General features: G+C 37.0%; 1 protein-coding gene across 1 annotated transcript; it reads right to left on the reverse strand.

Annotated features, from left to right (window-relative positions):
- Positions 1-884: 884 nt before the first annotated feature.
- Positions 885-39398, reverse strand: Slc17a6 (solute carrier family 17 member 6). The gene is made up of 12 exons (XM_026384114.2): positions 39313-39398; positions 36388-36640; positions 34718-34836; positions 18208-18322; positions 17147-17234; positions 15563-15649; positions 12186-12328; positions 8047-8196; positions 3077-3209; positions 2522-2632; positions 2002-2129; positions 885-1220 (listed from the first exon to the last, which is right to left on the reverse strand). The coding sequence occupies exons 1-12, from the start codon at positions 39396-39398 to the stop codon at positions 885-887; spliced, it is 1749 nt and encodes a 582-aa protein (XP_026239899.1).
- Between the last annotated feature and the right edge of the window lie 32691 nt (positions 39399-72089).

Consider the following 72089-nt stretch of genomic DNA (forward strand, 5'->3'; position numbering starts at 1 on the left):
ATTAGATTCTTTATGGTGTATATATTTTTTCCCTAATGTAAGTTACAACCAGTACAAAGTTGTAATAAAAAATACATTGAAGTCTATTTCTTTTATATCTTTTTTTTTGCAAAAAAGTAATGTGATATGCTACATGAAAAGTTGAATTTTATTGAAATGTGAAGTGTTTTTATACTGTTAGGTAATGAATGGAAGAACATGAAGCATACCCCTCACTTTACAAGTTTTCTTTCACAAAAATAAGTGTTTGTGCCCAAGCATTTCATATAAAACACTGCAAGATATCTATTCCTTTTGAGGATCACAAAATATTCCACATTATGCAATCTTGATAATTATTCATTTCAACTTGCTAGCTGCTAATACATAATATATTTCTTCAATTGAGTTATATCTCAATTCCATAATTTACACTTAATTTTGTCAACTTCTGATGCAACCAATTTGACAGTTTCTTTTTTAAAACACAGAACTTTCTGTATGATATCTTGCAGCACAGGGTAACAAGTATATAAGTGCATTTTGCATGATCAAGTAGCTTTGGCTTCCTAACTTTTGTAAGATGAGATGTGCCAACTGTTTTAGTTGTGCTTTATTAAATGGTGATGAGTTCTAGCGCATATGAATCCAATGAATCCTACTTGTTTCTATAGTGAAACCCTAAATCACAAACACAAGAATGGAGGACCAATATGGAAATGATGTAATTTCACAACTTCTACAGATTGCACTTGATGATAATTTCATGAATTTGTTTGATTTCATTTTTACAGCAAGACTTGCCTTGTTGATATGTTTACATGTTTACACGACATGTTTTTAAATTTTTTGTGCAATCACAATTTAATCACAAACACTAAAAATAAATCCAGCAAGTAGTTTTGTTATGAATAATCATCTCGGTCTTTATAGGTATATGAGTTTTGTACTTCTTCTTGTACGAATTCCTCTTTCTTTTCCCAACCATTAGGCCAACCTCCATTGGCCTGTGTTGTGGCACCATAAGACTTGGTGGTACCATAATTTATATAATTCTGAGTAATGTCCCCTGTTTCCTCATCAAGTTCATCTTCATGGATAAATCCACATTTTTCTTCACTTGTTTCTTCAGGGTCTGCCCAGGGTTGCTTCTCTCCTGAGGCAAATATTGCATAAAATATAACTCCGCCATAGTGGACAAGTGCAGCGATCAGGAAGACATACTGCCACTCTTCACGTGACTGCAGGGACAAGACATGGTGCTGTGAGAACAAAGCCTAAGTGACTGAAAAGCTTAGCATCTGATCTGAATGCTCCACCATTTTAGTTCTCACTACTACTGGATCTGATCATGCAAACACTTTTCTAGAACCTTTTTATAAAACTATTTCTTTCATTATTTAATTTTTTAATTAAAAGTTCTAAAGTGAAACTCTAAATATATCTACACCCTGCTGATTTTAAAAAGCTCTCATATTCTCTTTGTATTTTCATATACTTATCTTTTTTTCTTACTCCTTTATCTCCTTGTGTTAAACTATAATTTTGAAGCTCTACATATATGTTTATAAGGAGAAATAGCTAATATTAATATTCTCCCATGGACAACTACAGGAGATTCAAAATTGAGGCTTACAAATAAAGCTGAGAAATCTTCTGCTTGCCTATTTTAAAAAGCTAGGGGTAATTTGTTGTTGTTGTTGTTGTTGTTGTTGCACCAGAAACACCAGAAATACATGTTATATACAAGGACCTGGGTACACTCCCTAGCACCACAAAAATTAAAAAAAAAAAAAATAGGTGTTAAAAGTTGTCAAAGAACAGCTTGCTTATTGATTGGGAAAGTGGACTCTTTCAGAATTTCTGGGAGAGGTTTTCCTGTGGACCTCAATTATCTTTCCTACTCAGAAATATGGTGACTGAATCACATTCAGAAGGAGCATACCAAGGTAGACATAGTAACTTTTTCCAATCACGACAAAGAATTTTCTATAACTGAATATCTATCCTGGTCCATCTTACCTTATTCTTGGTCATTGCACCAACAATGATAGGGCAAACCATTCCTGACAATGTGCCAACACCATTCGAAATGCCCATTAAGATGCTGGCATATCTTGGAGCAATATCCAAGTGGTTGACATTGAAGCCTGAAATACACAATAGGCTTTGACTCAGGGAGTCACTGATCTCTTAGAAATAAGTACCTGTAGAGAATCATATCACAGCTCAACACATAGCAGGTGCTTATCATGTTCTGATCATTTAGCTCAGGAATACAGTGGCAATGAATGAGTTATGATTTCTTATTCAGTATTTAACATGTAATGCTCAAGCCATAGAGTAAGGGAAATGTTTTATTAAGAAACAACAGCAAGAAACAATCAATACACAAGGAAAAAAGTAAATAGTAACACATCTAAATAATATTTCCTAAATGTCTTAACTGTTACTCAACATATAAAATTTAGATATATGTATGTATATAGCCACCAGCCAAAATCAGGACATCATACATATAAGAAAGAAAAATGTGTCTTACCAGATATAGCAAATCCACTAAACCCCACTGCAAGCACCAAGAATGAGATCGCTACACCTCTAGTATGAGAATAGCCAACAACCAGAAGCAATGTGGCTTCCATGCCAAAACCTTCAGGAGCAAACAATGGAAGTATTTCAGAAACTTGAGTGAATTTGACCAATGAGCCAAAATTGCTAAAAATGTTCATTCTTACTGACCTAGATATTCCACACCAGAAAACTTAAATTTTAAAATGACAATAATAGCAATAAATTATGCCAGCGATTGCAGGTACTTTCCTTGTGTTTTAATTTTTTTAAATACCCAAAGCAATACAAAGTTTCAGTGGTTGGAAAGGTTTAATTACAATGAGTAGAAACAATAATATTATGCAATGCACCAAAACTAGGAGTTATGAAAGTTTGAAGATAGGAAAATACTTTAAAATGACTGCTGAAGGCACAAATTCAGTTGCAATTAATTAGTTTCATCTGTGTAGAAGAAGTTATCCTCTTATGCAGATCAGAACTTACTGAACTAAAACCATGTCCTTACTAGGACACAGGCACTTACCACCACAGTTCATGATCTTTCTCACTGTAGTTGTTGAAAGAATTTGCCTGCTTCTTAGAAAATCTGCAATTTGTCCTCCAATAGGCACAATGATTGTCATGACTAAGTGTGGCACAGCAGAGAGCATGCCAACCTGATGAAAAACAAGAAGGGGGAAAGATGTACGTGACCATAAATATGTGGGAGATTCAATGGCCGTGGTTTCTGAATCCATCTTCAACTCTTCACGAAAAAAGGGAGGCAAAATGTTGTCTCCAAATGACCTCCTACTCATTCCTAGACAAAGCAATACCTCCACTGAATAAATAATAAAGACCAAGTAAGTTTACTTTGATCCCTTTTGTTCTTCATGAACAAGGAAATTTTTTTAGTGCTTTGTTGTGACTCAGTAAATTTTGAGTTCATGAATTAACTGTTCTGGATCTTATCATTGAATGATACACATTTGTTTTGTCATTTTATATTCCTACATATGTTTACACAGATTCATCTTTAGCAAGAGGAAGGAACAGGAGGGGGGATGAAATAGAGAAAAAGTGCTTTTGATACACAAGGAGGAGTCTATATTTTCAAATTCTTAAGGCTAAACATTCTATATTTGCATTTTAAATATACTATATATACATATATACATCATATAAAATGATATTTAAGTTCCACAGACTAAAAGTCCAGAGAGAGCAGATTAATTCTTTAGTATTAGGTATTTTCTGCCAAATATCTATATTTGGGAAATATTGTCAGACAGTGTTACAGTTTCTGTACTGAATTTATACTACTTAGCCCCAACTAAAAACTAACCCACAAGCATCAACTTAACATAGATTATGTGCAAGGCACGGTTCTCTAGGCATTATGGGGACATTATGGGGGCAGGAAGTATAAATAAAATGTATATAAATTATATACTACTACATATATAGGTAGTAAATTTTCAATGTTACCTATAATGAAGTTTCTCACTAAGTATACTTTGAAGTATACTTTTTCACTAAGTATATATACTTCATGCATATGATAAGTAATAGGTAAGTGTTTAGTATTTGTGTTTAAGGATGCTTTTTCAGTTACATTACTGAAGATGTGAGACAAGAATTCTATTTTATTTTAGAATGGTGTATGGTGAAGCTTAATGATCATGAACTGGAGTTGTTGTAATGACTAATTGAGTGAATGATTCTAAGATACCCTAACTGTTTAGGCTATTTAATTCTCTCTTCTCCAAGTGGAAGTCTGTAATGTTATTATTCAATGAAGAAACTGAGACTTAAAAGGGTTAAGTTTTTGTCAGAGACAAGTTTTAAGTTAATTCTACTTAATTCCAAAGATTAAGCTTTTAACCCGTATGCCTAGCACCAAAGTCACTTGATAAAGAAAAATCGAACAATGACAGATAATATACATGAATGTGACTAGTTTAGTTCAAAACCTAGCATTTAGTAGGGGCTTAACAAAGGCAAGGTCCATAAACATATGGCAAACTGACAATAGGTGAACATCATTGCTTTTGATAATAACATCTTAGAAAAATTCAATGGTTCTTTCTTAGTCGCAGTTAGACACATTTCAAGAAATCAATGTGTAGAAAAAATCCATGGGGGAAATTAAAACATTCTTAAACACACCATATAAAGATTTGCACAGAATAACATGCCATGCCTTTGATATTCATGAAAGCAAGCTCAAAGATTGGGGGTCACTACATTTCCTAAGCCCACCAAATTAGCGTGCATTATATCCCTGTATATGAGACATCTGAAAAATGCTTAAATTGAAAGTTCTCTGCTATTTACTAACTATTCAAGTAAACATTGTTATTACTTTGAATAAAAAGGAACAAAGCTATAATTATCATTTATTCACTCTTTCTGAAAAGTGTGATGTAAAGCGTCGTGGGAAATGCAAAGAGCACAAACTCGTTAATGAGACAGAAGTTTTGGAATCTTTTAGTGCACTGACTTAACATTTTAAGGTATGGAATCTTTTATTCCATAAGCAATATGTAGAGGTAGTCTGTATGTGACCTCAACAAGGCCACAGACATTTCAAAACTTCATGAAAGTTTTCCAAGTGTCTTCTCATCTTTAGTGACTTATCATAAATATGCATTTGACACATGATCAGACTGATCAAACCTTTCTTAAGAGTATCATAATTTATAATGATCACTAAGAAGTTTGCCAATTATTTTAAGATGGCCCAAGAGTAGGGTAAATGCTTTAGTTCTATAACTGATTCTTTTTTAAATTTTTGTTCTTTTTATTTATACATGACAGTAGAGTATGCTTTGATATATTTATACAAATATGAAGTACGTCTTATTTTCATTAGGATACCAGTCTTGTGGTTGTATATGAGATGGAGATTCACTGTGATGTATGTATGTGTGTGTGTTGCATATATATATATATATATATATATATATATATATATATATAACATTGGAAAGTTAGACCAGATTCATTCCACTTCTATAACTGATTCTTCATGGAAACTTCAGGTCATTAGATATTGCCACATCTTCCTCTTTATTCCTCTGGGTCACAATTTAGATGGAATCCTTCTGATATATATTCTGTTTAGAAATTGGCAGGATGCACCATAGCAAGTAGGTGGCACCGATTCAATACTGGTTTTCTTCCCCAAATTATGAAGTCAAAAGAAACATATATCCTCTCTCATTTGGCATATCCCCAAATGCTAATTAACCCTAGTATTGGGCTTCCCCTCATATGCCATTCTCAAAGAGACTGAAAATTCTTTCATATTGGCATAGGCTAATATAATATTATATATATGTACCTATATATACACATATATCACTTTAAAACTATAGCTCACTTACACAGTTAACTTATATGTATATAAATGTTAGTTCTAACATATAAAACTATATTATATAGTTAACTTACATATGTATTCTGTCATAACTGAGTCATTATATTGGAATGAATATTAAGCCCTTGAACTTACAGTTTTATCTGTAGGATACCCAATTTCATGAAGGTTTGAGAGAGTAAACTTCCATGTGAATATTTTATTTCATTTAAAATTTGCTAACTGAAACACTATGTAGAACTCTAATGAAAATAAGTAAATAAATGAAATTTGCTTCAATTTTGAAAGCTGGTATCAATACCATTATTCATAGAAAAAAGTAAATTGAGACTGAGAATTAATCAAAAACTATCCCAATGTTGTGCATTAATTTTTCATTATAGAACTTGGATTCAAAGCCACATCAGCCTCAATCCAAAACCTGTGCTCTAAGTCTTCCATTATTTCCTCTGCACATTTTTCAAGTAAGACATAGATGCTTTTTTTTTCCAGTCTAATCAAAATGTTTAGACTAATCTCTGTGTATAGAAATTATCCACAATTTTAGCTAAGAATACAACAGTGAATTAAATACATCAACCCATCTGATTATCATGTTTAGTTTTTGCAAAGCATCATTGATTATATCCATGCTTTTTTAATTCATTGGAAATAGAAGGCCAAAATGACCACACAGTTTCATTAGCATCACTTGGCTTCTTCACTCTCCCCCAGGAGACTAGACTTTATTAATAGCCTCCCAGTGTCATATTTGTCCTAGATTATGAAAATGGACTCACACCTCCAGCATCCTTTGTTGAGAAGTGTTACACCTCTCAGAGCTCCCAAAGGCTACCCTGCAATGTTTGATCAGCTCCAGAGAGAAGAGCCCTGTCTAAAGCAGTCATTCTTCTCAGGGATGGAGGAAACAGTTTCCTTAGAAACAGGGATTACAAAAGAGCTCTTAGAATAGCTACTCCTAAACTAAGGTTTTCTTCAGTCCCAGGCCTCAGATAGTCTTTCAAGTAGAGACATAATATGAATAACGAGAGCCCAGCTGGTCTTATGTAACGACATGAAATAAAAATGGCAAGACCATTGCTGGCACAGACAAGTGTATTCAGGACTCACCCAAGGGCTTGGCACAGAGATGGCATTCAATAACGTGCTAAATGTTTGAATGGATCTAAGGCTTACCTGAATTTAAATAGCATAGTAAAGGGAAATGAAATAGAAATCAAATAATCAAGGGGTAAATTTGACTCTGTCACTTATTACTAGCATGATTTTAGGTAATTTTAAATAATTTCCTTAGTTCCTGTTTGCCTATAAGTTGAATAGTAATGATGATAGTTATTCAGTGGGTCAAACAAACAATATTGTTCATGAATATGAAAGAACTTATAAATTTCAAATCCTGATATCAATATAAGGTAGTATTGCAAGTTCATTTCAACCCTATAGAAAAATCTCAAAATCATTATACTTCCATAGTTGTGAACCAATGTCTGCAGCACTAAACATGCTGTGCTATAATTAGTAACTTAGTTTTTATCTGTAGCACCAAGCTGTGAACATTTGGGAGACAGAAACCATGCTTTTACATCTAAACAACCTCACACAAAGCTTCATATTCTATGCTCAACAAATGCTTGTGAAATTATATACTTTGATTAACAAAACAAGAATATTTTCTTTTTTTTAGCTAAACTTACATCTTTAATTGGACAGATCTCTGAGAATATGGAAGAAGAGCTACATTGGTAATTACATAAGTAAAATTTCTTTTGCTTTGATTGAAATAACTTTTTGTTTACTCTTATGTTATGTCTGACTTCACACTCCAAGGATGTTGTGTTATCTATGTCAAAAAGCTGCACTAGTCCTCAGATCAATTGGGAGATAAGCTCTGTAGAGTCAGACAATGGTTTGTTTGCCTGTATTCACAGGACTAGAGAGCAACTTCTCACAGAGAGCAGAATACAGTAGTACACTCAAACACTTTACTCAGCCTCTATTTGCCAGTAGTTATTTGTGGAATGAATAAATGAATAACTCAAGAAAGTCACAGAATAAATTGATGGCAAAAGTAGTTAATGCTATCTTAAATATAAAAGTCATTCACTATTTAAATAAGGTTAATTTTCACATACCTTGCTAATTTCAAATCCAAAGACTTCTTCAAAATATGCTGGCTGACTAATAAGCAATAAATAAAAAGTCCAGCTTCTGCAGAAGTTTGCAACAATTATTGCATAGACTGGCATAGATGTAAAGAATTTCCTCCATGGAGTCTTGAATTTCTGAAATTTGAAAAACACAGTTATTTAGACCATTTTTAATATTTTCTAATTCAAATTGAGCTAATAGGTGCTGTCCATTTTTAGGATGCATATGATGGAGCATGAGTAAGAGTAGGCAGGAAGTAGAGAATTGACCATTCAAAACATCAGTTAGCCTTATCTGTATGAATAATCTTTGGAAGAAGAAAATAAAATATGCAACTCTTATTCTGATTAAATTGTTTCAATTTAAGAATATGCAAAATTCCATTGATAGAAAATTAAGTCCAGAAGCATAGATTCTAAAATTCTTAGCAGTTTTTTTTCAGCTAAATACTCACTGCAAAATCAGTGACCTTGTGATGTCCAAAATAGTTTTTTAAAATATTGCAAATTAAATGTAGTTGGTAAAAGGAATAAATGAAAAAGTTAAGAAATGCAGTATTTGAGATCCTGTCTTAAGCCAATTATTCAACTACCTACATATAAATTCTCTTGATAGTTCATGGATGTTAATAAGTTCTGTGACAACAGAGTACAAGGTTCTATCAAAGTTACATGATCTGCAGCTAGGTTAAAATATTTGACCATCCAGCACACTGTGGACATCATAATTAGTTACCTATAATATATTAACATTCAAAATTAACAATCTGAATATGATTGCCTTTGTTTAGGATACCCTTTAAAAACTTAAGACTAGCATATTTAAATTTTTTTCAAAAAGATCTCTTATATTCCCCAATACTCTCTCAATTACTTTATTTTGAATACTAACATACAATTTGCAAAGAAACAATAGCCTAAAATAACTACATTTAATATTAGGTTTAGATCTTTGATCTGATCAAATTACTAAAACAGGGGTAAACTGAGTATTTTAAACTCAGACTTAGTAATTTTTCCTTGATGTAGAACCTCAGAAATGTTAATATTAATGTGACTATAATTAGCTTTTTAAATGCTTTTTAATCAGAAGTTACATTGTGGTGATAACAAATATGTGTAATGCAAAAAAAAGAATCAAAACAAAACAAAAAAATCTATCCTAATAATACATAATGAGTACTATGACTTTAGACAAAATTTATAGTGACAGCATCGTAGACTGATTCAAAAGTCACAATTTCAAAACTAATTCAATATGTCCAAGGCAAATGGTGCCTGATGAATACACACATTCCACAGATAATAAAAATGGCCAAAGAGAAATATCTGTATTTCAAAAAATTATCAGAAGCAAATAACTTTTCCCTGTTGAGAAAGTCTTTCTTTAATTCATAGCAGGATCATCTCCCCTAAGAATTCTTTAGGTGGTAGAGCACTTCATGAAGAATAAGAGAAAATATCTAATGTTATTCCATAAAGATTGTTGGGAGTAAGAGGTGGGTTTATGATATTCTAATAATGCTCTATTTATTAAATTGGCTGTTTGCTTCATAGATATGTTTAATTTATAAAAATCAGAAATCTGTCTGTTTAGAATTTATGTATTTTTCTATCTGTATACTACATTTAAATATTATTTTTAAAAACAAAAAGGAGATTTAAGAAACATTACAGTCAATTACAACCCAGGATCCTTAATTGGATCTGAACTCAAATTTAACTGCCAAAATATGTAAATATAGATTGGGTCTCAAAATATGGACAGGATATTAGAAATTGGAATGTGATACAGGTATGAGATAATGTTAGGGAGTAACAGCTAATTGTGTTAGGTATGATAGTAGTACCAAAATTGTGAAGAATATTATTTCTCTAGAGATGCATGTAAAGTATTCATGGATATGGTGTTTTACTTTGAAATTGTTCAAAAAAACAAAAATGAAATAAATATGGCAATATGTTAACAATTGGTACACCTAAGTGGCACACAGATCTTCCTGGGTGGGGTATCCCAGACTCTCCTCATTTTTCTTCTGTCCTGACTGAGAAATGCATTCTATGATTCAACTAGCTGTATGTTCTCCCCCAAGGCTGGACCTCAAGCCCAAGCTTTAAACATTCCCAGGCACTGATAAAGATGACGAGGTTGATACTCAAAATGATGAAAGAAAGTGGCCCCAGCCTTGAGCTGAACTCCTTAACCCTCATGTAAACTCTACACAGGCGTTCTCACTGCAGTCATTCGCTAGAACACCTGTTCTTCTGCAGTGGACCATAGAGTAGGCTGCAGCACTTTGCAAGTTCACCTAACAAAGGCTTTGGATTGATCTCCCTGGTATTCAGTGAATCTTTCTTTGGAACCCTGAAGAGTTCCCATCTCTAAATCTTTGGGCCATTCCTTTGTGGGAATTCCCCTGCCACCATTCTTAAGCAACTCTGTACACTGGTTAGGTGGGAGGAAACAATCTGTTACACTTCTTTCTGCTTTGTTATTTATTGAATTTGTTCACAATTCTAAGTTCAAAATAACTAAGATAGGAATTATACTTCCATTTGATTCCATTTTTACGTTTACTTTAAAGCTACAGGAACACAGAAAATATCATTAAGAAGTAAAATATTGTACATTTTTAAAGCAATAACATATAGGAAATGGAAGTTTGGAGATTATTTTACCAACCTATGTGCTTGTTCTTTAGGGGTTTATGTCTGAGAACTAGATAGTCCAAGTTTCTGATTTTTTTTTGTTTTAAGTATATATGATCTAGACTCATAGTCTTTCAAAACCCGGCAAATTAAAGAAATATGATAAACTAATGAGGATATATGTTGATCAAAATATTTTTAGCTAGAAATTGAGGCTCTGTTCAGAACTGGTCACAGACCATCTTCTATTTAGCTTCTGCTCATGTAGATATCACAGCACTCTGTAAGCCCTACTCCACCTACCCCCACCCCATTACCATTTGTTTCTCAAGTAGCCACCAATAGAAAGCAACTTTCAGGCCACTTACAAAAGAACACAGAATGAGAAAAGTACTAACACCAAATCTGTCTAGTTCTTGGAATAACTAGAAATTAAGGATTTTTATAATCATGAAAATTTTGCTTCTGAAAGATGGAGATTTCATATTCAGTAAAGGCCAAGATATTCTCAGCAACAATGGAAGATGGGCCTCTTTACCTAGGATATGTCAAAAACAAGGGTTCTCTAACAAATTAAGTGGAAAATAAGAACAGAAATTAAACAAGCTTAAAGAATGGAAATGAGAGTGTTTGTGTTGTTTTTGTTTTAATAATGCAGATGTTTGTTTCTCATCCAGAGCTCTATACCTTCCAATTCTAAGCATAAAAATTGGAGTAACTCATTCAATGGATGAATTACTGTACATCTCTAGAAAACACTATTTTTGTTGACCACTTTTTTTAACATCAGATGGCTATTTATTAATTACTCTGTAGTATATATTAATGTCACATAAATCCAAACATTTATTTTTCCCCTCTTTGTAGGCAAATCCTGTCAATTATATAATTTGGTTAAATTATAAGAAAAAGCTCACAACATCATATTATTTGACATTCATAAAAATCCTAAAAGATAATGACATTTTATCAATAAATATATTAAAGTATGTTAAGAATATTTTCCATGTAAGCTGTTTATTTCTGGCATTCTAATGCCTTACTATTTACTAATCACATGTAACTAAATATACATGTGTAGAGCCTACATTTAGAATATTCAATACACAAAAATAGACCTTTTCATGGCCAATTTGAAATTTTCTATAACTTAAAATTACTTGTTTAAATTGTGGACAATATTGAATTAAAATTGGCTGAGATTTAAAGTCATGGCTATAATACAGGACAAGCTTTAGGATGCTTGAGAAAAGATAAAGGGAAAAAAGGAATATAGATGGAGGAAGTAGCTAGCAATCCTTCCTAAATGAGTCAGGAAGTATGAATGGAACCCTCCCTCAAAAAAAAAAAAAAAATAAAGGATGATTGTTATCATCTTAGTTTTACTTAATAGAGAATTATAAAACAGCGTGGTTGATAAAGGAAGATGAAATGGGGAATAATAGTAGGAATATACACCATAATAAGGTTCTTACTTCCATTGCACCTAAAAGATTTGCACTCTCTCCAATGCTTTCTTCTATGTACCTACGTTCTTCATCTGTAATAGTAGGATGCTTTGCAGGGCTCTCGTAAGACACCAAAAGCCAAAACATGTACCAGACCATCCCAAAGCTTCCTGCAAGAAACAGTTCAAAATAAGGAAGTCAAAGAAAGCTATCACAAATACTTCATTGAATAGAATGTGCTGAAACAAAACTATAGTAATCTCATGACACATTATGATGGAGAATTTGATTTGAAATATGGCTTATTGACTTTGGTCACTTCTTCCTGTGTTTGCCAATTCAACTTGGAGCTGCCTGAAGTCTGATCCTGTGGTTTTCTCTCTAGGTGTTTTGAATGCACTGATATGCAAACAAATCCCTGTATCTATTGAATGATGTAGTTGGGAAGGTATTCACATGTCCAACAAGCATTTACTGAGCATTTCCTACTCCAGAAAATCTGCCAAGTGAGGAAAAAAATACAATGAACAAAACAAATTCTTACCCTCAAATAATTTTCTGAGGGTGAATCTTTTTCATATTTGCCTACCTTATCTGAAAGTTGTCTGCATTTCCTGAGAGGAAAATGCTCATTCCCTTCTCCTGTTAGCAATTCCTAATAAACAGACTACTAACTAAAATCCAGAAGAATATTTTAATCTAAGTGGTTATATTGCATACCAACGGGCCTCTGTAATCACTGTGGTAACATTTCACACTGTATGTGACAACATACCACACTATTTTCAGCACTGACATTGCCTATTGATTATTCTTTGGGCGAAAGAAATTATAAATTCCATGTTCATAAACAGTGTGCAAGTCTTTTTATACCCTCCTTTATTTAGCATTCTCACCATTTTAACATGTTTTTATTGTGCAACATAAATCCATATGCATTAAAAAGAGAAATAATTTCAAGTGATTTATTCTGTTTTCCCAGCAGCTGGACATTTCATTTTTCCTCCTATTGTTCTTTTTGTCCCTTGGGTAAAAATCTAAATGCCCTTGATCTCTCTAATGCTTTATTTTTTGCCTATTCAATCTCTAAAATGTATTCCATAATACCATACAGAGCTTCTGATACGCTGTGTTCCTTTTAATTACCGAACATGGAAGCAAGCATGATTTGGGGCCAGACAGTAAGTGAAAATTTGGAATAATGTAGTGGTTATAGAATAGGTCTCTCCCAGATCCAAATGCAGGTGGTGTCCCTAGTTAGTTATATAATCCAAATAGTAACTAAACTGCCACTATAAAATGGAACATATTTCATTTTTATAATATTGTGGCAAAAAGAGGTTAACAATCGTAATCCTTTAACTTCAACTGTAATCCAGGACAGTGAAGGGCACATATTAAGTATCCAACAAAGGAGAGTACCCATAATTCAATCATAATTACATTACCACTAAATGAATTCATCTTGTGTGTCATATACTCTCCTAATTGCTCTGCATGTATTATCTTTTCATCTTACTCTACTGTACAATTTTTACCTTGTTAATTCAAAATACATAAATATTTAATGTGTAGCTCAAGACCCAATTTTTCTTGGAGACAGAAAGTAAGCAAGTACTATGAGATTTTCAGATTACAGCTTTGTATCCTTCAATGATAAATATTAAATGAGATAAAACTTGAAATGAAGAGACTAGATTCATGATAGATTACCTAAATTAGTATTCTCTCCCCCAGGAAAAAAGTATCAAGATTTGAAGACAAATGCATATTACATTAAAGTAAGTAATGAACAAAAAGGCACAAAAAGAGGTTGAAAAAAAGAGGTCTTCATGTCTTCATGCAAACCAAAACTATACATTCCAAACAATTTCTTTTTAAGTTGATTAAATTATGAACTACTTTGAAGATCTAAGGCGAAGTATGCATTAAAATCTAATTAAAAGATCTCCCTAGAAAAAAATATAAACAACTACACATTTGTCTTAAAATCAGGATATTCATGAATCAAAAACCTATCTACTGAATGGATTACTCAGAATTAAAAGAGAATAAAGTCATGACATTTGCAGGTAAATGGATGGAGTTGGGGAATATAATGTTAAGTGAAGTTAGCCAATCCCAAGAAGCTAAATACCGTATTTCTTCTCTGATATAAGGATGCTGATTCATAATGCGGATGGGGGGAGCATGGGAGAAATAGACAAACTTTAGATAGGGCAAACGGGAGGGAGGGGAAAGGAAGGGACAGGAGGATACGAAAGACGGTGGAATGATATGGACATCATTACCCAAAGTACATGTATGAAAACAAAAACAAACAAATAAACCAAAAAACTATCTATAATCTTTGACCAGAAGAGCCCCTATTGTAAAATAACATCTAAGAACATTCTGTATTTGTTCTGATGAGAACATTTCAAAATGGGAATGAATCAGGGCAAATTTGGAAGCATCCCAATACTGTTCTATGGCATGACTTCATTAATATTTCAGATTATCATACCCATATTTAAAGATGATGTTAATCAGAGACAACAGCATTGGAATTCAGCTATCTAATACTACTGCTTTCCTTGCTATTAAAATGTCTCTTAGAGCGATTTTAGGGTACTTTAAAGCAGTAAGCTTTTGGCTTTTTGATAGCATGTTTAGATTTAGGGTTTCGATTTACACTTCAACGTGGGGGCTTAATTACTTTTAAGTATGGGGAAATGACAACTAAGATGTGCTGCTGCAGGAGCTGATTTCTGATATTTCATCACAGAGTTGAAATGTGGCATTAGCACTACTACCATCTTACACCTCCCTCTCCCTGTTCAGTCTTAAGAAGGTAGAATCAAGGAAATGACCAAGAAACAATAACAAAACAAAACAAAGAGTGGTGTGTTTCTGCCTCTTTTCTCCTTGTCAGCTTTAAATCAAGAGCTATCCTTTATCATCATAACCACAACATATTTCATACATTACAAAGTCTTCATCAGCAATGTACTTGTTTTATTTTAAAATAAGAAATAGCAATGTAGGCAAAGTAGCAGTTATAAAATATTTTCTTCAACCACAGAATATAAGGAAAGAATTCTTCTTTTAATCAGTTCTAATCAGTTACACATTACAGTAGAAATCTCTTTGATTCATTGTATACAAATGGAGCAGAATTTTTCACTTCTCTGGTTGTACATGAAGTAGAGTCACACTATTCATGCAATCATACATGTATGTACCTAGCATAATGACATCCATCTCATTCCACCATCTTACTACCCCATTGCCCCTCGGCCCCATTAAGGCAAAAAAATGAGTGAATACAGAAAAATACACTTAGTGACCTCGTTGCCTACAGCCATATTTCTTTTAGCCTATGCATATTTCATACAATTCTACCATAAAGAATGGTAACATACCATAGACATAAAATACTGAAGACCAGCCAGTGTACTGTACAAGAATTCCAGCTAAAGGCATTGCAATTACAGCCCCAGCATAAGAACCTAAAGTAGAAAGAAAGAGGAGAGGAGAGTCAGTGAAATCAATAGAAATTCGAATTCATCTCACATTCTTGGGTGGTTCACACAGTCACACATGTTCACCCAGTTCCATGTGCAGTCATACATATACTCATGTGTGAGTGTGTGTTCGAGTGTGTGTGTGTATGTGTGTGTGTGTGTGTGCGCGCGCGCATACCTATACAGGATGTAGAGCTATACAGTGAATAGCACCCACCTACCCAAGACACAAAATAGATTCAAAAATAAGCAAATGTGTATGTTGGATGCTATATGTGTGCTGGGCTGAGAGCAGAGTGTTTCAACACTAACCAGACACTGGAGATCTGTTCTTGAAGGTCGGGTAAGTATCTCCTTGTAGCAGAATCATACAATTTCAGCTTTACATAGTGTTTTTTTTTTTAAATTCATTTTAAAACTTACCAAAAGTTATTGTGAAAACAATAACTTAGGTGTGCAGACAAATATGGCAATATTTATGTCTATGACTTATGCACAAATGTTTATAAATGCTATAATTATAGATAATAACACTGCTAATCTTTCATTATGGTTAATGTCTCATTTTCTATTGTTAGAAGTATTTGCAATAATCCTAATTCTTGAATTTTGCAAAGGACTTATATTTTCTCTTTGTTTGATTTGGAAAACTGTTTTCTTGCTTTGAAGTTTTGGTGTAAAAATAAAGAACCCAAGCACTCTTCAGACAAAAAAAAGAGAGAGAAAGAAAGAAATTTTGATCAAATTGATTGTCTTAAGGATTTAAAAGTTAGCAGTGAACCAAAAGTATTTTCAGAGTAGCCAAAAAAGCACTGAGTTTTAAAAATAGAGATTGAAGTGTAATAAATGTTTATTAATTATCTTTCTTAAAATAGCAGTAAATCAGTTTTATTCCCTAAGGTAAAATTTTTAATGAACAGAAAATTATGGTACCATTACTTATGAAACTAGTTGAAAACCATATTAATTTTAAATTATTTTATAGGGTATTTGATTTGGATTTTTATCAATTTTGTCCATTAAAATTCTAGTAAATGGCTGTATCAAATATTACTTCTAATAAACTGTGAGACTATAATGCCATATAGAATTCAAAATAAAATTAATGTTTGCAAACATAAATCCACAGATGTCATTTGTTTATATGTTCACTTTTCCAAATGTGTTTAAAATGTATGTGCTTTGTACATTTTTATGTCTAACTGTATTAAAAAGAACTAACACTGTGAATCTCAAAATAATAATAGAAAAAAATAGTGGAATAAAAACCAACCATGACTATATTTAAAAACTAGAAGAAATGGATCAACTCCTAAAGAAATAAAAAACAGAAGAAATAGAGAGTTTGAGGGAACTAATAAGAACTGATGAAATTGAAATGATGTTCAAGAACTTAACCCCCTGCCAAATCCAGAGAGTTTACTGGGTCAAGTTTACCACATTTTTAATTCTTATCCAAGATTTTCCTAAAATTTTACTCACCACAAAAGGAGGTGGTGGCCAGCCTACTTCTCTCCAGAGGAGGGGCCCATTTGCTCCATATCCCATGACATGCCGGGTAGGTGACACCCTGCAATACAGAAGATAATTATCACCATTGAGGATGCAGAGTCTTGGGAAAAGAAGCACGTCTCCTTGGCAGAGGCTGTTTCCTAAAGGATGGTCCTAAGATATTAGGGAAATCTGCTACACACAGGTCCTCACTAATACCCTGAAATTTCATTTTAAAATCTTTCAGTTCAGACTATGCACTACACAGATCTTTTTTCAGTGACTTGTTCAAATGTTCGTCAAACCTCAGGTCTGTCTTCCACCTCACATTTTTTCTGATTAAGGCAAAATTTAAAAAAAAAACACCTCATATTAATCAAGTTACAAGTAATTCTGAACAGTTTATGAAATTTGGGGAATTTTTTGTGAGTATTAAATTCAGTGATTCCTCAAAAAAAAAAAAAAAGGAATCTATATAAAAGAATCTGAGGCTTAGAGCCTTGGAGTTTATACTTCCTGATAGTAGTGTCTAGAACTTAAGATACTTAAAATAATTAACCTTTTTCTATTATTTTGATGTCATTACTTTTAAGTAGAGAGGAGGTTTTTCCAGTGTCTAAATATTTTAGATGACTTATCTAGTTCTACCATACTCCGTGGATAGAGAAGGGGCAATAGTTAGGACCAACTCAAGTATTTAAATGATATTCTTCCAATGTCTGCAGACCGATGAAACAAGAGCAAATCACTACCATTAGATGCCCAAAGTATATATTCAATGTATTATATCAGTGGATACTTATGATTAAGGACATTGAGGACTTACTATAAAATGCCCAAGGGCTGGGAATGTAGCTCAACAGTAGAGTGTTTGCCTATTGTGTGTGAGACCCTCAGTTTGATCTCCAATTATCTAATTACCTAACCTGTCCAGTATTACATTTTGATAAACTGTAGTTCAACTTAATAAAATATATTTATTTAGACAAAGACAAGTTAGTAGTTCTCAAGAACAAAATAATCTAAAATGATGCCATCCTATAGTTCCATACCTCAACAAGTCCCTGCAATATTCTAACAAAGATAACACATCCATAATGCACTCTGGCAGCTGATGGGATTAGCATATTTAGGGTAGAGGTAAGAAGTATGGCAGCTCCAAAAACCCTGAAATAGAAAAGACAGAAGACTCTTTGAATGATTCATCATCATATAGGCACAGAGCTCAATTTCTCAGGTCAAGTTAAACACTTAATCAACAATTATAATTTTACAGTAGTTTTTCTGAAATAATAAAATATATTCTGGACTTGATTGGTTAGCCATTGTAAACGCATACTTCAACTCTCTAAGAAATTATACATCATTCGATGCACAAGAAATAAAAGAAGAATCTAATAAACCTGATTATACTTACTTATTTTTGTCATAAATCTAATTGCAAATTGAAAATGTGTAATGAATCATTGAATATGTATTTGGCCCAAATCTCAGTCTATAATGTAAGTTGTTTAAGGGCAAGAGCCTGTTTTTCAAATCAATTGTTTTAGCCCCAGCACTTGGCACAGTGCCTGACACACAGCTGGTAGTCACTGAAGGGTTGTTGAAAAATAATGATTGCATAAGTGGAGTCTGGCCTCACATTGTACAAGTTTGCAACTTTGTAGAAACTGCATATACATAGAAATTACAAAAATGGAATCATATTTTAAATGCCTCACAAGAAATCTAATGATTACATATTATAGCACATGTTTTTATAATATAAATAATCATACTTAATAGATCTTTTCTATTCCACCTTATTTTTCATTCTTTTTTTTTTTTTTGAGGGGTGGGGGTTTAGGTAGTTGGAAAGATCCTGTTAGAAGCACAACAATTCAAGAAAGAATTGCTACAAATATGGGGCTAGACACCTAACCCATTTGCAAGTAAAAATTCTATTCCATTTCATCATTTAAAAAGAGCTTCTGTAATTTTCACACTATGGAACAAAAATGTCCCTCAGCTGGGGAACTTAAGAACTATGCCCTTGCAGAGTTGTTTTGGGTACATACTATTTATAATGAACTGACTCTGTTTGGGGCTAGTTTTATCAGGTCACACACACTGATCTCCAAATTCAGTGAAGGTTAGCTGCCTCATAGAATCTCAAATTGTTCCAGGGGAAGCATTTAAACTGTTAAAAAGCATAATTGTTAAAAACCTGGATTTCTGAGAAGGGCCTTGAGTAATATTAATTTGTTCCCGAAATTTGATAGGTGACTTTATAAAGGGCTGAATGGAACAGCTCTTTTATCGTCACTCATAGGACTCATCAAATACTGTTGTGTAAAAATATATGCAGGCTATGTCCACTTCCCCTCTGTGGTTTCTCTCCAGAGACAAATCATCACTAATCAAGCAAGTATTCTATTTCCTGCTTCCTCTGTCACATCTGTGTGAATAGATACCATTGGGTTTGAGTCAAAGATAATATTGCATGCTAAGGTTTGAGGGGGAAAATATCTTTTTGTCTACATTTGCCTAACATGTGCACGTCTCTTCTTGAAGGTATTATACATAAATTTTATTTTGTATGACTATAACTTTCCACCATCACTTCCCCTCTCCTAGTTTAAAGGGATGTAAAACAGTACTGACAGTAGATAAGCTGTGAGAGATGAATTTTACTCATTCTTCCTCTTAGGTTCTCTCAACTTCTATACTACTGACATTTAGGGTTAGACAATTCTTTGTTGTAGAGTGTGGGCCTGCATATGGCATGATGTTTACTAGCATCTCTACACACTAGTTGCAAGTAGTATGTCCCCATCCATTCCCATGTTATAACAACTAAAACATTTCCATCAATTAACAAATGTTTCCTGGGGGACATCATCCTCCCCCCCCCCCGCATAGAGTTGAATCAATTATGAACTATAATCAAAATTAATGAGTGCTTATATGACTTGGTGGACATCATGCTAACATTTTACATGCCATAAAAGCCACAACTAATTAACACAATGACACAGGTATTATTACTATACATATAGAAATTAAGTTATACATAAGTGAAGTTACTTGTTCATGTTGTTAACCATTTCTAAATAGGGATGCCTGTTACAGCTCCAGTTCTATCTTATTTCCAGGATGGTGAGTTTTGCCAGAAGATTTATATCTGACAATGCAATTACTACACAGTTAGTAATGAACTTCAGGATTCTAACTATAAATTAAATATCAATATTCATACTATTATTTCTGAAATAATATGCTGGTAGATCACTTTCAATGTTTAATTTCCACACTTCCTCTGAACAGTGTTTCTAATGATATGATTTCATGATATCATTTAAATGCTTTCAAGTTCCCTAATCCCTTTAGCTATGTTTTTCATTATTAGTTGTCATTGCTTCTGAAAATAAATCGACTTTATTCTGTTTAAGGATAAAATCTACCAAAATTTGCATTGCCTCATTTTATCTAATTTTATGTAACTGCTATCCAAATTAATATCCAAATAATTAAAATTCTGATTATCAAACATTTTGCCATGTGTGAGACTCCTTTATACTTTCTTTTACTATACAGCTAAAATTGAAGCAGCCTCCCTCCTCAACATTCATTTATTCATTCACACATCTAGCCTGTGTGAGATTATATTTAGAGTAGAGCAGTATGCTAGAGGAAGAGTGCTAAGATTTGCAGAGTACTTACTATACTTTTCCCACCTGTATTACCTCCTCTAAGTCTTACAAAACCTCTCTGTGTTAATTTTCCTTTCCTTTAACAACTAAGGAAATTGAAACAGATTGGCCCAGAAAATAGTAAATGCTGGAGCTGAGATTTGAATCCAGAGATATCTGAAATGAAAACATGTGCTCTTTCATATATAAGATGCAGTCAGACACTCAGAAAGATAAGGATGGGTTCCTGTACTCCAGGACAGAGAAAGAGAGAACCAAGAGACAACATGTGCTAAAGGCCAGAAGTACAAATAGAAACCCAATGAGAGAAAAGCTCATTTCAGTTGGATTGACCAGGAAGCACACTTTTCACAGGAAAACTTTCTAGCTAGGCCTTGGGAGATGAATATTAAAAGAAAGAAATTCTGAAAGAAGAAACAGATCAGCACAGTTTCAAAAGTAGAAGAGGGTCTGTCGATTTTATTTATTTTTTCAAAGAACCAACTTTTAGTTTTGTCAATTTTTTCAATTGTTTCTTTTGTTTCAATTTCATTAATTTCAGCTCTGATTTTAATTATTTCTTGCATTCTACTTCTTTTGCTGTTGTTTTGCTCTTCTTTTTCTAGGATTTTGAGATGAAGTATGAGATCATTTATTTGTTGGTTTTTTCTTTTTTTAAGGAATGAACTCCAAGCAATGAATTTTCCTCTTAGAACTGCTTTCAATGTGTCCCATAGATTCCAATATGTTGTGTCTGTGTTTTCATTTATCTCTAAGAATTTTTTAATTTCCTCCTTGATGTCTTCTATAACCCATTTATCATTCAGTAACCTATTGTTCATTCTCCAAGTGATGCATGATTTTTCCTTCCTTCTTTTATCATTGATTTTCAGTTTCATTCCATTATGTGGGACTGCAAATTGGCACAGCCAATTTGGAAAGCAGTATGGAGATTTCTTGGAAAGCTGGGAATGGAACCACCATTTGACCCAGCTATTCCCCTTCTCGGTCTATTCCCTAAAGACCTAAAAAGAGCATGCTACAGGGACACTGCTACATCAATGTTCATAGCAGCACAATTCACAATAGCAAGACTGTGGAACCAACCTAGATGCCCTTCAATAGATGAATTGGTAAAAAAAAATGTGGCATTTATACACAATGGAGTATTACTCTGCATTAAAAAATGACAAAATCATAGAATTTGGAGGGAAATGGATGGCATTAGAGCAGATTATGCTAAGTGAAGCCAGCCAATCCCTAAAACACAAATGCCAAATGTCTTCTTTGATATAAGGAGAGTAACTAAGAACAGAGTAGGGACGAAGAGCATGAGAAGAAGATTAACATTAAACAGGGATGAGAGGTGGGAGGGAAAGCGAGAGAGAAGGGAAATTGCATGGAAATGGAAGGAGACCCTCAGGGTTATACAAAATTACATACAAGAGGAAGTGAGGGGAAAGGGAAAAATAATACAAGGGGGAGAAATGAATTACAGTAGAGGGGGTAGAGAGAGGGGAGGGGAGGGGGGATAGTAGAGGATAGGAAAGGCAGCAGAATACAACAGACACTAGTATGGCAATATGTAAATCAATGGAAGTGTAACTGATGTGATTCTGCAATCTGTATACGGGGTAAAAATGGGAGTTCATAACCGACTTGAATCAAAGTGTGAAATATGATATGTCAAGAACTATGTAATGTTTTGAACAACCAACAATAAAAAAAAAAAGTAGAAGAGGATCCATTATCTACAGTGGTGCATCTTTAACAATGGGACTTGTACTAAGAGATGCATTGCTGATGATTTTAACCTTGCGCAGACATCAAAGTGTACTTAAACAAACTGTTGTGGCTACAGTATAATCTTACGGAGCCTTCCTTGTAAACGTGGTCATCATTGATTGAAATGTCATTATGCAACACACAATGTTCCAGATACCAGGGCAGTATTGAATACGGCTACAAGTGGTGGAAAGGAAAATAAGAATATCTAGTATACAGTGATGAATGAGGAAGATTTGAACACATGTAGGCAGGACAAGGAAGTGGAGAGTAGGGTCCAAGGTGTTAGCACATCCTAGAGAAGATGGAGTTTGGGGTGATCATGAGATGAGTGATGATTATGTCCCTAAAGTGAAGTAAGCATGAAGCTTACTGGAACTGAGAGGACAGACCCATAAAGTCAAGAAATTGAAGGTGATCAAGATCCCTCTCTTCAGGTGAGTTGATGGCTTCCAGAGGCACACATAGCTAATGTCACTGGCAGTGGTTGAGGAAGAAAAAGACTGACATAGATACAATAAAGAAATTTTTCTATAACTCTGTTATTTAATAATGGTAAATGATAAGTTATTTAATCTCTCTAGACTTCTGATATTTTGTCCATGAAAAGAGCAGAGAGCAGCACTGTGCAATGGCTAAGAACAATAATTTGAACTTAGAGCCAGCTTGCTTTCTGTCACTTATTACTAGAGTGACGTTAAAATGTGCATTGAACTTTATGTACTTCATTCCTTGATTCCAAAATGGGAGTATTAAGAGAACATACAGATTATTACAGGTAAAGTATTCAGAAAAGGGTCTGGCACGTCCCAAACATTTAAGGGATGTTAGAACTTGTATAATGATGGTATTGATGTATTATTATAGCTCTTAAGACTGCTCTGAGACTAAACAAAGTTCTAGTGCCTGGCACATAAAAATAAATTCATAATTGTGGACCAGTCAAGTAGAAACCATAACAGTCAATGGTTATTGAATAATTAGAGTATCCAGATTCTCATTTTCAGCTAATAACAGTATTATAAAGCTATGACTTCTAGATCTCTTTTATCGATGCAGTGACCAAGTCCCAATGAGTTTAAATAACTTGCCAGGTAATAGAGATAATAAACTGAAAACTATTTTTTATACTTTCTCAGTCTGACTGTAAGTATATACACGTATACACACACACACACACACACACACACATATACACATATATTGTATAAAACTTTGAAGCTGGGCATGGTGGCACACACCTACAATCCCAGCAGCTTGGGAAAATGAGGCAGGAGGATCTCAAGTTCAAAGCCAATCTCAGCAATGGTGAGGTGTTAAGCAACTCAGTGAGACCCTGTCTCTAAATAAAACACAAAAAATAGGGCTGGAGATGTGGCTCAGTGGTCAAGTGCCCCTGAGTTCAATCCCTAGTAGCACCTTCCCCCCCTCAAAAAAAATGAAAAATGAAAACCCTTTAGAAGTATGGACAGTAGAAACAGTTGAGAGTGAGGATAGCACTGTATTGCTTTGCTCTTTCATTTTGAATTAAGTAGTTAAATGGGAGATTCACTTATTTTTGCTTTGCCTTTTATAAAGAAATCTGGCTTTCAATAAAGAAATGGAAGAAGTACTAGAATTCGGTATAGAAAAGAAGTTCAAGACTATAAAATAGTTTAGACTTTAGTATGCGTGATAATCAACTATCGCTTTTGAAAATCAGATTGCTGGGTGTCAGCGTCTCTAATGCAGTAGGTTTTTGTGGGCCTGAGAATGGCACTTCTGAAAAGTTCCCAAGCAATGCCAATGTTGCTTGTCCTGCTTTGAGAATCATTGATTCGGCAATGCTAGGTATTCCCCCAGCTCATCACAAAAGAAGCAGATATGGGAGTGGGGATGACCTACAAAACTAGAGTCAGATATGAAAATGTGGGACTTAATTTTTTATCATAAGAGGCAGGATCAAGGCTAGAATAGAAACACCTGCTGAAATAAAAGATGTACATTAAAAAAAAACACAAATTGAAGTTAGATCAAGAACCAAATTAAATTCTTTGACCTGAATTTGTCTTCACTAACCAGATTGACTGAGCTGCTATCATATTTTTCTTGTGGAATTTTACACAACAACCTGACATAGTATTAATTAAGAATACAAGTTTTGTAGATACACTGTGAGAATTCAGATTTCAGCTCTAATTTTTTATTAGGCATGACCCTGGGCAAGATGTCCTCACTTAACTTCTCTAAGCCTTACTTTCTATGCCTGTAAAATGGAAATAACAAGTTACCAAACTTCAAGGGAACATTAAAAAGATTGAATACATCAATCATGAAAGGGTACAATGTCTGCTTTGGAATAAATGGTTTATAAACATTAGCTATCATAACATAAAAATTCCCTAGCCTTTAATAAATTTCACAGTTATTACTCCTCATCCTTTCCTTCCAGACAGTTTTGTCTTGATTCAATTATGCTGTTTCTGTGAGCTTAGATACATTGTTTTTCCATGTCCTACAGAAATTCCAGCAGCCTGAGGTACATGAAGACATGTAACAGGAATTCTATCCTCCATACTGAAGTCACACAGGATTGATGGAGGTACCCCAACCTTTTAATTTGAGCCGCAATAGTGTTTCTAAAATATCTGAAGGGGAAGCAAATAATAAATTAAAAATGTGCAAACTTTCCTATATAAATACCTGTCTTAGTTTACCCCACCTTTATCCTTCAATCCCATCTCCTTTCTTCTCTCCCTCTTTCCCTTCTTCTTCTCTCCCTCCTTCTCTCTCTCTCCCTCTCTTCTCTCTCTCATTTGCACACACGTGCACACGCACACACACACACACACACACACACACACACACACACCTCTATTCTATTCTACTCTGTGAAGATATTCCTAAAGCACTGTAGATCACTTAACCCAAGAGGTCATATGATCTTTCACTTTACCCATTATTTGTGTCCCATGGAGAATGGAGTCCAGATTTCATTTATTTTATTCCCATAGTGCTAAAAGAATGCTGTGGACATAGGACATGTCCTTAGGTCATGCATTTCCAATTACTTTTGTGTAAATGCCTTAACTAAGGAAAATAATAACTTCCCTTCCTACCTATATGTAGGCAATATCAAATCTTTCTTCTTTGAATCTCCTTTATCTCGATAAACTTTCCAATTAATTGACCACTTATTTGTTCTTGAACTGTTGCTCTGCCATCCTACCAACTCTAGGAAGCTCAGTTCCTTTCACAGAATAATTGTAGGTCAGCAACTTTGGGTTGGAATTTAGAGCACACCTGTGGATAAATCCTCACTTGAGATAGTTGCTAATTTCAAGTACATGGCCAAGTCTGGCCTCATCCTTAGATCTTTCAAACAACACTGGAATCTCCTGAAACCAACTGTGCTCACATTGCCTGTTCATCACTGAACACTCCTCATCCTCTGAAACCCTATAATCAAGTTTCACCGAAATATTGCCCAGAAAATAATATATACCATAGCAGATATTTTAAGTCATCCTCTGATCAAAAAGATCTGTCTAGCAATCAAAACCTGCAAACATGTAAAAGCTTAAAATTATTCCACAGTCATGCTCTTTCCTTATGATCCTAGTCATATAGTGACTCAGTGCATATTTTTAAAAAATTAAATTTATTTAACAGGAGAATTTAATAGGAGAAATGTGTTTAGTAAGGAATAATATAATTTGAAATCAGACATCCTGGGATTTATACTATATCTCTGACCATTGAGTGGAATCTGGGAAAATAATTCTACTAATTCTATATTCAGTTTTCTCATGAGTAAAATATGTTTCAGGATGCTTGCCTTATAAAGTCACTGTCAGGAAGAAAGACATGTATTAAAAAGTTAACTCATCTATGAATTTATTGTTTCATTCAACTCTAATTTCATGTGCCTCCTCAAATGGAAAACTACAGCAATTAGGAAGATGATTTATAATTCATATCCTCTGCCTTTCTTAATACAAATTTCTGCTGTTTAAAAGGAGGTAGAAAACTTCTTGCTGAATAATCTGCTCTACACTGACTGGAAAGCTCTTTTGAAATTCACTGACTCCTTTCCACTTTACGTGGAGTATCTCTTCTGTGTTTCAACTTGATCTAAAAGCTAGATTCCCAGACCTTTGCTGTTGTTGTTAACTAGAGGATAGGAATAGTCTTCCCTTCCTCATCATGTAAATTAAGGAGTCAGGTATGGCTTGACTTCAGCAGGCCTAAAGAAAACATTTGTAAATACTGGGGAATGATATAGACCACATTACACTGTTACATAGTGTTACATGAATAGATAACAGCGAATCCCACTGTTAGGTATAATTATAATGCAACATGAAAAATATGGAAAAATAAATAAACAAACTAGATTACATAAGGTTACAAGGAAAAAATATCATAAAAACAAAACAGAAAAAAAAGAAAACATTTGTACTGTTTTTTAGGTGTACTTTTACAATCTTCGTGTTTTTTAACATCCCACTGTGGAATGTTTCCGGTGCATTTTCAATGCTTCTTCATAGATTAAATGCTAGCATGTGATAATCGTATAGCTTTATGTGAGTATGCCTTAACAATTTGTGGTTATAGAAGAGACATTTAAGACTCTTCAGTGTGATTAATGAATTACATATTTGTAAAATTAATCTTTGAATTTGGCTTTACAGACTAGTTTTGGTTGTCTTATTTTGCATCATTTATTGCCTTATAATCCTATCTCAATAAAGAAATTCATTTAAGACTTGATTGCTTTTTTTTTTTTCCCCTACACAGGAGTGAATAATTAACAGGAAAAGAAATACTACACCTTACATAAAAAAGCATGTTTAGAAATGAAGAAAGTTTTCTAAATAAATAACTTGTCCAACTTTTGGCTCTTTTTGACTTTTTGAATTGTTAAAGGCAAGTGCTCTATCGTATCAGGCAGTATATTTATATCTCTATTACATGTTCAAATAAAGCCTCAATGAAAATTTTAACAGATTACACACATTTTTTTCAACAATGAAGTAAACGTATTACTTCTACTAAATAAATAATCAAACTAGATAATTATTAAATATTTATGCATGTGTATTGCTCAATTGAAAATTCAAATAATAAATTGAACCTCAACCAGACTAATATTTAATTTTGTTCAAATGCTTCTTACAACTGGCAGCTAAAATGCTATAAAATCCACTCAGGATGTGAATGCAAGTCAGAGATATGTCATCAGCAACTGGGCTGAGGGGGGAAAAAAAGGAATGAAATGCCAACTAATTTCTAAAATCTTTTCTTTCCCTAAGAAAAGTATTAAAAGCATATGGGAACTCTTAAATTTGTTTTAAAAGAATAGTATTATAATCTCTGAGAGATAAAATGAGGGCTATTTGCATATTGAAGTTGTTTTTCAAAATGATAAACCATTTGAAACCACTTAAAATTGTTTTCCTCATGATTTCCTCTGCTCAAATAACAAACTAAAATGAATTAAATTTGATTATTTTCAATTTAAAGTCTAATTTCTATTTGTTTTTCCTCTACTTCACACACACACACACACACACTCTTTCTCTCTCTCTCTCTTTCTCTCTCTCTCTCTCTCTCTCTCTCTCTCTCTCTCTCTCTCTCTCTTTCCTTTCCTTTCCTTTCCTTTCCTTTCTCTTACATATGAAATGATCAAATTTCCTACAGTCACTTTAGGAACACTGGTGTAGGTGTGGTGGGAGACTCTATGTAACTAAAGAGATTAGCAGTGTTTGCAAAAAAACTGCATCACAAACTGCCTGAAGATTAACATCTGTAGGCACCCCATAAAGAGTCAGTAGTGAAATTCTCAGTCACTCATTTCCATAACACATAGTCACAAACCCCCTGGAGTATCAAGCCCACCCCAAAAAGATTTGCCCAGAATAGGTGACAGAAACACTAGTGACTTGTCACTTCCACAGATAATATCCATTTTTCTCTAAGTCAATCAATCAATTTCCATTTGGGCAGTAGCTTGTCACCTAACAGGAGACTAGTGTTCCTCACCCCAGGTGTGGGACTAATCCTTTGCTGGAGGGTCTGCATTAGTAGACTGATGCAGGCTGTTTAATCTACTTAATCTAATCAAATCAGGGCCTGGGTGCCTCCCTTTGTCACATCTGATGCCCCCATTTCCGTATTAAAAAAGGAGTACACAGGCTCAAGCCAGCCCACTAGGTCCCTTGGTACATCATTAAGTTGTAAAAATGACTTCATCACTCACGACAGAGAAATTAGAAGGCCCCAATGGTGGCATATGGCAACTGGAGAAGCGCTCTACCAGCTGCCCACCTGACTCTCTCTCCTGCAAAATCATGTCCCTCCCCTCCAAAAGCTGCCTCTGCACTGCAGTAGATTGCTGCAGCAGAAGAAGCTAGAGCCAGGAAGGGGGTGAGGGGACTGGAGAATGGAGAAAGAGAAGCTCATGTCTGCAAGGCTTGTGCAAGTCCTTGGAGACCCCTCCCCCGCCCTCAATCCATCTATTCATCTCCTGGTAAAGGGTATTTTCTTTTGTTAAGGGAAAAAATAAAGAAGAAGAAGAAGGTTGCATTACCCCCAGATACCTAATCTATATGGCCCCTAAGGGGGTAAGGAGATAACAGCTGCATGTTGGTTTGAGAGGCAGGTAGGTGAATCATAGAAAAAGTCACCTCTGGCCCTAAAAACTGTGTGCCTATAAATCATTTCCACCACAGCAGGATGGTAGACTCTTGCAGCAGGCTTTAGGCTCAGGTTCCTCTCACACAAAAGGAATTTGCAAATATATTTTTTACTGAAAGGATTAAGAATCCCTCTTTGAAAGGGATGGCTAAGTAAAGAGGACAATGAGAAATAGATAGTAGATAGATAGATAGACAGACAGAATGAATGAATGAATGAATGTGTGTGTGTGTACATGAGTATTTGCTGACAGGACTTAGGAATTCATTTCTAATGCTTCTTCTAATAAATAAACCAAGCACATTTTTATGTTTGACTTCTGTGAAGGAAAAAGAATAGCAGTAGTAAAATCATTTCTTTCTGGGCTTAAAATGTCAATTGTTGGCATTTGAGTTGTTTGCTTAAAATATTTTTACTCTCTGAAAATTAACAAGAGATTGTTTTTTTTTTTTATAATCAGGGAAGCCAGGATATTTACCTAAATCATACCAAACTTCACCTTTATAAATTAAAATGTACCTTTATAAAGAGATGTAAAGTCATGCCTTTGGATTTGCTCATTTTAAAATACCTATACTCTTTCTCTCTTTCTCATATCAGGGTTATGAATTGAGTCGTATTAGTCAAAATCCCAAGGAAGAATCCCTTCCTTTGTGTAGATCTAAAGGCCTAAACTGCTTTTAGTTATGCTCAAATCTCTCTCATCTTCTTGAAGCCAAAGTGTCAAAGGGTGTGACTGGAGAGAAAAAATTCTAAATACCATGTTTTCTCTAGTGTCAAAGGGTGTGACTGGAGAGAAAAAATTCTAAATACCATGTTTTCTCTAGAATATTTTTCTAGAGCATAATCAAGTGTGGAGTTTGCCTTTTTGCCAAGAAAAGAAAAATCACCCAAGTTGTATACAAATAATAAGGAAGTCAGTATGCACACACAAATATAGTATGTTTCTCCTGGGGGCAGCGGGGGGGGGGGGGGGGGGGGCGGGGGGGGGCAGGGGAACCTTGGGTCTGCCAAAGTCTTCTATCTCTAACTCATGGATTCTCCTCTGGATTTGAAGCAGGATAGATTATAGTATTCATTCAGAGAGCAGATAGCTCAGTCAGCTGCTGAAAATGAACTTCGTGGTGAAGCACACAATCTTAGGCAGAGATGTTAAATCTCAGTGTAGAAGTAGTTTGAAGCCATGCATTTCGAGACACCTGAGTTCTAATCAAAATCCCTTTGTGACCTTAACTAAGTCACCATATCCCTGATTCTCTATTTAATTTTCTAGTCTGTGAAATAGAAGGGTTAGATTAGGTGAGCCCTGTCCAGTTTTAAAATGGGTTCCTCTCAGGAAAGTCATTGTATGCTACAGCATATGTGATTTTCAGCCTCTTATTTATAGAGATATGTCTTTTTCTTAGCAAAAGTTAAGTTAGATATGCAAGAAATATCCAAGGAAACAAAATGTTGCCCTATAAATTGAACCTTTGTAAACAAAGATAGGAATAGAGGAATACTGTAGTTTTTAACAGAAAAATCTAACCTTGAGTTTAAATGAATTTATCTAAGTGTATTTATGCCTGGCTAATATTTAAAGATGCGCGGAATTACTAGCAGACTCTATGCACTACCAAAAATAATTGTTAAGCTAGCTCTTAAAAAGCTCTCAAATGAGATTTATGGAATTTTTAGTGAATAATGATTTCAATTCTAAATAATATGGATGGGAGAATAATTTTAAAAAACAGAAATGAGATATGAAAACCGGCCTTTTTATCACAATGGAAATAATCCATTAGCATTACTAATACTTAAGACAAATATGAACAAGCTGAATAGACATAAGGTTTTTTTCATTCTGATTTTTCTTAATCTAAGATGGCATTAATAACAAATGATAACATCAAGAAATTACCAGGTTCTAGACACCTCAAAAAAATTTAGATATGATTCCTGCAATTACCTACACTTGTGCAGCTTGCATTTACTGGATAAAGTGAAATATTGGTATAAAGGGTGGTAAATACTGCATAAAGTAGAAGCAGCATGGAGAAATCAGGAGGACAGGAGCAGGGGAGAGGAAATTATACATAGGGTCTAAATAATATTTCCACCTGGATAAAGACAAGAATAGTCTTTGTAGATACAGTGTTATACATTCAAGTCATAATGTTGACCAAATTTCCTTTGGTCTTTGGTGTATCTGGCCTTCTTTGGTTATGCTCTTTGGAAAAACAAATCTGTTTTTTTTTTCTTTTTTTTCCTTTACAATTAAACACTCACCCAGGTTCTTCACAGCAATTGAAACATATGATAAAAACATCCCTTAACAATTTCACATTTGTAAATATCTAAATTACTATTTTCCCCATGCCCTGTATTATTTAAAGACAAAATTAATTTGCTCCAAATATCTTTTTATCACAATATTAAGTATGTTCTCATTTTAAAACATTACAGATTTCTAAAGGAATCTTCTTGGATTTCCCATCTTAAGGCCCTTCATGGAAGTGACTAATTTCTCCTGGCAATGATGTGCAGTTTCTCTTTAAGAAAAGACAAAGGAAAAAAATTACATAAGCGCCCTCCTTTGGGACTGAATTTCTTCCCCTGCTGACTCTACCAGTTTCTCTTCTCAATGAGTAGGAAAGCTGAAATACTTAGAATTTGACCAATAAAAGGACCAAGAGTCTGTGTTCAGACTAAAGAGTGAGGCTGTCTTTGCTTAATCAATAAAAGGGAGAAGCTAAACCATTGCTGCTAGTTTTTCATTGAGAAATTTTCCAGGAGTAATAAGGAGCCTTTCTCTCCTGAGAGGCTGTCTCTATACACCTCAGTTCCTCCACTCCAGTTCTGCCCATAACAGTGATGGCAAACACTTTCCAAAGTAAAACATCTTTTACATCTAGAGGGAGCAGAATCTCTCCCCAGTCTTCCACTCATGGGAATCTCATCTTACTACCAAATTACCTATATGAAGAAGCTTACATGAATGGGCATACAATGCTTGTAGGTACAAGAATGGTCTCGCTGTGTTCTTACTGGTTTTGAAAAAAAATCACATTAGGAAACATGCATATTTCAAATCTATTATACAAATTTCTCAGATTTTCACCTATGAAAGCCTTCTAAATAAAATTATATGTGGCATTCACAGGACTAGTTGGACATTTACCATCATGCAAAAAATAGGTGTATTTGGCTGATTAAATTATTTATGATTTTTTATCATGATTTCTTAATATATTTTTATCATTAAGCATACAAGACTTTTACATTCACAAAAAGAAAATTTTACATATGCTGAAGATATATTTTCACAGGAGGCTTCAACTATATTTGCAATGTTTAGTTTTATTTTTAAAATGAAGAAACTGTCAAAGCTCTCAGATGTATGGCTATTTAATTTTCTGCATGTTCATAATATTCTACAATAATTTTTAACTTAACACAAGACAATTGCATATAAAAAACTGTTAAGTTTCCCACCCTTTAATATCCATTTAAAGGGAGATGAATTCAGATCCAGTAAGAATTTCAAAATTCAAATGAGGAAAATGTGGCAAATAAATTAAGAGCACCAGTCTTTTCATTTACTAAACATGACACAAATTACTAAACATGACACAAATGATAGCAATGAACTTGCTTTTTTTTTTTTTTTTCCCAACCAGGAAAGACCTGTTTACTGACCTCCCAGTGTTACAAAGAAGGAAAGCTAGAGCATCCCTAGTGTTTTCTCCTGGCAGGAAAATGTTCGCATTTTAGCATTTGGCAAGCTGAATATTTTGACACTGAAACAACCCTTAAAGGAGCCACCATTATATTTCTTTTGACATCATATTGAATTTCTTATTGTATTTTCTGTTGTTTTTTTTTTCAGGGTGGGGGGTCATTTGGTATTTTTTTTCCTCCTGAATTAAAAATATTTCATGCATATACATTTGGAGAATCTTTTAGCAAATTTTGTTTTGTTTTAGGAAATGATTTTTAGGAAAAAAATAATTTAAAAACTAAAATTGTCACATGTTCATACTCAGTAATATTAGGTGGAGTGAATATTTTCTTTAAATGTTTTCGCCTAACATGGATTTTTTTCTTTGATTTATCACATTCATAAAACGTGGGTCTTTACATCAGCTAGAGATAATTATTTCCATCTTAAATTGATTAATTTTAAAAGAGAATATTTGCCTCCTGCTGGGTCTGAGGGTTAATCATCTATGCTGTCAGGTAAAGACAATATCCCAAGGCATTATTCCTAATCTATTATTGCACCATCCTCTTAACATTTTGAAGAACTGCCCCAAAATCTGAGCTCTATGGTCATAATGCCTAAAATAAATCCCCAAGAATTTCTCCGGAGGCCCTGGAGATGGTAGGAAGCACTAGTCAAAAAGATCCCTCCAGGGATAGGAACTGTAGGTGCCAAAACCAAGGGGGGAGGGGGCCTGAAAGATTTCAGTTAGCAGTAGGAGGGGCCAGAGTACAGAAGAAGGCTGGATTGTGATTAGGAAGGCGGTCTATTGTCTTCTTCCTCTAAAATGTGAATTCCAGCAAGACCTGGAAGGGTGTGTGCATTTTTGTGTTCTTTGTCAGCACAACAATTCAGACTAAAGAAATTTAGCCTTGATTATCAAAATATACACAATAAAGCAAATGAAGCTGCCTCTCACCCTCGGGTGGCCGGGCTGTGCTCCTTGACATCCCCACCCATCAGTCCTTCTGCGGCAGGTTTTGCAGATGCTTCCGGGTAACTCCTGGAAGCTAGCGCTAGGACCCCGTCTGCAGCTACCACCACTGAGCTGGAGGCCCGAGGGCGCAGCTGAGGGCTCTCCTCACTCCCGCCCCTAAGCAGCCAAGCTCATTAACAGGTGGACTCGCGCCCCGGGCGCGGGAAACCCCACCTGCTTTGATAGAGACCAGTCGATTTCGATTTCTTCAGACACAAAGCATCGTCTAGGCATGCCCCAGGGCCAAGCATTCCTCGAGGCCTGCAGGGGGTCAGCGCTGCAGAGATCTGGGACTGATGTTTTTTTTTTTTTTTAAACTCGTGGGACGCACGGGTAAAAGCACCACACTTGACGACCCTCCACACCCACTTTGCACACCGGGGATCACGCTGTCTTGGCGGGGGAGGCGGGGGGGGGAGGCGAAGGGTGGGATGGCGGTTCCTGTTTGGCTACAACTCCTATTCTGTCCACCCTTTCTCGAAAAGCCAGTTCTGTCACCGAAGTGGGCAAATTTGCCCGCGGTCGCCTCAGAGACCCTAAATCTTTTTGACTCTGGAAAAAGACAAAAGTTCGTGTAGCCCTTTGTGCGTTGGTCCAGGCACCAAAAGACTCCCCCCACCCCACCCCCCGGAGTTCCTAAAGCCCACTGGGTTATCTTCGAAGGTTACAAACACCAAGCCCCTGAGCTGCAGCCCAGCCAGGCGCATTACCTGTTGGCTGCCAGCCGAGACGCGATGTATCCGCCCGGAATCTGGGTGATAATGTAGCCCCAAAAAAAGGAACCATGGATCATTCCCACGGTTTCTGGGTCCCAGTTGAATTTGGCTTTCTAGAAAGGTAGAGCGGGGAAAGGGGAGGGAAGAGAAAGAGTAGAGTTAGTGTTGAAAATTCACTTTCAGGGATTTGCAGGCCAAACCAGCCCTCACCTCTGCGGGACATTTCCTTTAGTCTGAAGGTGTCCTGACTTAATTTTCGTTTCCTTACAAAATTGCTTCGTCTAATTAAAGAAAGTGCTTATTAACGAAATATATCTCCATGAAAACAGTGTATCTGGGCTCCCTAGCTTTGCTTCCCCTCCCCATCAGGCAGGTGGGAATGCTTCAGTGAGTGGGGAATCTCTATTGTCCCAGTAAATTGGAAATTCAGACTCCCAGGGAAAAGTCTGGTTAGCGGGCGATAGAGACTCCTGGCAAGGGTATTTTTGTCCCTGGCTGTGCACCAATGAGGGTGCAGTAATGACTTCGGAGAATGGAACACAACCCTCTTGATCCAAATAGGGAAACTAAGTAAAAGGAAAGGGTAAGACTTCAGGGGTTAAGAGAAAGGGTGTCTCTCCCAAATCGGAAGGGTTCCCAAGCAGGAAGGTCTTAGAGCCATTTGCCCTTGAGTTTTCTGTTTTGTTTTGGGGATGGGGGGGGGGGTCAGTGGAGAGGAAGCTATTATTAAAGGGTGTGGATGAGAGATATATCTGAAGGTCCAGGCCTAACTCCACCCAGGCCGTCCTGGAAAGCCCCAGAAGGTGAATCTCAAAGGATACTGAGGTGACATATCTGCCTTCGCCGCTGTAAGAGAGCAGCTATCATGTCCAGAAAACTGGGGACCTTTTTTCTCCCTTTAATGAAATTTTGAAACCAAACGGGTTTTGTAGGGGTTTCTGGACTCCCCAGACCCCAGTAATGCTCATGCTTTCCACCCACGGAGCATTCCTCAATTTCTCCTCCCAATCCTTTTGCAACCCGGTTATGGTCAGGCTACATAAGTCCCGAAACAAAAGGAATTAGGGGGACTTCTGTGACCTTGGACTGACCCTCCCATCTCTAGGCGCCTCCACCTAAGACAAACATTATAAGACTCCGGAGTGGTCGCCCTGTGGATCCAGAACTCGCTGTGCTGCAGATCCTTTCCAAATCAGGGAGGTAGACCTTCCTAGAGGGCCCCTACCCAACCTGCCGATACGCACACAGCTGATTTGACTTGTTTTGTTTCATTTTGATATTAAAAATGTTTGGGCGGGATCTGGGGGAAGAAGGGGGAAATTATAACTAATATGCTACTCTCTCCCTCCAAGGAAAAGGAAAATACTTCTTTTTAGACTTAGAAGGCATTGTAAGTCACCAACTCGTATAAAGCCACTCTTCACAAAAAACCTAGTGAGCTGGACGCTATTTTGCAGACGAAGAAGGGAAGGCCCAGATAAAGACAGGAAGAGATAAAGAGATAGGGAACACTATTGCGATCCATTCTACAATAGCAGGACTTGAAAGGAACTTAGAAAGCATCCCTGCCTTCCTCTTTCGGTGAGGGGATAACAGGATTCAGTTGATGTGGTTCTGAGAGGCCACAAGGCCAGCGAGCTCTGGGGGACTCCGCTGTCGCCCACCTCCTTGATGACTTTGCCCCCGCGGTGGATGGTGCTGTTGTTGACCATGTCCACAATGGCCACGCCCAAGTTGCAGCGAATGCCAAAGGAGATGCAGAAGCCCAGGCCGCTCATGATCGCGATGATGTAGCGGCGCGGCAGGCCAAAGCACGTGCAGTCGCACAGCGGCGCCTTCTTCTCAGGCACCTCCAGAGGCTTCCCATCCTCGGTCAGCTCGATGGTCTCCCCGGTCTCCTGTTTCTTCTCCAGCACCCTGCGCGTCAGAGTAGTGGGAAGCAAGGACGCCGGGTTAAGCACCCAGGATGCAGGCCCAGTCGCATTTTCCAGGACCCTTTGGGACTGGGATCAGGGGTACTGACACCGTTCCTCCCTCGAGCTCCAGGGCCTTCTGCGTTCTCTAACATTTTATCAGTCCCCCTCCCCACTGCCGCGTGGCTTGCATTTTAATACCTTCGGGGCCTAAAACAGAGACTCCCCACGCTTTCGGGATCCCCCCTTCAGTTCCTCCATTCAGGCATGCGTCATTGGAACCAGACTTTATTTGGGGTCTGCAGCTTGTGGGAAGGGGCTAGCAGAGCCGCGTGTCGTGGTCACCTCTGTGGACTTCTCCCCACCCGCCCCCATCTCCCCGTTCCGCAGTGCTTTACTCTAGCAACTGCGGGTCTTACTCATTCACCCAACCTCCCGCGGGCTCCCTGGCTGCGGACCCGCACGCCCGCAACCTCGCAACCCGCTCGCTGTCAGCCAAGTTGAAGCTTTCTGGGTTGAGCACGCCTGGATCCCGCCCCTCAGCTGAGCCCACCCTCACTCCCTACCGGGGCAGAAGGCCTGCGGCCACTCCAACAAGGGCCCAAATCCTGTCTGTGTCAAGCACTTTACTTCCCTCTCCTCCAGCTCCAGGGTGCCAGTTAAATACTTACTTCTCTGTTAAGCATCTTTGTTTTATTTTATTTTTATTCGAGTTGGAAACAAAGGCCTCCGTGCATATGGCTGACACCTGAGCTTTCTACTGCTAGAACATGAATAATTAATTATTCACAATCTTGCGTCATTACTATCTCGGTTACAAACACCGAAAAATATCAGGGGCCCATTTCCAAAGACGGAAAATGTGACCTCCAAATATACAAAGGCGCCCCCAGAACCACTGTCCCACACCAAGGTGAAAGATCTTACTTTTTTAAAAAAATTACTATTCATAAGATTTCGCTTGTTTTATTCAATTCCTTTCGGGCTTTCGCCCTTGGGGGAAGCGGGAAAAGAAAGGGAAGAGAAAGCCGAGTGATGGAATGGATTTACTAAAAGATGGTACTATTGTTCTAATCCAACATGTCCATGAAATTTATATTTAAAAAAAAAAAAAACGAGTGTGAAAAGTAACAACATTGTATCCCCCTGAGATAGTTTTCGGTATTTAAATCAAGTCTTTTCGTTTACAACTGGAAAATATTCTCCCAATTTACTACGGAATTAATTTTTAATCTGGGATCTTTTAAATAACACATGCACATTTGTGTTATTTTCACCCACGCGAGTGAACCCAATGAAAATTTTAGATCAATACCAAGAATGCATACTTGGTATAAAGCTGCCCCCAGATCTGAGGTCACCAGAACAGAATATCAGACTTTCAAATTCTATAGACTATCACCTGGATAATAGGTCATAAAGGTATTTACAGGTACGTTAAAGCTGATCCATCAAGTCTGATTCCAATGTTAGGAAACATTCAATTTATTTATTCGAGGGGAAAAATCATCAATGTGATATTTTATATGTTCATAAATGCAAATCTGAACTCTCGGCATCTAAACTCCCCCACCTGATGGCAGTTGGGCTGGGAAAGAGCAGTCCTTTTTAGGGGAGCTGCGGGACTGCAGGGCCCTTGCGGTATGTGCTGCCGCATAGGTGCATGATGGTGTGTACAGGAAGCCCACCAGAACCGAAGAGATTTGCAAAACTGGGAGGAGCATGGGTCATTTTCTTGACATCTCCTATATTTTATAAATGCTTCAAATTTCCCAAATGTGAAAAATTAGTGCTTAGAATCGTTTATCCTTCTGTGTCTGCTCTCTCTTGTTGATTTTTCTCATATTATTAACAAAAAGATGCATTCATATAACATCTGAAAAGATTTAAGTTGTGCAATTTACAGCATCATTAGTACAGTGGCTACAAGGAGTATTAAAATTTTTAAAAAAACCAATTCTAGTACTTTCAAAGTAAATTCACTGATTATTATTATTGTTACTCATGCAAACACTAGGGCATTTACCATGAAAGAAATAGACATATAGAAGAGGGTAAATGATTAAAAATACATATACATTATTGCTGGTTCAGAGAGAAGAACTACTTTAGTTATCAATTATTGATACATTTTTATTCCTTTCCATTCAATACAAAAGGAAGATCCCATGGGGAATTTCTACTATGGTCTCGAAGCTGAGACCTTAATTTCTTTTTGCCACTAGTCTTCGGAATTTCTTGGTTAATTTTTTAGAGTGTTGTACTTTGATATTCATTTGACTGTATCAAAGGAATCTAATTTGAGGTATTTATAAGCACCAAAAGGAAAGCTCTTTGAACAGGAACTGGTCATTTTCACATGCAAATGGGATAAGTACTGGGTTGTAAAGGATGAAAATTTGCAGATACCAACACAAATCTCTCTCTCTCTCTCTCTCTCTCTCTCTCTCTCTCTCTCTCTCTCACACACACACACACACACACACACACAGGTTCATTTAGTGTAACATTCTTGCATTAATAAGCAGGTTTCCAGAGCAGCCTTGTTCCAGCAATGAGCAACAAAAAGATTTTCTGATCATATTACAGTCTGTCTAAGCATCCAAGGTTTATGGAAATTGCCCTGCAGATTTTTTTTTTCCCCCATGGCGAGCCCGCGGGTTTGCTTTCTCTTACCTGTAGATCTGGCCAAGGGATTTTCCAGCAAAATTCTTTAGTTCCTCTTTTCCTGGGGCCAAAATCCTTTGTTTTACCGACTCCATTCTTGCAAAGACTGGTGTTCGGTTTTGCCAGGTTTAAACAGCGATTACTATGAAAGGAGAGGGTTGCGCATATTGTCTTAATCGCTTAAGGTAGTTGTGGGCTTTTTCTTCTCAGCGGAATGGTATTGGTGTGCCTCCAGCAAAGAGTGCGAGTGAGAGAGGGGAGGGAGAGTGAGAATGAGAATACAACAGAATAGCCGCATGCAACCCACGGGTTTCCTAATAGGAGAGTTGGTAGACACAATCAGAAAGTCTCATTGGAAGAGAAGGATCCGGTGGCAAAGGGCACAAGCAGTGCCCTGGTATTTGGGCGGGTGCAGATGAGTCCTTGTCCTGGAAATCAGTTCACTGAAAAACAATGTACATTCCCGGTTTTGAAAGCTTACTGCAGTCAAGTCCGCTGGCTTTTAAACAGAGGGGCTGTAAATGTCGCAGAACCCTTGTTTAAGGGCAAAAATCAAAAGAATACTACTTTTTAAAATGGTGTCTTTGCCGTAAGGAGCCCAGCACTTTGAAAACTCATGGGAGCATCTCAGGTCTCAGGTGAGCAATGCCGCTAGTTTTTCCTCCCTTCCCTTGGTCTCCTCCCATCACGCCGGCGTAACTCGGCTCTGCGGTAGTGTCGAATTAAGATGGAGAAGGTCTGCTGCTCTTTGAGGACGAGAGTAAATAATAAAAACAATTATGATTTGGGCAGCGTCAGGGATGAATTTTTTTCAGAACAGCTGACAGCGCCCGTCTGGGCGGTTCTGGACAGAATGGTTCAGCACCACGGACAGAGTTTCAGAAAAGGGGCCGCTTCTTTTGGCTACCCGGGTTATCAACTTTCTAGGGGAGCTGGGCGGATCGCCTTGACCAAGGACCATTCTGAGGCTCTTCAGGAACGGATGCTATGGAAACCAAGGGAAAATGTCATCATCTCCAGAGTTTGCAGGAAGAATGTTGTATTTGGGTCTGCAAGGGAAGAAGACTTTATTTTAAAAATGACAAATTACTTCCAGTGCTACGTTTTGCCCAGCACGACGATGATGCCAGCTCTGACAGTACTGCAGGGAAGGAAGATTGCAAGATATTTCACTTAGGTTTGCGATATTCCTGAGCACCTGGATTTCTTAAAACATAAAATATCTGAATACAAAATGCATAATTATATCATCTGTGTGTTTGATTTAATCCCTGAAAAGAAAAGTAAGGTAGTCTGGTAGATAGAAATTGAGAGACAGAAAGAGACAGAAATAAGGGGGAGGGGGCGGAGAAAGGGAAAGGAGGCAAAAAAAATAAAAAAGCTATAATGTCAGAGCACTAGAGAAAATAAAAGACAGAAAAATTAATATAAATTCCTTAGAATTTTAAGCATCTATAATTAATTTTTCAATACATTACTGAAATGAATCTACTAATGAAATCTGTACCTATACCTGTGGTTGTTAAAAAGTATATAATTTGTAAAGCCAGCTTTAGCAATGGAAAGGCACTAGGCAACTCAGTGAGACTCTGACTCTAAATAAAATACAAAATAGTGCTGAGGATGTGGCTTGGTGATCAAGTGCCCCTCAGTTTAATCCCCTGTATCCCCCAAATACACACATACACACACACACACACACACACACACACACATATATATTTGTATATATATATACACACACATACATATATACATATATGTATATGTATATATATAATTTGAAAATGTTTTAAGATTTATTTTAATATACTTCAATTCTGTTGAAATCTTTCCTCCCTTTGAGCCGCTTTCTCTTAAAGCAAACTTTTGGAGAGGTATCCCTGTAAGATTTTTTAAGATTTTCATCTATAAGTATAACATCAATTAATTTATTTCATTAAGCAAAGCCAGAAAACTGTACAAAATTAATATGAATTATTAATGCCTTTCACATGAATCACAAACCCACAAACCTCTTAGATGCAATTCAGGCGAATGCTTATAAAACAGCTTGGCCTTGAACCACATTCTCAAGGTCAAAACATTAAATGTTATTTAAGCCAAGAGGGGGAGTAGATTTTAGTTAAAGACCATGGTCCTAAATCTTCAACTACATGAACCTAAATATAGAATCATGTAAGAATATTCCCTGAATAGTGTAAATGATATAGTGGATAGATTTGATGAACAGATAATTGGAAAAATTCACAAGTTTTCAAAAACACTATTATTAAATTTGATAGTTGCCAAATTATATTCCACTATGAATTATGGTAAGAAAGAATAATAGAAGCATAGTTTCTTTTAAATTTTGATAAACATATATTAAATTATACACCTCTAATAAAACAGTGAATAAATATTTCAGTGAATCCTAGAATGCCTTAAAATATTATCTACTTCCAAAGAATATCAGGTATGAGAAAAAAAATCATTAAACTTGCCCCTTAAAAACAAAATCTCAAGTTACTCAGGACTTGCCTCAACCAGGTGCTTTAAAATATATCCATGGTAAGTCTTTAATGACTCATCCAATAAATTTATTTCATTTAGAAATACATATGATTTTGAAATTCTGAAAATTATGCAAAATGAAAGCTATGACAAATGTTTGTGAAGCTGATATTGTTATATAAAAACCATACTCTTAAGAATTCCTGCCTATATTTCAACCTCAGTGACTAGAAATCTGAACCACCAGAAAACTTGATGGCCACATCTATCTACCTCTATCTATCTATCTATCTATCTATCTATCTATCTATCTATCTATCTCAAAAAGACCAAGCAAAATAAATCCAGCATTAAAATATTATTTCTATAGTAAAATAATTACATTATTTTCACCTACACTGAAATAAATATTATCTGGCCTTCTCCTTCAATCTCTTGATAGCAGTTTGAGTGCCTGGCCTTCTCCTTCATTCTCTTGATAGCAGTTTGAGTGCCTGAACCAAAATAATTGCTAATATTGATTTATCCATTCTAAGAATATTCATTGAGTGCCAAGAACTACACTAGGTCTGGGAATACCCCCATGAGAGACTGTACAAGCTACATGGGAGACAGACAGATATGGTTACAAATAATTATAGGTAAAATGAGGCAAGTTTAATACTCAGCTTATGTGTGGAAGTAAACACAAAAGATCTCAGAAGGTAATGTTCCCTTGTCTGTCTTAATATTTTAAAAGAAATTTAGACCTATGAAGATGATGGCAGCCCTGTGGAACTGGGCAGGCAAGAGGGGTGGTAGCAGTTGAAAAGCATAAACAAGGGGGAAATGTATGTAGAGAATTATAAGAATTGTTGTTGGACCACCTGAGGTTGAACAATGTCATGGGGTTATTTTTAAATAATAGCTGTTCCCAATATGTGAGATGTATACCCATATACCATTCACTCACCCAACAGATTTTCTTCATAAATGGTCCCAAATTTCAAACACTGAACATAGACTTTTGCGACCCTGATAAATTAATTGGATTTATCTTTAGGAAAAGACATGTTAGCAATTATACATATGGTATTAATTCGGGTGGATAAAAAAGAAATTACTTTCTTTAGACCCTCTCCTTTATCACAAATACTTTATATTCAATTTTAGCAGTGCTTCAAATCCCATGATTACACCAACCTTTCCTCTGGGAGAACTGTCCCTCCTCCCAAGAAGGTTTCATTGAGTATAACAAACCTGCATAGCATATTACAGTTTATGAATGGCTTTTATTTTCATTCTGACATCACTTATTCCTCATAATTTTTAAACTAAATTAAAAAAAGGTTTTTAGCTGTCTATGAACCTTTATTTTATTTTTTTATATGCAGTGCTGAGAATTGAACCTAGTGTCTCACACATGCTAAGCAAGTGCTCTGCCACTGAGCCACAACCTCAGCCCTAAAATGGTTTTCTTCCCATTTTAAGGAGGAGGAAAGTGAGATTTAAGAATTGCTGGAAGTCACACACCTGATTATAAGCATGAGTGGCAGCCATTTCTCACAGTTTAAGGTGTTATTGAAACAGAGTTTCTGACTCAATAGGTATAGGGTGGGGCTCAATATTCAGCATTCTCATAAGTTTTCAGGACTTCTAGCCCCCTTGGACCACATTTTTATTGGCAACAATGGAGTCTTATAGTAGGTGATCTCTATTATACATTCCATTTGTAAAATTCTATAAATTTTTCATTATTCACTCATGAAAACTTATTTTCCTTTGTTTCTTCCAAACTAATATTTTTAATAATATTTGAACTGGATTGTTATTAATAAATTGAAATAAAAAACAAAAATATATACCTGTTTCCTTTGAAAGTTCTTTTATATAAAGAGTAAACTTATTACTGTGTGTATTTTACTATTAGTAGATGTTGAGCTTTATATTAAAAATTTAAATAATAATATGGATATTTTTAAATATTTACATGAAATATAAGCCAACTGCAATGAAAAAAATGTCTACGTTTATTTACATCCCTGGGTAAAGAAATACTTTCCAGAGATTGAAATGTCTTGCAAATGTCGCCCTCTGGTGGAAAAATATATTAATATTTTAGAAACAATTGTGCTCCTTAATTGTGTTATTTAAATTACTTTTCTAATATTTGTTAAATTCAAATATATACCTAAAATATGAAGTCATTTTGGAAGCAATTTACTGTAATTAGTATTAAATTTGGAAATAAGTCGATTGCCTGATAATCCTTCAGTTAACCCAAAAGTTACCACTATAAGAACACTTCATTTTATCAAGGTATAGGATTGGTATGATAATAGCATAGGGAAAGATGGTTAGTTTCTAACCCCATAGTTATATTTTGATGATTTTTAAAATAGTTTAAAATATTAATATAAATTGATGTTTTCCTCCCAATCACCAAATGTATACACATATATCTATATATAAAATTAATATTAATTAAAGGTATATAAATATATTTTAAAGGGATATATAAGGTTATCCATAAATCATTTACAGGGTAGGGTGTTTTACAAAAATTTTAATTTAAACTACCTTAACATAACTAATTTTGAGGTTATCCTGAATGCAGCACTTTCTGTTTTATCTCAACAAATATTCACTCAGTAGCTATTTCACCTACTATGGGCTAGTCCCCCTTTTGAGAGTGAACATTCCCAAAAGGAAAATGACTTTTAAAATCTTTTTACAGTATGGCTTTATTTGACTTTGTATTCCTAAGTAAATGTTCACTTTAATAATTGCACAAATCTTTCAGGTTTAGGCTATACAAATAAGCTCTAGGATTCATCTGTGACTTTTTTCTTATCGAAGGTTTTTAAGTAGAAAATTTTTAGTTCAGCTTTATTTGATTTTACTTTGCAGTGTTATCCTCAGAGACATTTTGAAGAAATTATCATTGTACAGTTTCTTAAGAGCCAGAAATAGAATAACTTAGTTTATCTTAAGAACCACCTGTGTACATAACCTAATACTCTGCACTGCCATATTTATTGCCCCAGTATTGAATGTCTTTCATTTTCTTTGTTATTTGTCTGGTTAAAAAAAAAAAACAGAAGCAGGAATTTTTTAATAAGTGTACAGTGTTTCCTTCAGTATATGTCTTAATATTGAAAATATATATATATATGAAATACATCTTTTTTGTGAGCATTTACCCTGTATTTACAATTTATAATTAGGAAGAATTATATATCTTATTTCAGCCCTTTCTGTACTCAAGAGAAGAATAACTTTATTCATCATGCAACATTATGCCTTGTGAAAATCCAAGTTTTAAAGTGACTGGAAACAACTGCTAGAAATAATAATAGTAATACTTTTCTAATGCCAGAAAATGAAATTCTACATTTGAATTCCATACTCTACATGTGGATTGATGTAGTAAATTACAGAAGGACTTTGAAATAATTGGTTTCTTTAAACTCTCAAAAAATATTTTCCTAAAGTAAAAGGCTTGTTGTATAAAGGAAGGCTGGGGGAGATTTTAAGAATAGAAAAGCAGCGCAACTTATAAGGAAATAAAATACATCCTTCAAAGATGAAGGAGACAAATGCAGAGATAATCATAACTTGTGGCTCTTTAAAAATAACCAAATAGATTGAACAATAAATAATATGTGATCTTTTTCCTCCCAATCACCAAATGTATGTTTATCTCTATACCTAAAATTAGTATTAATTAAATGTATATAAATATATTTTAGAGGCATATAAAAGGTTATCCATAAATCACTTACAGGGCAGGTTGTATTTTATATACAATGGAATCTTACCTATTCGTAATGTTTCTCTCTCTGGGTTCCATACAGATCCTATTTTGCTTTGACCATCTGGGTTACTAACTCTCTTCCTTTGGGTACCATATGCTTGTCATACAGAGTGTGGAATGCAATCTTCCTTGAATGAAGGTATATAATACTATTGAAAGTTCCTACTTGGTTGTCAACATCCTGAGATTTTGTTTAACTTCACATTGTTTGCTAAATTACTTAAGCTATCGCAGGCAGAGGAGGGGGGCATTTCTACAGCGTAGGATATTTAGACGGGTATTCTTCAAAGCTGTGATTGTGTGGACCACTGAATTGGCTGCCCTGATGAAGGACTGAAGTGGTCATTGAAGAATGGCTCTTTGGAGGACACTGTATTGGAGATAGCACTCTTTTAAATCTGCATTGAATCCCATTCTTGGATAAGAGAACATTAAAGCACAAAGGAATGCAGATAAGATCTCAGATTTGAAAATATTCATTAAATGTTTTCAGTTTGTTGATTAATTGCTTGATTAAGGGTAACTGAAGAGAAAATGGCCAAGAAAAAAGATGGACTGAAAAATCTAACAGAGCCAGGAAATGGGGGAAAGTCACATTGTTTTCTCCTTTTGTTCTCCCCTGAAGTGACTTTATCTGATCCCCAAACTCTAATTCCAAACTTAAGGCTGATGAGTCCCAAACTTTTTGTATATTCAGCCAATACCTGTCCTCTAGACACCAGACTTAGATACGTCAACCTTCTTAACATTTCCACCTGAAGGTCCAGCCTAACACATTCAAAACAGAACTCTTAATTTTCACCTCACCCACAACCTGTTTATCCCTTAGTCTTCAGTCTCATTAAATAGTTTTATCATCCACAAGCTTGGAGAGGCCAGAAACTTAGAAATTCTTCTTGATATACTTTTATCTATCATTTTCTATTTTCTAACCATCAAAAGTATTTGTTAAGTCCATTTCTATTGATGTCATTGTGCCCCAAGCCATCATCATCTCTTACAAGGACTATGGCAAGAGTGTCTCAACTCATCTATGGTGGACACAGCTTCCTTGAAATTACTTCAATATCCAAATGGAGATAGGTTATGATAGAAAGGCATCCATTATATGTTCATCACTGACTCAGGGACATCACAAACTCTAATGGACTCCCAGACCCATAGAAATAAAATTTGGATTTTTCATTACTTTGACTGATTTGTGATGTGATTTTCTCATCAGCACACAAATGGTTAGAGTTAAGACTACCTCTTGAAATACTAGTATTGAAAAACACATCAAGGTCACTCAGTTCAACTACTACATGGTACCAAACGGGAAACTAAGATGCAAATTCATGGCTTGCATGAATTCACCTGTTTAATTAATTATATATACAATGTTTCTTTCCCAAGTCCACTCATATGCAATCTAATAGACTATAGGCATAATACTCCTTCAAACCTCTTTCATGACTCTAATTTCTATAAGCTAAGCTTTTGATAAGAATCAAGTAGCAGAGAGTTCACAGGGATACCTTGATTAGTACTGGAAGACATGCACTAAGGTATGGATTAAGTGTGGAACATATTCTCTAATAGTCAACTCTTGCAGAGAGTTGACATCCTTTGGTTAAAATGAAGCCATTCCACTGCTCAAACATCACTATAGTTAAGTGCCCTCATGGGTCAAGATTTCCTTTAGAAAACATCTCTGGTCCCACACTACACTGAACAAATATGAGGTGAGGGCCTCAGTTTTCTGCTATAGAAAAAAAGCTATGGTCATTTTAGCTTAAGCATGTTCAAATCATCACTATCTCAGGCATAAATATAGAACATCCACTGAATATCTAATACTAAACAGATAAATCCTGCAAGATAAACTTATCACAAAACTTACAAATGTGCAAGTAAATGAATTAACTTTCTGCTTGGAGAGGAAGACTATGAGCTGATTAAATATTGGTAGGCATCTACTGAAAGTGAGAAGTTTTATTTTGACAGGTTATTTTATGCCATTTCCCACAAATTTGTTTATGGCATAAATAATGATCCCACTAGGTCCCAACTTACGCATGTATATAATAGTTCAGCAATAATGCTTATGACATAACGATGTTGAAGAAGTAGCTGAGATAATTCATGTAAAGGTCTTAGCATATTTAACAATACACATTAATACCTTATCTTAAAAGGGTTAATTTTATATTAAAATCACTCAGTTAATGACAATAAAATATTGTCATCAGTACATAGAAGTTTGAGGTGAGGAATGGAACTGTATCCAATTCATGCTACAAATGTCTAGGCATAGAAACAAGCTCTAGTCAAAGTCAAGATAGTGCAAAACATTTATCACCAATTCAGCAATCTTGGGGTGATGAAATTGAATAAGATATCATCCTTGCTTTTGGTGTCCTTCCATCTAGAAGAAGGATAATGAATTCCTAAGTAGAGGTCTTTCTCCTAAGAGAGAGTTTTCTTAAGTAGATTGGATATTGACCATACAGTCAATGAATTAACAAACATTGGTCACAACAGGCTTTTCACTGGGGCTTCATCCCTCTGAAAAGATGGGAGTCTCTAGGACCAGAGCACCAGGACCCACCATGGTGTGAGTGATGCATCCTTTGCCCACTCTTTCATACTCATGTCCTTTTGTTGACTTTGTGATAGGAATTGTGACACCAGAAAAATTAGAAGCTCAAGTCCAAAGACAATTGGGATTTGGAAGACTCACAGGTATGTGGCTTGTGAGGCAAATGAGATATTTTTACTTGATCAAGTAATTTGACATTTTGGCTTGCAATGAAATACTCTGATAGCTACAAATCATCATGATTATTGAAATCCCTAGAGGAAAACTGTGTTATTTGTGAGTCTCAATCACCCTAACCTCAACCCCTTTTTATCTTTAATGGAATTGATAAAATACATTTTCTTGGGAACTCAATTATCTCTTGATAGCATATTAGAGTGTAGGAACTGACAATGCAGGAGCTGTTACACGTGAGGAACACAGAACATGGGATGGAAACCCAAAATGATTCTGCCTGGGGAAGCAGGGGTGGAGAGAGGGAGTGTTAGGCTATGGAAAGAGGTGACATTTGAGCAGGAGATAGAAGTACACATCCCCAAGCAGATGGGATGGGAAAGGGAATAACTGGAATGTACAAAATATGAAGAAGCATAAGCATGTGTTACATGCAGGGGATAGAGATTGGCACAGTCGGTAACCCTTGCAGGACCAGTGAGACTGAGTGTGTAGCAGGTACTGTGCCAGGAAATGGCCACTGTCTGTGAGGAGCAGAGAGGACTTGGAAAGGCAAGCTGGATCCAGGAAGTTGGCTGGAAGGCCTGTGTATCATTGCTCTGGAGTGGCCATTTATTTCTACAGACAGTATGGAGGTCACTTATAGTTTTCAAGCACAGGAATATGGTGATGTGATCCATGCAGGGAAAAAAAAAAAAAAAAGATGTACACAGAATTGTAGAAGACATTCGGTCGTCCAGGCTGGAGGAGTTGGGAGACAGCAGAGAGTAGTGATATGTCATTTGAAGGAGCCCCATTGACATATCTGGCCCTATTTCCTTGTACTCACAGATCTAATTCCCCAGCTTCTCAACTATTCTGGTCATCACCTGATTTGCAAGGAATTAAAATAAAAACACCCCAAAATCTAAATTGGACTTTTCCTAGAGCTGAAATTACTTTAGCAGAGATAATGGCTCCTCTTAGTTTGCAGGGTCTCATCTTCTCTTCCAAAGGATAAAAATAGAAAAGAGATTAATATCCTAGGGATGAATCTGAAAAAGGATTCCCATTCCCTCCTTGTAGGGTGACAAATTTAAAGGGCCCTGGGATCTAAAATCGGCCTGAGTAATGCTCTCAGCCCTCTGGCTTGCTGCACTTTTATTTATTTATTTATTTATTTATTTATTTATTTATTTATTATTATTATTTTTTTTTTTTTAGTTGAGCCAATGAAGACATAGCCACATGCTCTTTTATAGGTCAGGTCATCCTTACTCAGTAGGTTCACTCTGTTGTCCTTAATAGATGCACTCCTAATCATTTCTAATATTACTTCAGTTTAACTGAGGGCAGAGATGGAGAAAGAGAGAAAGAGAGAAGAAGGGGAACCTAGATTAGTTTTTGCTTCAAAATCAACTCAGTCTCTAATGAAGATGTCTGTTCTATTAGCGTCATTCCCTGGGCATTCCTGGAACAGGAGCATTTTCTTCCCACTCCTGGGAATGCTCTTCTGTCTAGAATTACAGCCCACATGTGCTGCTGCCTGCTTTGCTAGATCCTGCCCACTAGAGGCTCAGCCAGTATCACCACCCAGGAGCCCCTGACTGGAGGCTCTAAGGAGCTTTTAGGCTTATGTTGGTTGGGTGAGCTAACTAATGCTCTCTAGAAATAATGAAACTTTGCTGCTATGACTCACCTGAAAATCTCCCCCAAGCCCTCTTAGCACTGGATCCATGAATATTAATATGAGGTGGGGCTCTGGACCATTCAGTCTTAGTAGTTGTGTAAATGAGAAAACCCTAGCACTCACCAAGGTCCTGTGGGAGGCTGTGGGGTGGGGGGATGGCAGCTCTGGTTCCTTGGTGCCACAGACAATAAGGCACATATGTGCATCCTTTAAGTCTCCTTTCCATCTTTTCTGAAATTGCTGATGAAAGCACAAGTTGTAATTGTTGTCTCAGAAACATGATTTTTTTTTTTTTAAGAAAAGAAGCCCAATCTCGTCTGAGATATTACTATTATTTTATCATGCTTGCCTGAAGGACTATAGACACTGGAAGATTGGCCATGACTTTACCAGATATTGTAGCTAGGAGATGGGTAGATACATGGGTCTTCAGTCAACCATTATCTCTGTTTTTTATAGATATTTAGAATTTCCCATATGAAAATTAGCATCAAAGCTTATGGGTAAGATGCACATGATTCATAGGGCCAGGAGATTTTAAGTGGTGGCCTCAGGGGTTTCCAGACCCACAGCTATCTAAAGGGCTCCCTGTGTCCATTCTGGGATCCATGTCCAAAGGACACATCTGATTGTACCCCTACTATTCTCTAGGGCAGGGCCAAGGACATGGAACTCTGCCTTCTCATTTTTCTCCTTCTACTATAGGCTCTGCCCTCTGCACTTCCACTGCACCAATCATGTTTGTAGTTTTTCACCCCATCATCCTCCCTCCTACCTCAGGGCCCTGGTTTGTGCTGTTTCCTCTTCCAGAATGTTCTTCCGCCACTGTCAGTCACACTCAAGCAACTCCATCTTCTTCCATTTATACTTCCTAATTACTCCCCCAGTGTGGTAGTAAGAAGAATGGCCTCCAAAGATGTTCACATCCCAATCCCCTGAATCTATGAATATGTTATCTATCATGACAAAAAGGGGCTTTGCAGATGTGATAAGATCAAGAGATAAGGAGACATCTTGAGTCACCTGGGTGGGCCCCATGTTATCACAGAGTCTTTATAAGAATAAGGCAGGAAAGGAGAGGGATAGCTGGGTAGTTTGCTGTTTTTAAGTCCTTCTGGGGATTGGCTAACTTCAAATGGTTACCATTTGACCCAGCTATCCCTCTCTTCTCCTCAGACTATACTACGTACCCAAAGGACCTAAAAACAGCATACTTCAGGGACACAGCCACATCAATGTCTATAGCAGCACAATTCACAATAGCTAAATTGTGGAACCAACCTAGATGCCCTTCAGTGGATGAATGGATAAAAAAAAATGTGGCATATATACAGAATGGAATATTACTTATCCAAATGGATGGCATTGGAGAAGATAATGCTGGATGAAGTTAGCCAATCCCCAAAAAACAAATGCCTAATGTCTTCTCTGATATAAGGAGGCTGACTCATAGTGGGGTAGGGATGGGGAACATGGGAGGAATAGATGAATTCTACATAGGGAATAGGGGTGGGAGGGAAAGGGAGGAGGCAGGGGATTAGCAAGGATGGTGGAATGTGATAGACATCATTATCCAAAGTACATGTATGAAGACATGAATTAGGTGTCAACATACTTTATATACAGAGATATGAAAAATTGTTGTATATATGTGTAATAAGAATTCTAATGCATTCTGCTGTCATTTATTTTTTTAAATCAATTAAAAAAGAAAAAAAAGAATAAGACAGGAGAGTCAGTCATAAGGGATGTGACAATGGAAGCAAAGGTCCCATCAGCAGGATTTACAGCTTTGGGGATGGAAGGAGACCATGAGCCCATTGGGTTATTGGGCAGATCAAGTGAAATGATCAGGTTGCCAGACAGAGGAGCCACTTAGACTACACATTTCTTCGACTACCCCATTCTCCATGTTCCTGGAAAAAGAGGGAAGGACTGAAAGAATTTGTTTTTACTGGGCCCTGATCTGTAGCCCAGGAGGGGCCTCCAGCCCCATTAATATCCCTCCTATGATTTAGAACCCTCTCTATCCAAGGCCTCTGTTATCTGAGTTTATTATCTAATTTTACAACAATTAGTTTATAAAAGCATTTAAAGAACATATGCCCAAACCCATTATCAGAGTATGTAATAAAGAAAGAGAAAAAATTCCCTTTGTGTGCTTTTGTAATTTGTGTGTTTGATATTTTATTAAAACACTTTAAATGCTTTCTTACTTTAGTCAATGGCTCTGTGTGTAGGACTTTATCTGTTTAAACTGTTAATAATTCAGATTTATTTTTCTAAGGTTCCCCCCACTTACATGCATACTAATATTTTTATTTTGCATCTAATGGAATTATAGTTGTTTTCAAAACTACCACTACTATTTTGTAACTTTATTTTCTACTTAACTGTACATTGTGGACATAGAGGATAGTGGTACATACAGATATTATTTATCCATTTTTAGAACTACATCCATTTAAAAGCATGCCTGTGCCACAACTTAGCTAACCAATCCCCTATTGATGGACATTTACATTGTTTTTAAATTTTTAGAGTTATAAATCATGCTGAAATGACCCTGGTCATTTGTATGTTTGTACCCATAGAATAAACTTCTAGACACAGAGTTGCTGAGTAGAAAGAATAAACATTTAAAGTGTTGGTAGAGTCTAAAAGTTCCCTTTAAAATTAAAAAAAAATAGTGTTTTCCAAAGGATAAGAAAATCAAACATTGTTTAATTCTAGTCAGTTGTTCTGGTCTTCTGGAGGTAGCCTGGGATCTCTCAGGTTGGTTAAAAAAAAGCCCATAAATTAGTGTGAGAAAAGAGGTAAAGAAAGATGTGCAGCCAGGCATGGTGGTGCACATTTACAATCTCAGGAACTTGGGAGATTGAGGCAGGAGGATCACAAGTTTGAGGCCAGCCTCAGAAATTTAGTGAGATTCTAAGCAACTCAGCAAGACCATGTCTCAAAATAAAAAAAAAAAAAAAAAAAAAAAAATAGGTGGCGAGTGGGTGTGTGAGGGTATATCAGTGGTAAATTTTTTCCCCTGGTTCAATTCCCAGCATCATAAGAAAGGGAGAGAGAGAGAGAGAGAGAGAGAGAGAGAGAGAGAGAGAGAGAGAGAGAGAGAGAGGCAGACAGATAGCCAAAGACAGATTCAGAGACACAGAGCAAGCTAGACTTCCTTGACATGACCAAAGCCCCAAACGCTTGACCAGGCAGAACTTCCCCACTGTGCAATTCAGTGCTGTCCAGGTCAGGTCCCAGCTCCATTGCACCATCTGCCAGGTCCAGAGGAAACATCCCACTCACAGTGTGCAGAGTGAGTCTTGTTGGTAGTCCCCTCCAATCCTCACAATAAGCCTGGAAGAGATGCCAAGGGGAGACTGGCCTAGACAGGAAGCTGAGGCTCAGAGCCCTGGAGTGGCACGCTCAGGGTCAACACAGGCCTTGCCACTGTCTCCCTCAGGGAGTGTCTCTGTCCAGTTCCTGTGTGGGGGTATGTGTGCGGGGTCTGGAGTGCCCTGGGTGGAGGCAGCAGGCTGAGCTTGGGGTCAGGGTGCTGCCACCTAGTGCAGATGTGGGCTCCTCCTCAGATAGGGCTGCATTTCTGTGGCTGCTCTGGGCGGTGGGGTGTACCTACTGCCTCAGGGCCAGGTGAGGGGACCCTGGGCTAGGAAAGGGCCTCAGGGACATCACAGAAGCTGGACTGTCTCCCTGTGCCTCCTCCTGCACCATGGTGTCCCTGCTGCACTCCCCAGCAGCTCCCTACATGCCAGCTCAGGGCTTCTCCTCCTCTGACAGGCCTCCGAGCAGGCTGCCACTTGCTACCTCCCCACTCTTCCTGGCTTTAGGTTTTGTGGGTAATAACCACAAGGAGCTGGAAACATCACCAATGTGGGGAAGTAGGAACACTTCTGGAAAATCACAGAATTCTCAGAGTCCCATTTCCCCTCTAAAGGGACAAGATGGAAATTTCCACATCTGAGCTTCTCTTCTTTATTAGTGATCTGCCTGAAGCATGATGATGATTTTGGCTCTCCCTTGCTCCATCACCTTCAGTGGTTCCCCATGGTCCAACAAAGTCCTCATGTGGTCTTCAAGGCCCTCCCTCACCCAGTTCCAGCCTCTCCTGCAGCCTCGCCTCCTCTGCCCTCCAACACCCATCCTCCACAAGTCCTCTGACCTCTGCCCCTCTGTTGGTGCTGTCCTCTATCCTAGAATGCCCAACCCTCTGCTACTGAAGAGCAGAGGATTGCTCAAAGCTTTCAGTCCTTGTGCTCTTGTGGGCCTTCATATTTGTTCAGCAATGTGAGTCTTTGATGCACTGTGGACTCCCTTGCTGCCAGGTCTTTGCCATGCTGTTTCTCATTGCTGGGAACATTCCCTGCTCCCTGTGCCTCCCCCAACTCCTTCTCAGCTCATATAGAACCTTCATTGACTCCCTCTTTAGTGCTCCTAGAACATCCTGTAACTCCCCAGATATTTCTCCTGTTTCCACCAATAGTTTGTGAGCTTCAGGAGGGAGGGACATGTCCATCCTATTCACCCCTGTGTCCCCAGGGCTGGGCATAGAGTAACTGCTCTGTAAATGTTGAATGTACTTAACCTGTATTATTGTCTCACTGGATCCAATCCAACAACCCCTTTCCCACTCATATACGAGGAAATGAGGCCCAAAGAGTCCAAGGCCTGTCTGGGTTCACAGCTAGGAGCAAGGATTGCAAATCCTGGTTCATCTGGCTCCAAATCCCAGGTTGTTCACCTCTACCCTCCATGTCCCCGAGAGCCCAGCAACTGATAAAGATCAGTGGTCGAATCCATTGGTCCTGAACGTGGATTCCTGGATTCAAACATCAGCTCTGCCATTTGCCAGCTGTATGACTCTGGGAAGGCCACTTACTGCCTCGGGGCCTGCCTTTTTTCATCTTTAAAAGAGATAATCATAGTTCTCCACTAGGGTGCTGTGAGCATCAATAAGATGACGTGTCTAAGAGTTCAGTCTAGAGCATGGCACAAAGAGCATGCCCCTTGGAAAGGATCACTTGGACACTTACTCAGACCTAGTTCAAGAAGTTCATCTCATGGGAAAGTCAATGAGAGACAAACGTTAGGGGAGAAGACTTTATTCAATGGCCAAAGAATGGAGAAGAGTGAGTTTTGCTCACAAAGCACCTTCTCAAGTCCAGAGGTTTGAAGGATATGATTACTCATTCGTAGGATAGGAATTATGAGGCAGAGGGATAGGCTAATAGAAGGAGGAATATTCATGTTTTTCTGGGGAATAGGAGGAGATCTTCCAGAAACTCAGATATCACCTCTGAAGGCAGGGACGCCAAGCCTCTCACCCCATTTCAGTCTTCATGAGACATCTGCAGACCCTAAATGCTGGGAAGAACTCTGAGCCTTGGCCTTTCTGCCCCCAGAATAAGTCCTCATGTATGAAGTATTTACCAAGTGAATTGGTTTCAGAGTGTGGATAACTCCTTCTACTCTCTCTTCTGTCATTCACCTATTTACACGTTGATTCATGCACCTGGCAATCACTGAGCTCCCATCTACCAGGCATGGCCATGGGGTAAAGGTATAAAGAAGACCAGGAAGATCTTGCAGGCCCTGCCAGAGAGCTGCCAAACTGCTGTGAAGCTGGGTGCCAGGCTTCTGGCTTGGACACCCTCCACTCTCTGGTTGGGAAGCCCAAGCCAGGAGGGTCCCAGGATGGGGCTAGGTTGCCCATGACATGGGGTCTGAAGGTGCCAGGAACCAGGCAGAGAGGTGAGGATTGTGCTGTCAGTGTGTGCAGAAACATGACCTCGCCCACACACACATAGGTGAGAATTTTTTAATCCTTGGGCTGCCATGCAAAACCTTCTCAAAGTTCCTCTGCTACAGGAAGGGTGTTGTCAATCGGAATCCCTGCTCATCCTCCTCCTGGCAGCAGCACTTTGGTTCCCTGAACCAAGGGTCACCCCACTAAGTCCCAGGGCTCTCTCCCACCCCATGTCCACCTGCAGTGAACATGCTCAGCCGTTAGGATTACTGGATTTGTTTTCTGACTTTAAAGACACTGCCAAACTGATTCCAAATTGATTATTCCATTATATATCTCTATCATACATAGAGTTCTAAAAATTAAAATTTCTAGACACTTGAAATTGCCAACATTTTCCCCTAAATATATGTTGACATTCTATTATGATTTTAATGTTATTTTCTTAACAAAATTGATGTTGGACATTTTTTGATGTACATGTTTGCCACCTGTATGTCATCTTTGTTCATTTTTACTGAATAATTTTTCTTATTGAGTTTTGAAAGTTCTATACATCCTTTGGCTGTAAGTCCTTTATAAGATACATGGTAAAACATATTTTGTACTGCTCTGTGGTTTGTCTTTTAATCATCTCTTTTCAAGAGTAGAAATAGTAAATTTAAATATAGTCTATCAAAACATTTTATAGATCATAAGAAGTTTTTTAAAATTAATTTTATATTCGTGGTTCTACATGGCAGTAGAATGCATTTTGACACATCATATATAAATGGAGTATAACTCCTCAATCTTCTGGTTGTACATGATGTAGAGCTACACAGGTCGAGTAATCATACAGGTCATGTGATCATATATGCACGTAAGATAACAATGTGTCATTTGGGTCCTTGCCAGTGGGAAGTGGAAATGAATGGCAGGCTGGTTGGCCCTTTTGATGTACTTTTGCCCCGATTGTTGGGCCTTCTCAGGCAGCAGAGGCTCACAGGGCAAGGGGAATGTGCAAAGGTCAGGCTCACTGGGGCTCCCATTTAGGAGGACAGGGGAACTGAAAAGATCCACAGGGCATTAGGTGAGGTTTTAACCCTTGGAGACAAAGGCTTCCCCTGGAACATGCATCCTGCCCCCTGGCTTTTCTGGTGCTCCAGTATGAGGTAGGCAGAATTGCTCATCTCATTGAAGGCAGGTAGCAAGGAAAGAGGGAGGAAGGGGCTAGGGACAAGATACAGATAGGAAGGGCATGCCTCCACGGACCCATTCCCTTCAGTCAGGGCCTACCTCTCACAGCCTGCACCTCTGAACATTGCTGCTTTGGGAACCAAGCTTTCACCAGTTGAGAATTCGGGATACAATCCAGATCCAAACCACAACAGACACTGAATATCGTCCAAAAGATTTTTTTCACATCTATTGTGATGCTCATATGTTTTTTTTTCTTTAGCCTGTTGATATGATAAATTACATTGCTTGACTCTTGCATGTTGAACCAACCTTCAGTTCCTATAATAAATACCACTTAGACCTGATATATTGACCTTTTTATATAATCACTGGATTTGATTAATTGATATCTTGTTCAGAATATTTGCAGCTATGAATGATAATAGCCTATAGCTTATTTTCTTGTAATGTCCTTTGTGGTTATATCAGGGCAGTGCTTGTAACATACAATGATTTGGGAAGTAGTCTCTCAGATTCTTTATCCCGAAAGAATTTGTGTGGATTCATGTTATCTGATTCTTGCTCATTGGTAGAATTTGCCAGCAAAGCCGCTTGGTTTCTTTTTGTTTGTTTGTTGTTGTGATATTGGGGTGCTCTACTTCTGAGCTACAACCCCAGCATTGTTTAGTTTTTATTGTGAGCTAGGGTCTTGCTAAGTGACCGAGGCTGGTCTCAAACTTGGCCTCAGCTTCCCCAGTCACTGGCATCACAGAAATGTACCTGGCTTGGGTGTTTATTAGAGGAATTTTAATTACAAGTTTAATTGTTTGAAAAATATACAGAACTGTTCTTGTTATCTAATTGTTCTTAAAGAGGGAGGAAGTGTTGGAAGTTTGTGTCTTTCAGGTGATTTTTTCATTTTGTTTATATTGTTGAATTTATGGTCATAGACTCATTCATAATTGTCCCATATTTTCCTTTTATGGTCACTCTTTCTTTCCTGATGTTTTGTTTTTTGCAGTACTGGGGACTGAACTTAGGGCCTTGAGCATGGTAAGCAAGTGCTCTGCCACTGAGCTGCCTCTCCAGCTCATTCCTGATATTTGTAATTTGTATCTTTCCTCTTTCGTTTTCTTGGTCAATTTTATTGATTTTTTTTTCAATTAATAGCTTCTGATTTTGTTGATTTTTTTTCTCCAATTCTTTTGTTCTGTGTTTCATTGATTTCTGCTTTTATCTTTTTAACCCTTATTGTTGTTTTTGGTTTAATTTTTTTTTTGTAGTGCTGGTGTACTGGCAATGATTTCTCTGTTTGTATTTATCTAAAGTCTTTATCCCTTCTTTTTTGTTAAATTTTTAAAAATAAATTCACATAATAAAATATAGTGGCATTTAGTACATTTAGCACATTGATCATCACCTCTGTCTAGTTCCAAGATATTTTCATCACCTCTAAAGAAAACCTCATACTCATTAAGAAGTCACCTTCCATTTCCTCCCCCTGTAACTCCTGGAAACCTCTAGTCCACTGTCTCTGCATATTTACATCCTATGGGTATTTCATATAAATGGAATCATAAATACCTAATATGTTGTGTATGGCTTCTTTCACAAAGCACAATGTTTTCAAGATACATTCATATTGTAGTAGGTGTCAGTACTTTAATTATTTTTAAGTTTATGTAGTATTCCATTGTACAGATATACCACATTTTGTTTATCCATTTGTCAATTGTTTTCACCTCTCTCCTGTGTATAGCCTTGTTATGGTTTGGATATAAGGTGCTCCATTAAAAGCTTATGTGTTGGACAATGCAGGAATGTGCAGAGGTGAAATGATTAGATTATGAGAGTTATAACCTAATCAGCAGATTAATCTATTTTATGTATTAATAATTTGAATATATTAAGGGTAGTAATTATAGGAACATGAGCCATGGCTAGAGTGGTGATCACTGTGGCATGCCCTTAAGGATTGTATTTGTCTCTGGCTCATTGATTTCTCTCTGTATCCTGGCTCCCAAGAGCTGAGAAGCTTCCTTCCATCACACCATTCTGCCATAGAGACAGCTTGGGCCCAAAGCAATGGAATTGGCCAACTATGAACTGAGACCTCTGAAACTATGAGCCCCAAATAAACATTTGCTTCTCCAAGTTGTTCTTGTTAGGCAATCTGGTTACAGTAATGAAAAACTGACTAACTCAATGATGCATTGAACATTTATCTGCAAACATTTGTTTGAATCCCTTTTGGTTACACCTAAGAGCAGAATTGCTGGCTCATATGGCAATTCTAACTTTTTGAGAAACTATCCAACCAATTCATAGCAACTGCACCATTTTATATTTCTACCAGCAATGTACAGTTTTTTTCCATATATTCACCAATAATTGTTATTTTATGATTTTTTAAAATTATGGGTAACTTAGTAAACAACTTCATGTTATATCTCATTGTGGTTTCAGTTTGCAATTCCTTAGTGTCTAATGATGTTTAGTATCTTTGTATATTTTGTGGATCATTTATATGTCTTCTCTGGAGAAATGTCTATTCAAATTCTTGTTCCTTTTTAAATTAAATTGTTTGTCTATTTGTTCTTGAGTTGTACAAGATGCTATAAATTTCATTCCATTTGACATGTGTATGTGTGTGTGTGTGTGTGTGTATAATATAGATGTATGTAGAGATATAGATAGATATATTCTGGATACTTGGCCTTTATTAGATATATGATTTAAAAACACTTTCTTCCATCTTGTGTTACCTTTTCATTCTCTCAATAACATCCTTTAATGCATAAAACCGTTCAATTTTAGTAACATCTATTTCATCTATTTTTTTCTTTGGTTACCTGTACTTTTGGTGTTATAACTAAGAAATCAACTTCTACTTCAAGGTCTTGATGTTATCTATAATTTATTCTAACAGTTTTATAGTTTTAGATTTTATATTCATTTCTTCAATTAATTTGAGTTAATCATTGCATATGGTACAAAGTAAGGGTTCAACTTCATTCTTTTGCATTTGGATATACAGTATACTTAGTACCATTTATTGAAAGGAACATTATTTTGCCATTGAATGATCTTGCCCCCCTTGTTGAGCATCAATTGACCATCATTGTGAGGGCTTATTCTTTGACTCTCAATTTTATTCCATTGATCTATATATTCATTTTAATGTCAATACTGCCTTGTTTTTATTTCTGTGATTTTGTAGTAACTTTTGAAATTGAGAAGTCTGACTCTTCCAATTTTGTTCTTCTTTTTTTCAAGATTGCTTTGATTATTCAGCATCCCTTGAAATTTGAAAAATCAGCTTTTCCATTTAGCCAAAAATTGACTGGTGGGGTTTTGATAGAGATTGCATTGAATTTGTAGGTCACCTTGGGAGAATTGCCATCTTAATAACATTAAATCTTCTTATCCATGAAAACAAAATGTCTTCATGAATTAAGATCTTAATTTGTTTCAGGAATATTTTGTGCTTTTTCAGTGTATAAGTCTTGTACCCCCTTGATTAAATTTATTCCAAGTATTTCATTCTTATTAATGTTATTACCAATCAAAATCATTTTGTTAATTTCCATTTGGTGGAGGATTCAAGATGGCAGATTAGAAGAAGCCTGCGTTCTTAGTCACTCTATGGATCAAGATTATTGTTTCCCAATGAGGTGAGTGAAAGAAAGATTTCACTAAAACTTAATATTGGATAGCAAAGTGTCTTAGAAACTCAGAAATTTGGGTACATTAAACAAAGAAGAAAAACTACATTAGAACCAAGGTAGTTGTGGCAGCAGCTTTACATATGGAAAAAAAAAAAAGGAGATTTAAAAAGTGGCTTGAACTTAGATGATCCAGAGGCTGCACGGTGCACTGGTGCTTGAAAAATACTCTCTGACTCTCAACTGGTGATGGAGATCTGAGGTGGGAGCCATCTTAAAGGAGTCATAGCTGCAGTTGCTGCTGAGCCAGGAGATCAAAGCAAACAAACACTGCCACACTGTTCATGCAAGCCCCTACCATATGGCCTAGGGTGTGTACCTAGCAGAAGGTGAATGAAACAGGCACAGAGAAGATTATAACTAGGGGAACTCAAGTTGGAAAAGTAAAGGGGTGCCCAACTTGCTTCTTCTTTGAGTGTGTTGATTCACATGACCAACTGAAGTTGGTAAGGAATCTGAACATGGTGGTATGAATACACTCAGAGACAAGCTTGGGATGGGTGTGTTCATGGCAGTACAGTGTGTGGAGGACTGGCTCCCCTGCCTCATGATTAGGATTCTTGGGAGGCTTCTGAGATGCAGACTTTCTAGAGATCAGCTGCTATGAGACCTTAAGAACATGTTGATCTAATCTCTCCTGATTGGACAACACCCAACAAAGCCCCTGAGGCCTGATTTGACTAAGCCCCACTTGCAAGAACTCTACTCATAGAACTCTGCAGTAGCCCCACCCTGGGAGTGCTTAGATCTGGTCTGTGCAGACAAAGCTCAATACATTCCACTCCACCCTACCTTATACTGATAAGAAGAGAAGTTGAGAATATTTCAATCAGGTTTAGTCTTGGGCCACACCACCTGACAGTTCAGAGAGCAACACAAAAAGAGGAAGGGGTTAACAATCTCTAGCCATTGATTTTGCTCTCAGTACATAATTCAAGAAAAATCACAAGGAAAGATTGATAGGGATAGACAGTAATCATTCATTCTAGTCAACTATTTTTTGACCACCTCAGTGGAAACAATTCCTTCATTTTTTCATTAAGAATCTTTTTCCTGTGTGTGTGTGTGTGTGTGTGTGTGTGTGTGTGTGCAGTCTTGCTGTGTTGATTGATTAATTGACATACATACATGTATGTATTTATTCTTCTTCTTCTTCTTTGTATTTTTTAAATATAGTAATTTTTCTATACCTTGATTTTTGAGGGTTAGGGTTTGGGTTTCATATATTTTGGTTTTGTTTTGTATTATTTTCATTTTTTTCCCTCTTTTCTTCTCCTCCTAACACTGGATTCTATTGTTCTTTATTTCTCTCTCCCTTTACTTTGTTTCTTCTATTTTTCCTCCTTCCTCTTAACCATCACCTGATACATCTCTTCTGCATTCTTTCTTTCATTTTTTTGAAATTGTAAACTCTTTTCTACTTTCATATCACATTTTCTTTTCTCTTAATTAATTGTATTTTACCATATTTTAGAAAAAATTTGGTTTATAGAATTTCTGCCCCCACCATTAATGCTGTTGTTATTATTCTGTGGATGAAATAGTTGATACCTATTGTTTGCTTTAATGTCAGATCTATTTTATGGTTACTTTTTGTCTTTGCTGATGGCAATTGATGAACCCATCATGTCTGATTATTTTTTGTGTGTCAATTAACATGGTAGAGGTCCTAATAGGCATCAGGTATTTATTTTAAAGCTGTATGTTGTTTGCTTTGGCTACAGCTATTGTTTGTTTCCCCATATTCTGTAAGGTGCTAGAAACCAAAAGTTCACAGGGCAGAGACCCTTCTACTGAACTAATTCAAAAGACATTGCAATTTGTTTCACACACAAATTAATGACACTCGATGTTCAGCTATGCCTTAATTCAAAGAAAAGAAGAGACAAAAATCCAAACTAATGACCAGGCCCCAATCAGAAATGACTAGGGGTGAATCCCCAGATCCTACTTGGATACTCACTGTTACAGTGAAAGCAGAGAGAATTAACACAAAGACTGTGACTACCACACCTACAAAGTGATCTCAACCTAGATCACTCTAGGACAGTTTGGCAAATGAAAACTGTGCCCTAAAAGTGCCCACACATAGTGTAGAAGAGAAATCCCTCAAAGTGGATGCAAAACATGTAACACATGAATATAAGAAATATGTAAAAACAAGGTAACATGACACCTACTAAAGTTTATAATTCACCAGCAACTGACCATACTGAAGGGGATGAAATATAGATAAAGAATTCAAAAGAATCATTATAAAAATGACCAATGAATTCCAAGGGAACACAGAAAAACAACTGAATGAATGAAGAAATTATAGGATATGAATGAGAAATTTAATAAAGAAATAGAAATATTGGGGGGACCCAGAAATCTTGGAAATTAAATATACAATAAATCAAATAAAATGTTCCTTTGAAATTTTCCCAAGTAGAGTAGACTATGATTAAGACAGAATCTGAGAGTTGGAAGACAAAGTGGACAGCCTTGAATATTCAAACAGCATTAAAGAAAAGAAAATATTGAACCATGATCAGAATATATAAGAACTATGGGACAACAAATTTTAAGAATCATTAGAGTTGAGGAGGATTGTGAGATGCAGGCTAATGGAATGTATAACTTCTTCAGGGAAATAATAACAGAAAAATTTCAAAAGCTTCAGAATAAGATGAATGTCCACATTTGGGAGTCCTTCAGAACCCCAAATAGACACGATCAAAAAAGAACCTCTCTGCAACATATTGTCACTACAATCAAGTTGGTTTTATTCCAGACATGCAAGGATGATTTGATATATGCAAATCAATACTTGTAATTCATTACATAAACAGAATTAAGGTAAAAAATCACTTAGTCATAGATGAAGAGAAGGTCTTCCCCCAAATTCAGCAGACATTCATGATAAAAACACTAGAACTTATAGAGAGAAGGACTCTACCTCAACATAAAAAAGGCTGTATATGAAAACCCAAAGCCAACCTCATAGTAAATGAAAAAAAAAATTTCCTTTAAAATCTGGAACCAAGACAAGGATGTTCACTATCAACACTCCTATTTAATATAGTGCTAGAAATTCTAACCAGGCAATTAGGTAATAGAAGAAAATAGAAGGGATAAAAATAGGAAAGGAGGAAGTCAAATTACCACTGTTTGCTGGTGATGTAATCCGATACCTAGAAAAAAAAAAGTTACCAAGAGATTGCTAAATCTTATAAACAAATGTGGCCAAGTAACAGTTTAAAAAAATCAATAGCTTTCCCATGTACCAACAATGAATCTATTGAGAAAGAAATCAGAAAATCTATTCTATTCACAATAGCCTCAACAAACAATCAAACAAAACCTAGGAATAAACCTAACCAAGCAGATGGAAGACCTCTACCATGAAAACTATACAACACTGAAAAAAAGTTTTTGAAGTCTTCAGAAGATGATAAGACCTCACATGTTCACATATAGGAATAATAAATATTATTAAAATGGGCATACTACCCAAAGCAATACACACATTTAATGCAATCCCCATCAAAATACCAATGATGTTCCTCACAGGACTAGAACAAAAACAGCCTAAAATTCATTTGTAAGAATAAAAGACCCAGAATAGACAAAGCAATTCTAAGCCAAGAAAGCAATGCTGGAGACATCACAATACGTGACTTTAAATTATACTACAGAGCTATAGAAACAAAAACTGCATAATACTGGCATTAAAATCAACACATAGACCAATGCTACAAAAGAAGACACAGAGACACACCTACATATTTACAGTTATCTGATCCTTGAAAAAGGTGCTGAAAACTCAGTACATTCGAGGAAAGAGACTTTTTAACCACTGGTGCTATAAAAACTGGTTATCTGTATCTAGAAGAATGAACCTAGACCTTTATTTCCCACCCTTCACAAAAATAAACTCAAAATGAATAAAATATGCAGGAATTAGAACAAAAACTATGTAATCTGAGAAGAAAATGTCAACATTCCAGCCTATAGGTACAGGTAGTTACTTTCTCAATAGAACTCCTAAAGCTCAGGAAATAATGAAAAGACTTAGTAATTGGGATGGCATCAAATTAAAAAGCTTCTGCACAGCAAGGAAAGCAATTAAGAATGTGAAGAGAGAACCTACAGAATGGGAGAAAATCTTTGCTAGCTATTCTTCAGGCAGAGGATTAATATCTAGGATATAAAAAGAACTCAAAAACTTTATATAAAAATCAAATAACCTAATTAATAAATGGGCAACTGAATTAAACAAACACTTTTCAAAAAAAATAAAGAAATACAAATAACCAACAAATATATAAAAAAGTGTTCAACACCATTAGTAATTAGGGAAATAAAAATACTGTGATTTTATCTCATACCAGTCAGAATGGCAGTCATAAAAAATACAAATAATAATAAATGCTAGAGAGGATGTGGAGTAAAAGGAACACTTTTACACTGTTGGTGAAATTGTAAGTTAGTACAAACACTGTGGAAATAAGTATGGAGTTTCCTCAAAAGACTAAGCATGAAGCCATCATATGACTCAGCTATACTACTCCTTGATATTTATCCTAAAGAAATAAAGACATCATATTTCAGTGATACATAGAGACCCATGTTTGTAGCAGCACAATTCACTAGCCAAGCTATGGAACCAGCCTAGGTGTCCAGAAATGGATGAATTCATTAAAAAAATGTGGTATGCATATATAATGGAGTTTTATTCATTCATAAAGAAAAATGAAACTATGCCATTTGCAGGAAAATGTATGAAACTAGAGACCATTATTTTAAGCAAAATAAGTGAAACCCAGAAGGTCAAGGGTCATATGTTTTCTTTTGTGTGTGGAAGCTAGAGAGGAAAAGGAAAAGGTTGTGTGAGCAGATATCATAAAAATCGAAGGGAGATAGATCAGTAGAGGAAATGTACCAAGGGATAGGAGGGGGGAAGTGCTGGCAAGTGATATTGGCCAAATTATAGTGTTATATTGTGTGCATGTAGAAATATGTAACAACAAATCCCATCTTTATGTATGCCTATAATGCACCAATAAAATATGTGAAAGAAAAGAAGAATTTTAAAATTTCCTTTTTGGATTATTGCTAGTATATAGACAGACACTTGAGTTTTCAGTGTTGAACTTGTATTCTGCAGCCTTGCTGAATCCACTTATTAGATCTAATAGGCTATTTGGGGGGATCCTTTAGGGTTCTTCTACATATCAGATCATGTCATCTATGAATAAAGATAATTTTACTTCTTTTTTAATTTGGTTGACTTTTCTTTCTTTCTTTTTTTTTTTGAGAGAGAGAATTTTAATATTTATTTTAATATTTATTTTTTAGTTTTCAGTGAACACAACATCTTTGTTTGTATGTGGTGCTGAGGATCGAACCCGGGCCGCACACATGCCAGGCGAGTGCGATACCGCTTGAGCCATATCCCCAGCCCCCATTTCTTTTTTCTTCCTGAGTGCTCTGGCTAGAACTTTCAGTACAATATTGAATAAAAGTGGTGAGAGCTGGCATGAACCATCCAAGGGGGAGAGCTCTCAGTCTTTTACCATTGAGATAGGTGTGCTTTTACAAAAGTGCCCCTAATCATGTTGAGAGTGTTCTGTCTTATTATTAGTCTGTCATATATATATGTATGTATATATAATTTATATATACACACACACACACACACACAAAGACATGCTGGATTTTGTGAAAGGCTTTCTCTGCATCAGTTGAGATGACCTTGCAGTATTTTCCAAGCTATGGACATGATATAGTACATTGATTTTCTCATGTTGAAAACTACCTTTGCATTCTGGCATAGATTCTACTTGGTCATGGTGCATACTCTGTGTAATCCTTTCAATATGCTCTTGAATTTGGCTTGATAATATTTGGTTGGAATTTTTTCATCAGTATCCACCTATCTATATTAGTCTGCAGCTTTCTTCTCTTGAAATGTCTTTGTTTGGTTTTGGTATTAGGATAATACTGGCATCACAGAATGAGTTGTGTTCCTTTAGCTTCTGATTTTTGGAAGAGTTTAGTTTTGTCTTTTGTTTTTGTATTGGAGATTGAACTCAGGGGCAATTTATCACTGAGCTACACCTCCATCCCTTTTGGTTTTATAGACGTGCACCTTGAAGTTTTCAAGAGTTTTAGGAGTTGAATACCAGGGAATGGGGGATAAAGACAAATATACTTCATAACATCAACATGCCCAAGTTTTTGCAAGAGTTTGAGAAGGATTGGTGGTAATTATTGCTTAAATGCTCGGTAGAAATCACCAATGAAGTTATCTTATCCTTTGTTTGTTGGGTCTTGATTACTGATTAAATTTCTTTATTTGTTATGTATCTATTCAGATTTTTCTATTTCTTCTTGAGCCAGTTTTGTTTTATAGTCATGATTATTAATGATTCAAAACATTTTCCTAGAAAAAGAGTCTCTTGATACATACACATACCTGAATACAAGGGAAGAATGATAATTTTTTCTGAATTAATGTTATATTGAGTTTTTTTTCAGTTTCAAAAATAACTTTAAAACATAGTTACTTAAAAATAAGAATACTAGGTGAGTCAACTAAAATAGGTAAAAGCAATTACCTCTAGAAGGGGAGGAGGAGGAGAAATGTTATTTTTTTCCTTATGTATTATGGCAAAACAATAAGACTTCTTGTAAAAATACACAATTTAATTAACCCCAAAAAAGATATTTGTATAATCAGACTATCTATGTCCAAATCCCACTCCCACCATTTGGGAGCTATATGACTATGGTCAAGTTCAAGGTATTTGACCTCTGTGAAGTTCAGCTTTCCCATCTCAAAATGAGTGATAATAGTATCTACCTCTCAGAATATGAGAATAACCAAACTCAGTATCTTCTGTGTTCTCTACAATCAGTATAGAAGATGCCTGTGACCAAATATGTGGGTGTTTTATTTTCCCTCCCACACATCTAACAAGCAATCAATTCTGAGGGACACCAGCTGGAGTTCAATTCAATTCTGAATTCAATTCAATTCTGATCCCATTTACCTGGACCTAGCTCAGGTCCCAGAGGTTAAGGACTCAGACTCCAAGCTGTCTTCCTTGGAATGCCAATAAATTACGGTTCTCAATACCCCTCCTCAGATTTGATTAATTGCCTAGAATGGCTCACAGAACTCAAAGAAACATTTTCATTTATTTATGTTTATAAAGAATAAGACAAACAATACCAGTCACCACCAGATGAAGAGGTAGATGGAGCACGGTATGAGGGAAGGGGCCATGCTGCCTTCCAGGAACATCTACCTGGGGTAGAGCTGAAATTCCCAAACTTGTAATCATGTCTTGGCCTTTCTGGAGACGAGTCCCATCCTGAAACTGCCTAACAGCTTCCAGACACAGTCCTAGTTAGCTTACAAAAAAACATTTGACATCTTGAAGTTTTCAAGAGTTTTAGGAGTTGAATACCAGGGAATGGGGGATAAAGACAAATATACTTCATAACATCATACCGCCACATAAAGTTTTGTGAGAACCAAAGGAGACAGTAAATATGAATGGTAAGTGTGCATGGAAGTCTCATTCCATTATTGTCAGGCACTCCCAGACCAACCTAAATTCTCTTGTGGCTCAAACAGTGGCCCTTGATTGCTCAGGAAACCCCCATTTGTGCTTCTGACTGACTACTTTGCTCTTTGGCATCATCTTCTCCAGGGACCCTTTGGAGGTGGCTTCAGAGGATCCTCAAATTTAGCCAGTTCTCCCAAGAATCAGTCTTGCCCTGCTCCAGACTTACTCCCGCCTCCTGGGAGTCATGGCTTGTTTTCTTTAATAGATGCAAGATTTCCAAACTCTGTAGTTGCCTTGCCTACCTAAAAGGGGAAGGAGAGGATCAGCCCAAGGAGGAGGAGGAGGAAAATGAGATAAACAGCTAGCACAGTGGAGAGAAGCATGTGTCCAGAGGCCCCATCCCTGCAGAGCTGGGAGCTGGGAGCCTGGTGCCCTGTCATCCTCCAGTCCTGTCTCAGCCTGCCACTGTCTCATGGAGGCCATGGGCCCAGGGACTCTGCTGGTCCTGTGGGTGACCACAGCTTGGCGTGGTAAAAACAGAACAAAGGCCTTGATGAGAGTAGGACAGAAACCACCTGTGAAAGGGCTCTGAAAGCCCTGTTCCTGGATGTCCCCACTCTCTGCTTCCATCTCCTTAGCACTGAACTGTGGTTATCTGCTTTAGAAAAGCAGTGGAGAGGAAAAGAGTGTGGGTTGGGTGGAACCAGCCTGGCCAGGAATGTGAATCTGTCCCAGCTAAGCTGTCAACCCACCAAGCGTCCTGAGCAAGTCCCTAATACTCTCAGGGCTTTGTGAGTGGGGGCATGGGGCTGGGCTAGATTAATGCAGTGCTTTTGGAACTTGCCTGTGCGTACAGGAAATTGCCTGAGGATCTTGTTACAGTGCAGACTCTGACTTTGTAAGTCTCAGGCATGACCCAATATTTGCATTTCTGACAAGCTCCTAAGGGAGGCCGAGGCTGCTGGTCTAGCCCTGCACTGAGTAGAGGGGTCCTAGAGAGTCCTGTGGCTCTAGGAGCTCTGAGAACCTAGGAGTCCATGCTTAGAAAGGCCCGAAGGCACAGTGGGCCTTCCTTGGGAGGCTTGGGTAAGGGCTAGGGGAGAGACACCAGAGGTTGACCTCTCTGGCCCAGGACTCAGGAATGGGGGATTTGGTGAGAGAAAGGTATGAGGCTGGAGGTGGGGCTGAGGAACACCCAGTGAGGGTCTCCCCAGTCAGAGTCCTCCCAGACATAGGCTGCCAAGGTCTCAGGAAGGGAAACTGCCTGGGGACGCCACCCCACCTCTAACCTCCAGGCAGCCGAGCTGTAGAGAACTTCCATCTAAGAGGATGCCTAACTAGTGGGGAGGGGCTAGAGTGTTTGGCTTCTTGGCCCAATTAGCACATTTGGGCCACAATTAGCCCAACAAACATGTTTTATATTCTATTGCTTGCTTATTTAGAGGGGTCTTGGAGGGTGGGACTTGGTGGGGAGGAAGGGCAGCCTCACTCTGGCCTCCCCATAGAGGTCTCTGGGGAGTTCCTGTGTCTTTTCCCTGTTGAGGAGATGGTACCCCCAGGGCCTTTTGCTGGCTCAGCCAATCTCAATGGCTAGCATGCTTGTTCTTTTTTTAATTGGATGCAACTTACATGCATTAGAAAGCACAGTTTTTTAAGTGTACAATTCAGTGCAGGCGTGTCAAATGCAGATGTTTCAGTACTTGCTGTCTCAGTTAACATAGAGGCTATTCCTCTCATTCCAGAAAGTTCTGGGAGTTTGACTTCACTGCTTTTTCTTGTCCACATTCCAGGGATCCAAATGTGGAGCAGAGTGAGAGAGAGAGAGAGAGAGAGAGAGAGAGAGAGAGAGAGAGTGTGTGTGTGTGTGTGTGTGTGTTTAGGGGTGTTGCACTGTGTCTAAGCTGTGTCCAGCCATAAGGGAAAGAAAATTGATGACAAGGGGATGAAAACCTGTTTTGAGCCCAGTAAACTAGTGGTAAGTGGGGTGGTGGGAGTTGCTGTGGGGTCAGGGTAGTGCTGGACCACCTAGAGATGGGGAGAGGCTCACTGCTTCCTATCAGGTGACAAGCTCTGGGGCTGAGGAGGGGCTGTGTACAGGGTACAAGAGTAGCAACTGGGGTGCCTCCTGGGAGTGGATGATAAAGGCATCTGTCTGGCAAGTGGACACGGGTGGCAAAGTTTGGGACATGTAGACAATTTGGGAGCTGAAACTAGAGAGGGAAAGAATGGACAGGAGCAAGGGAGACTTTAGTCAGTGTTCAACAAGCCCCTCATCCCAGCGGGTGGGAGTTGAGCAGGCTGTCCTTGCTGCCAGCCAAGTTAGCAAGGGGAAATTGGAAGTGGAAATGGAGGGTGTCAGCCCTGTCCTGCATGAATATCCAGGACAACAGAGCAGGAATACATGATTTGATAATAAAAAAAGATATTTAAAAATCCAAAATATCTCACTGCAATAAGCATACTATCCGTCTGCAGTGAGCATACCTTAATCATAATTTGGAGAATAACATCACCACCAGAAAAATATCTGCTGCCCTCTAGTGGTGAATAAAGAAAAGAGTTCTGCAAGTGAAAAGCTAATGCAAAAACATTAAAGTTATTTGAAAGCCAGCAAACATGTTATTCCAAACATTCTATTATTACAATAAGAATAATATTAGGTGTGTGTGTGAGGGGGGTGTCCTAGAACAAAGAAATAAAATGGCACTTATAAGTCATGACTGGGAAAGTGTGCCACCACTTACACAATTTTTTATGTGCCTGCTCTTGGGACGAAGATGCCAGCTTCTGTATAGAATGCAGATTCTTTGGTAATTCATTATGAATCACTGAGTATTGAGTGCCAATACCTTCAGTCATTCTTTGTGCAGAAACAGAGTCATAGATCTCTTCAAACCAAACTAAACCTATTCTCTAACTAGGCTAATTTTTCTAAACATCTTTGAGCCAATTAACCAATTTTAATTAATATTTTAGCCATCTGAACTAGTTATCCTTTACTTGCAACCAGAAACATCTTGATATACAATATTGAAATTATTTTATGGATAAATGAGTGGGTGAATGGAGAAAGGATGGATAAACAGAATCAAGGTTTAGCTATAAATTTTAAATACTGGGAAGAAGAAATGTTCATAAGAGTAATCACAGAACAAAACATTAGAAAGGCAGGCAAATTAGGACAAAGGAAAGACTTGAATGTCAACGTTAATTCAAAACATTTTTATTCAGTATTTCTAAGTTATTACTATGTGCCAGTTCTTTCACTGAGTACCATGGAAACAGAAATAAATAAGATAAAGATCCAATTTTCAAAAAACTCAGACTTTTTATATAAGAAAGTTAGTTTTTTTCGTTATAGATAATAGATTTTTTTTTAAAAAAAATTATAAGCAAAGAAATTTACCCCCTGACTTTGGTATTAGGGGTGGACCCCAGGGACTCCTGCATAATATGCAAACAATCTACCACTGAGCTACATCCAGAGTCCAGGAAATCATTTGAACAAACATAGTAACTATCTTTGAAGGTTAATTGGGCAATGGTGTGAGATGAAGGTGACTCCCAGTCCAGAAAGTAACTATGGCAATAGTTTTTGCCAGCTGATGAAATATGTTACAGAATTAGTCTTCTTTCTCATTTGACGATCAGGCTTCTGATTCATTCAGGAGTGGGGAAAAATCACCTATAGATACACAGATAGTGAATAGCAGCCAGAGTGGAGGACACAAGCCTTTTCAATAGATCACTTGAAAATCATTAACTCAAATTACATTGGGAAATTGCTCCTGCAGGCTATCTTGAAACAAATAGACTCCCTGTGTTTGGCCATTTGGATTTTCCTTCCAGAGAAAGTCTTCC

This window comes from Urocitellus parryii, chromosome 4, assembly GCF_045843805.1.
Source record: "Urocitellus parryii isolate mUroPar1 chromosome 4, mUroPar1.hap1, whole genome shotgun sequence".
Taxonomy (NCBI): domain Eukaryota; kingdom Metazoa; phylum Chordata; class Mammalia; order Rodentia; family Sciuridae; genus Urocitellus; species Urocitellus parryii.

What these genes read in the sequence shown, in the direction of transcription:
- Slc17a6 (XM_026384114.2), bottom strand. Translation starts at nt 39,398, where the DNA reads ATGGAGTCGGTAAAACAAAGGATTTTGGCCCCAGGAAAAGAGGAACTA. An exon ending in TCTCGGCTGGCAGCCAACAG is followed by an intron (nt 18,323 to 34,717) that starts GTAATGCGCCTG and finishes TTTCTATTTCAG; the next exon opens with GGTTTTTGGAGCTGCCATAC. An exon ending in TTGGATTTGAAATTAGCAAG is followed by an intron (nt 3,210 to 8,046) that starts GTATGTGAAAAT and finishes GTTTTTCATCAG; the next exon opens with GTTGGCATGCTCTCTGCTGT.